This window comes from Rhinolophus sinicus, linkage group LG02, assembly GCF_036562045.2.
Source record: "Rhinolophus sinicus isolate RSC01 linkage group LG02, ASM3656204v1, whole genome shotgun sequence".
Taxonomy (NCBI): domain Eukaryota; kingdom Metazoa; phylum Chordata; class Mammalia; order Chiroptera; family Rhinolophidae; genus Rhinolophus; species Rhinolophus sinicus.
The window spans coordinates 11814008-11886096 of NC_133752.1; positions in this window are offsets into that span (position 1 = coordinate 11814008).

Here is a 72089-nt window from a genome sequence, read left to right on the forward strand (position 1 = left end):
GTTGGTTAGCTGTGGTAGGTGTGTGTATACTTAATCCCACTTTTAAACTCTATTGTATAATCTGTGATTCCAGATTTCATAGTCCAGGTGGTAGCTGGTGAGACATTCACAAAGCACATCCACCAGCAGACCTTTATTTCAAGTTCAAATAACATGGTCCTAAACTTTTAAAGCCCATAGGATAGTAGAGTTTCAGGAGAGGATTTTGTCAACTCTAATTTGCATCCCAGGCTCCTTTCATTTGTGCTTAATCCCACACTTTGGAGTAGTTTTGCTCAAGGTTTGCAGATTCTATTACCTCACCCCACAAGTCCTGTTGAGCAGTCTTATTTTTCCACCCTCCACAGCCCATCCAATTCTCTTAACATATGCAGCCCTCTGTCATTGTCCATAATTTACTGTAGGAGACAGGAGTCAGAGTTTGGGGTCCTGATGGTAGAAGAAAGTTGGGGGCTCATGATGTCTCATAGTAGCCTGGCTTTTAGGTGGAAAGTCTAAGATGCCATCAGATGCTTTTATGTTGAATACTAATTAACTTCCAGCCTAACTTCTGTGCATTATTCTCACAGATGACTTATGTCCCCCCATGCTTAAAGCTACTTTGTCAAAGTCCCCCTTTTACTATTTTGGGGGGTGCCAAGGAGCCATCTACCCTGCATGCAGGTAATAAGGTGATACATTGTCTGTAGATAACATAATAAAACAATGTACTGAAAGTTAGTTTACTTTTTATTATTTTCCCGGAGCCAGCAATTCTAAACAATGCCAGTAATGCAATACTTCTCCCTGCTGGGGGAGGACTCTCCCGCTGCCCCCACCCCACACCACTTCTGAATAGTGCATGATTCCATCAAAGAAGGACTATACCTGATTTGTTCAAAGCTGTGTGCTTCACAGTATCTTGCATAATAGCTGCCATTTAGTAGATACTCAATAAGTATTTATTAAATTAAATGTTTACTTTATATGTGAGAACATCATAGGCAGAGGGAACAAAATATGCAAAACAATGGTTAAACTATCTGATACTTTCAGAAAACTATATAAAATTGAAACTCCTGACTCATAAACTATAAGAATGGTCCAGGGCATGAGATGCTTGTAAAAAATGAGAGATATAAATGGGCTTGCCAAGATAGATAATATAAAAAAAGGCAATAAAGAGTGATGAGAAAGGAATAGAGTGACTCAGATTGAAGGAAGATACATTTATTCAATTGCTCAAACATAACTTGCACACTTTCTATATAATAGACATGTTTTTTGGCCCAGGAGATGTAAGATTTATAAGATATTTTTTTGTTCCCAAGTAACTCACAATCTAGAGGGAAAAGTAGAAGGCATTCATAGCAAAAGTATAATGGATGTCTTTTGAGTGCCTTCTGTATACTGTTTTCCAAATATGAAGTATCCCGATGAGGCAGATGTCGTTTTATTAGCCTTTTAAAAATGAGGAAACAGAAGGTCAGAGAGGCACAGTTCCACATCATTTCAGGTGCGACAGCTGATTGGTGAGATCTGTCCTATCTGTGTCCACTGGGAAATGGAAGGAGAACCAAATCAGGTCTATTTGTCTGCAGTATGGGGTTTACAGAGAAGTGGAGGGGGGAGTAAGATAGGAAAAGACAGTTGGAGTCTCAATGGTTCTGAAGGCCCCAAAATATGGGTGGAATCCTCACAAGGAAAAACAAAACAAAACAAATAAACAAACAACAAAAACGTTTAAAGAAAAAAAGAAAAGTGGGTAAAATCAAAACCTAACATCTTGAATCCTTTCACAGAACGAAGAGGTATTTTGTCATTTTTTTCTTAACTTGATTTAAATCCTGGCTTACTGGTATACAGTGTAAAAATAGAAGTTTGAATAATAGTTGGCCTAGTTCCATCAAAATTGCTTGAGCCCTCAAATTGTCTGGGCTCATTAATATTATAAAATGTATTCCCAGAGATTCAAGTAGATTCACTCCTCAAACAGAAACCACTTCTTAAAATAAGCAAAAATTATAACTTAAAAGCAGTACATTTATCCAAGTTTCCAATGCTGCATACATAAGTATACACACATATTTATGTATGTCTAAACATGTGCGTATGTGCCTATTTACACATTCACGTGCACACACATACATACATCTAATTCATATGTATGTGTGTGTGTGGGTGTATTGCCTATCTTATATTCTGTGATTTTGCAATGAAGTATAAAATGAACAGAACAATAGGACAAAGAGCTGGATATTACCCTATGTCAAATAGTCAGAAATACTATATATTTTAACTGGATTTTGTAGTATTTGTAAGCAACTCAAGTTTATAATAAATACTTAGAGAATCTTAAAGTTGCGTTCATCCTCGCGGTCACTTCAAGAGGATTGTATATGAAACACACAAGTGAATTACTGTCAGATATTCAAAATTCTGTTGTATTTGAGTCACGGGGAGGATTTGAGGCTGTTTGCGTTCATTCCCAAGGTATCTCCTTTGTTTTCACTGGTATTTGATGTTTCATTCTCTGGGGTGTTACAGGAAGAAGGGGCAGCTTACAAAGGCCCAACAGAAGCAGGCCTGCTTTACGTTGAAGGACCAGGTCAGCTTAGCGCTTGCACTGCTGTCTGTGTTTTCTCCTGGGGCCGTGGGTGGGGCTGAGAACTGTTCCAGAGCATCTTCTGGGCTCTGTGCCGGGGATCACAGAAGACCATCAAGTAAGAAATGCTGGGCTCCAGCAGCGTGAAAGCAAACTTGATTGATCTTACAAATTGCTCGATAAATTAGATCATAATTTTAGTAGGTTATTCTAGGGTTCTTAGACCATGTAGTAAATTTGACCCCTTTTTGGCAATATACTCAATCCTCTCTCCTCCTACTTTGTATTGGATACCGAAAGAGATACTTAGTTCTTTTTTATTGAACTGATGTTTTCTTCTGCCTGGTTAGCCTAACTTTAAATGTATTTCGTGCTCCTCAATTCAAATGGGGTCCATCAGTATATGTCTATCATGATACAGAACATCAGCAAAATTTTAAATTATTACCTAACTCATATTTATTATTTAAGGAATGTCTGCCAAACTTATAGACATGTTATCCCATCTCAAAGAGTGAGAAACTAAAACTTGAAGAGCTGGTAATTTCTCTGGGTTGTTGATGAGTACTCCCTATTTCCTAAGCCCAGACAGTCTTTGGGATCTGCAGTTCTTATCCATAAAAGCCACTTTTGAGTTAACTGTAATAAACCATTCTTCTATGCACAAACCATCCACAAATTCCCCGGATGTCTTCTTGGGACTCTTTTGTTGTTATTGTTGTTTTGATCAAAATTCAATCTAAACTGGCTCAGACAACCAACCACAAGCATGCACACCCACACTCAATCAATTAACCAGTTGATAAAAAATTTAAAAGATGAAATGGGAAGTTGCTATTATTAGCTCAATTAAGCAAATCTCAGGAAGGCAGGAGTCTCATTCATGAGCAGTCACATGTTTCTCCTTCTGTCCACTCAGATTTTTATCTCCTAAGACTGGCTTTTCCCATAGGAATACATTTTCCTGTCATGGATACCTCCTAGCTTCATACAACTTCAGTTTTGTTGCACAAAAGGAAAGGACTCTCCATCTAACATTTCCACTTTGAAAAAATTGCAAGGTACGTCCTTGTTTGGCCCACCATGAGTCATGTAGCCTTCCCTGGCCCAATCACTTAGGCCAGATCAGTTCCTTAATTGCTGTCTGTCTCTCTGTGTCCTAAGATGTATGTTTGGCTCCTTGGGTCATTCTAAAATGTGTCCCTTGCTCCTATATGTTTCCTGTGACATGGAAATAGAAAAAAGACTTCTCTATGTCACACCAGCTTTATTTTTCTCTACCTGTTCCAAAGTTTCATCATACTCTCTATTTCAATAATTTATCCTTAGGTGGTTGAGAAGTTACCACCCAGTACTCCTGGGGTATTATTTGTCTTCATGAAGTCACCTCAGACCTTCTTTTACGGGTCACTGTCCAGACCTAGAGCCATTGCTCCTAGACTGAAATCTGCTTTGGCCTGCTGAAAGTTCGCTCACTTTCATTATTTCCTTGGGTGGCAGAGACCAACTGATCGACAAACTTATTTTCTTTAGTTTCCTGGAAGCATAGTTAAGACAACTTGTCTCAGTCTCCTCTGCAGTAAAGTATGACCACTGAATCAGTTCTAGCCACGATGCCTCACTTCCAGAATGGTCCTATTAAAATCTCCCATAAACTTGTGGATGAGTCTTTCTTTCCCCAGCCACCAACTGAATGGAGAGTCTGCTGAGGGTCATCCCAGAGGGAGGTGAAGCCACAGATGGAAGTCGTGCTGGTCCCTGAGTGGTCCTATGCGCATGACACCTGGTCAGAAGTGCCAATGTTACGCTGTGAGAGGAGAACAACATTTTTTTTGTCACCTAGATTCGGAGGTTTCTCTGTTAAAGATACAAGTATTATTTTGACTAGCAAACTTCTTCCTCTCTGTCTTTAAGCAACATCACCTCAAAAGAGTTGATTCTTCACCTCTCCAGTGCTTGGTAATTTCTTCATTAAATTCATTCTTCAGCTATTCATTCACCTTCTCATTAGTCCGATGTCAAGACTTACACGACAGTATACAGGGACTTCTTAAGGACAGGGATATTCTTTCTTTTATATGTGCCATGATACTTATAAAGCATGGCACCTACTATGCCTTAGAGATGTGTTCATTGATCTAGAAATCCACAAGGGAAGTGTAAGTGACTCACGGGAGCCAGTTTTACTGATTAGGTGACCATCATCCTCAGCCTCACCTCCTCATTTATTTTTTTTAATAGATTTTATTTGCTAGAGCACATTTAAGTTCATAGCAAAACTGAATGGAATGGACAGACATTCCCCACATAGTCCAGCCTCCATAGATGCACAGCGTCCCCCACCATCATCATCCCTCACCAGGGGGATATATTGCTACAATTCAAGAACCCACATTGACCCATTGTTATCACCCAAGTCCATAGTTTACCATAGGGTTCATTCTTTGTGATGACAAATACTGGAGGGTGTCAAAAAAATGTATACACATGACTTGTATTCATCTTTTGTTATCAGTATATCTTATTACAATTTTAATACAGTGTTTTCCTTTCTTAAAATGTGTATACATTTTTTTGGCACCCTCTGTATACAATGGCATGTATCCATCGTTATATAGATAGTCATACAGAATAGTTTCATTGTCTGAAAAAATCCTTTATGCTTTGCCAATTCATCCCTGCTTACTTCCTGTCTAACCCCTGGCAACTACTGATCTTTTTACTGTCTTCTCAGTTTTGCCTTTTCCAGAATGTCCTGTAATTAGAATCATACAGTATGGAGACTTTTCAAATTGGTAATAGTCATTTAAGGTTCCATCATGTCTTTTCATGGTTTGATAACTTCTTTCTTTTAAGCACTGACTAATATTCTGTTGTCTGGATGGACCACAGTTTATTTATCCATGACTTACTGAAGGGCATCCTGGTTGCTTCTAAGTGTTGGCTGTTATGAATAAACCCTCTATAAACAGCTATGTGCAGGTTTTTGTGTGGATATAAGTTTCCAACTCCTTTGGAAAAGAGGAGTGTGGCCTCCTCATTTTATTACTGAACTGTCTCAAATACATCGTTCTTTTAGTGGTAATGGCACTTGGGTAGGCATGTTTTCCTTTTTTTTCCCCCTCCTGCTGACAAACTCAGAGAAACTCAAAGAACTTTCAGGTAGCTTTTTCCTTCCATTCCAAGAGTGACCCACCCCAAAGAGAAGGTTATGGGGATGTCAAAAAAGCCAGATGCGTTCTGTCATGCCTCGTACACTTACTCCTACACACATACCCACCGAAGCAGAATTTTTTGGCCTTGACTGCACATGACCTCAAAAGGATATTCCTTTATCGAGGCCTAAACTGCAGCCATCTTCTAAATGACCTGTTCCCTTTGATCTCTGCTTCTCTCTACTTCAACTGGGGCTTTTTGCCTTGCCACCTTTTTATGGTTCTGAAAATCTTCAGCCATTTGCATACGAGAGCAGACAATTAAGTTCGTGAACTCATCCTAGAAAAAGTGCTACATACCTCATTGCTGAATGTTACTATGGTCACCTTTGAAGTATGCCCCTTGGGAAGCTTTGCACCGATGCCAGCGCCTAGTCCACCCTTCAAAGAAATTTTGGAACTCTCTGGAATGGCCATCAGAGCTGTCATCCTATTACCCTTGATGCCCGGATGTCATCTAAATGTCTTCCTTTCAATATTTCCTTTGTCTTCAGGTAAAGAAAGAAGTCACTGGGGGCCAGATCAGGTGGGTAGGGTGAATGTTCCAATACAGTTATTTGTTTACTGGCTAAAACCTCCCTCACAGATAGTGCTGTGTGAGCTGGTGCATTGTCGTGATGCAAGAGCCATGAATTGTTGGTGGAAAATTCAGGTCATCTAACTTTTTCACACAGCTTTTTCAGCATTTCCAAATAGCAAACTTGGTTAACTGTTTGTCCATTTTGTACAAATTCTTAGTGAATAGTCCCTCTGATATCAAAAAAGGTTAGCAACATCGTTGCAACAAGTTCGCAAACTTAATTGTCAGACCTTGTAGGTGTTGACTCCTTTTAGGATTTCTACTGCTGAGGATATGCATTAAGGGCTTCAGTTCAGGATGATGGAGGGTTAAAAGAGGCCAAGAACTGGTCTGGACCATGGGTGACAACTTGTCTTTTCTTTCTTTTTAATCCAGATATCTTAAAATAACAATAACAACAGAAATAGGTCTCTTCAGGAGGAAGGCTATTGTCTTGCTAGTAGTACTTGCTAATCCTTTACTTTAATATTAAAAGTGCATCTGTCTCCTTTCCAAAAATCAATTGCATTATGAAGGTGGTTTCATGCCCCTGTCTTTACTTATGGAATTCTTTTTCTTTCTCTTCACTGCAACATGGGATGCAAAAGGCCATCCCATTCTCATTAGTAATGAAAATGCTTAGAATATACTGTTCTTTTGTGTTTGACACCACAATTGGTATTGAGATTACAATTAGTCTACAGGTATCACTATCATATAACATAAGGGAATTCCACTACCTCACATGTCATAACAATCAGTTCCAATTTAATGGAAAGCCGTGTCTTGAAAATTAATAGAGAAAGAGGGATGACAAGTGACTTGTTCCCGTCACTTTCCTCTACAGGGACCCTAAATCATCCACTGTGCTTCCTTCGCAATGAACAGCTTCAGTGATGTACTAGTTTACGTCTCTCTACCTTTGCCCGAGTTGCTCCCTCTGCCTGGAAGGCTGCCTCCAGCCCTCCCATCCTCTGCCTACCTGTAAATACCTTTTCAGCTTTTGTGGTCAGCCTTTGGACAATGTCCAGTGAGTAGAGTTTCCTGACCATCTCCACCTTTCTAGAATTCTCTCCTCTCCTGGCGGTCAATATTCACACAGAATCCTGTGATGGATCCTTCTATAGGCAGCCTGTCCTCTCCTTTGTTTCCCCCAGAGCTCCCTTTCACCATGAAGATCTGAAGGCCAGGGCCTGTACCCGGAAATGAGATGTTCGAGAGTCTGTGATAAAACCAGAAAAGAAAAAAAAAAGAAAAATTATGATTTTTTTTTTTTTTTTAAAAAGCCCCATATGTCAATTTAGGAATCTGACTTTATTCTGTGTGTTTTTCTTACATATCTGATGGTAAATTGTTTCATAGTTTATGACAATGCAATAGTAATTGGATTTCCTCAATGTCTGTATTTGGAAAAATCACAAGTTAGCAGTTGGATTTTGGTTTTCAGGTTAAAATAAATGCATAACACTGCTTTATAAAATCTGCACATCTGCCGTAGCACCTTCTACACTTACCACAAATGCTTCTTTGTATAGATGCATGCCTCTGCAGACTCTAGGCCCAGTGACAGCAGGGACTGTGCCTCATTCATCTGCACACAAGGATGAACAGACGAAAGGTACCAAAAAGGCAAGTAGAGCAATAGACATATTTCCTCTTCATCTTCTTTTCTTCTGGGCATAATTTGAAGAGATGTAAAAGGCTACTCCCACCAAACAGTATGGTGCTTCAAAAAGTCAATATTTCTCTATAACAAGCATTTCAGTCGTTTATGTCTACTTGTTACTATCTATCCATATAAGTGTATGTGAAATGCATGTGTGAAAAAGAGAAAGTTTACTCAATAAAATAAGACTGATCACACATGTACAAATGAGAGAATACTTTGTGCCTGTGGAATAAAAAATAATTTTTAAAATAAAGTAATAACAAAACCAGTATTCATTCTTTAATACATTCTTTAATAAACTTTAATTGAAAAAAAAAAAAAGAATTAGCAATGAAATTCACTCCTCTGGAAGGATCAGAGAGCTTCGTTTCCGAGTGGCAGAATGGAAACTTAGAGCCATGTATTCTATCCACAGGCCTGGTGCTGTTTTTTGTGTGTTTTTGTTTTTTATTTGTTTTGTTTTGTTTTATTTTGTTTTCCCCAGAGCAGTCATGGACCAAGCAGGGATGCGATGGGAATAGAGCGGTCTCTTTGTCCCCTTTTCCTCAGTCCTCATGCACGCACAACTCCCTTCCTTCACATGGGAAGGAACATTTTATCATTGATAGTGTTTAGATTTGTCATTGTATGGTGAAAATAAAAAGCAGACTGAGTTTTAATATTGTTGTTTTTCAATTCTCAACAGATAACGCATTGTCCCCCTTTCTCCTACACCCTGGGAGGCAACCGCTGCCCCATTATGGGTACACCCATGTGGGTCAGTCAGACAAAGACAACTGCTATGGCAAATACCCCTGAGTATCAATTGATGTTTTTGCACAATAACACTTTGTCTGTCACATCACAGTGTAATACAAGTCTTGAAGGGCTCAGGTTCATGCAGTCTTTTAGAACGCTAAGCTCTTCTAGCCTGTGCCTTTGTCCCTTTTGGGGGCTATTCTCCCTATTCAGCCTGTGGATGGTGAAAGAGAGAGCGTGAAGCATCGTGTAGGAGATTTTAAGAGTTCAGCTTGTGAGTAGCACCCATCGCTTCTACTCAGGAAGCTGGCACCGTCACTGCAAAGGAAGCTGGCAGATATGGACTACATCTGTACCTGGGGCGAGACGAACCTTGGGTTTGGAGTGCACACAAGGTCTCTACTACACCCTGTGCCCAGGCTTTGTTCCCTCCCAGGACTAGGCTGATAAATAGGCAGGTCCCTGGCTGTGGGAAGTGTCTATTAATTATATATTTGGCATAAAATTTTGGAAGGGATTATTGAAATGTACACACTATTTTTCCAGCAATCAAACTTTTCTCATGCTAACTCAGGTGAATTATCATCACAAGGAAAATTCAATTGACTTCCTGATCATTTATAATTGCAAATAGTTTTCACATCAATCTTATTCTACCTTAACCATTACCCTATGGATGGTCAAGATCTCTTTCTCTCTCCCCACTTTATACATGAAGCATTGATACTCAGGAAGATTAACGCCATGTACCCCTCATCTAGTAGCTGGCAAGTACTCGCAGAACAGTATTCTATAAGGGGGAAGTGTGTCTGACATGTCCTAGTTACCCAAGCAATATTTATTCACCCCATTTCTTTGTTCAAATATCCTCATTTCATTCAGATTTGCAGCTGATGGCAGACCTGTTTCTGGGAAGTGGTATATATACATATATATATATGTATATATATGTATATGTATATATATGTATATGTATGTATATATACGTGTGTATACTTATATACACACATATATATGTATATATATATTTATGTGTATATATATATGTATATACATACATATATATGTGTGTGTGTGTGTATATATATATATATATATATATATATATATATATATATATATATAAATGCTCACTACAACAGATATGTCTTCTCGCACAGTTTTGGAGGCCAGAAATCCAAAAGTAAAGTGTTTGCAGGCTGTGCACCTCCTGAAAGTTCCCGGAGAGAATCCTTCCTTGACTCTTGCAGTTTTTAGTGGCTCCAGCCATTCCTTGGCTTGACTGCATAATTCCAGTCTCTGCCTCCATCTTCACATGCTTTCTCCTCTTCTCTGTGTCTTCTATCTCACAGAAAGCCAGTTATCACTGGAATTAGTACATACCTGGGAAATCCAGGATGATATCTTCTCCAGATTCTTAACTGCATCTGCAAAGACACCTTCATCAAATAAATTCATATTTACAGGTTCTGAGTGTTAGCATGTGGACATATCTCTTTGAAGACCACAATTCAATCCACGACACCATGTCTACAGTAATAGTTTCTCATTATTGCTATAACAAACTTAGTAGCTAAAAACAAACAAGAAAATACTTTGAATGTCTTACAGTTCTGGAGATCGGAAGTCTAAAATCAGGTGTTATCAATGCTGTGTCTTTTCCGGAAGCTTTAGGAGACAATTTGTTTCCTTGCCTTTTTTCAGCTCATAGCAGTTGCCTGCCTGCCTTGGCTCAATGACCCTTCCTTGCATCATTCCAAACTGTTGATTCCATCATCACATCTCTTACTACTAACTGCTTCCCTCTTAGAAGTGCCTTTGTGATTGTATCGAGACCACCCATAAAATCCAGAGTGCCCCATATCGATATACTTAACTTAATCACATCTGCAAAGTCCCTTTTACCATGTGAGATCACATATGCACAGGTTTCAGGCATTAGGGTGTAGACGCATTTAGGGGGTTATTAGTCAGTCTACCACTCCTGCACAGCCCCCCGCCCAAAACAAATAATAAAATAAAGGTGCCTTGAATACGTCAAGCTCTGGTCAATTATATTAAATTCTTGGGTTGACCTAGGAAGGGGTGTTGGCATATGAGGTGTGTGTCTTCTCCGCTGTGTGCCAGTACTGAAGAGGGGGGGCACAGGAAGAAAGCCCCTCTCTGTCACTCACAAAAGAGCCAGAACTGAGGAATTCTAGGGCTCTGACTACTGGCCTTTGGTATCTGGCCCCTCCTGCTCTCAGAGCAATGGATTTTAATTTGCTGCTCTCTCTCCCTTGAGGGGAGCTTAAAGTACTCTACAAGCATTTGGCTTATTAATCTTCATAACATCTTTGAACACCCTGTGAAGTTATCAAAGGGCAAAGGAAAGGGCAGCCATAATTATCCTTATTTCACAGACAGGGGAGATTGTGACAGGGAAGTGGTTCAATTAAGTTCTCTAATGAGTTGTGGAGAAAGACAGAAAAAGGACCCCGATCTCTGCAATAACCCATCCATTTCTCATCCCCTCCATCACTATTTTGCTTTTAAAACTTCCAAAGGCTTTTTTTTTTTAAAGGAACACAGTCTGGGATTTCTGGCAAGTGAGTTAGTGACAACAGATGTGCAGGCTTCATTCATTTATGTGTATCTGCCTGTGTCCAGTGTCACTGCCTTTGAGGGAAGCAGGGTTGCTCCCATCCCAAGGTAGATGAGACGAGAATGAGCCAACTCCCTGGGAAGCCGAAACTGAAATGTCAGCAGGGCTCACAGAACTCAGTTTCTTTACATAGAAATCATTGGCTAATAATGTATTTTTTTCAATGGGTAGAAAAGGTCTCTTGGCGTTCTCAAATTTGAAATGGGCAAAGGGTACGAAAACAAAGTCTATTGTATTCACCCAACTATTCCATATTTTCTAGGAACTATGCATATGCTCCTTATGTTGACTTAAAGCAAGATAGACTTTAACCACCCATTACTAGAGGACATTCTTGGGCTCATTCTATGATGGGAGAAGAGAAAGGCCTAGGTCAGTGATGTTTTCCCATTCCTATTCCTCAATTAGACACTGAGTTACACTGATCGAGACTCTCACTCTTTCCTTTTCAACCCATCCTTTGTGCTATAAGATGATACCACTTTCCAGAGAAGCCTTCTCCTTCCCCCTAAGGCTGGATTAGCTACCCCTGCATTGTGCTCTATGATACCTACTAGCTGTTCCAAAAATATTAGCTAAAATAAATACTAAGTTCAATGCTCCAATGTTTTTTAAAATTACTATTTGAGGTATATTTTAAAGCATCATCAAATTAAAGAAAAACAAAATGAAAAGCAAAGCCGATCCTCATCTAACATGTCCATGATTCTTTATCCAGGAACCTCATTCTATAAAATTTTCTTATGAAAATAATCTGGAATTCAGGAAACAAAGCTCTGGCAAGATGATATTAATAGCAGCACTATTTATAACCATAAAACATTGACAGCAATATCGATTTTCAAATATAGAAGTTAAGGATATATTGTGGATGGGATTTTATCGATCCACAAAAATTCTTCCCATCAAGATTTTATAATAACAAGAATGCTCTTACTGTGATGTTAAATGAAGAAAGTAGGCTATAAAATTATGTATAGCACATAATAAAAATTTAAATACTAAAATACACAAAACCCCCCACAAAGTTGGAATAAGAGAGAATAAGAAAAAAACAAACAAACACCAAAGTCCAAAAACCAGATACCAAAATGTTTTGAGTAGTAGAGCTATGGATAATTATACTTCATTTTATATCCCTTATTATATTTTAAAATATGACAAGTTGTCATTAAAATTAACTTTATTAAAATATTCCTTTATAAAGAAAACCTCATAGTCACAAGTTCATATATATATATATATATATATATATATATATATATATTCATATTCATATTCCCCACATACATATACACACAAACTAGCAGTAAAACCTAACTGTATTTTAAAAGGTATAAATTAATTAATTTTTTACTTTTTATTGGGGAATATTGGGGAATAGTGTGTTTCTCCAGGGCCCATCAGCTCCAAGTCATTGTCCTTCAATCTAGTTGTGAAGGGCGCAGCTCAGCTCCAAGTCCAGTCGCCGTTTTCAATCTTTAGTTGCCGGGGGACGTAGCCCACTATCCCATGCAGGGAATTGAGCCGGTAACCCTGCTGTTCAGAGCTCGCGCTCTAACCAGTGAGCCACCCAGCCACCCCTAATTAATAGTTTTTAAAAGTTAATGATTGTATCTTCATTCCTGGCAGGCCTTGTGTATTTCTTGTGCAGTTCAACTGGCAATAGGTAGAAAAGGAACATACTTCCGGAAAATGTCTTAATTTACTTGTAGTGGACATCTGTTGTTTTTGTTCTTTTTTCTTTCCATGCCTGGCATTGCTTCCATGTTCTTTGGTGATGGCATCCTGATTTTTCTGTGGGGACCACTTGTGCTATATTTGCAGTCTCGGAGGTTTAAGTGAAGATGAACACAGGAATTAGGTCTGTCAGTCATTTTATTCCATTCCTGGCAACAAGAATTGATCCAAAGATGGGGGGAAAAACTAAGATAGTCCATGCCAATGATTCTTAGGGTTTTGCTGAAACTTCCAGGAAAAAGATTCACATTTTTACAGGGCTCTATCACCAATAATAAGAGCTGTGAACACTTGAGCTGCAGGGTCCTGCATTTGCCAACACGTAGAGAAAGTCTGCCAGAGAATGACATTGTCACAGAGAACAGATCTGGGAGATGGAGAACAGACAGTTAGGGAGGGGATGATACAGAGAGAGGAAAAGTGAGACCTAAAGAGAATTCCATTGATTTTATGTAAGTTCTTGGATCTATTTGTGTCTGAAATAACTTGAGACACTACATTTTCTGTTTTTGTTTCAGCCATTTTGAGTTATATTTCTATCACGCTCAATCTGAAGAATCCTAAATCTTCACTATTATTCAAGTGTTTCACAGATTTGTTTCTCTCCTTCTACCTATAAACACAGCCATTTAGAGACAGAGTCTAAAATAAATGAAAGTGCCAATGTTCTAGTTGGGAAAATATCTAAAGAGCTAGACCACTCTTAAAATAACGTGTTTTGTGTTGTCGTATTGTTGAGGTCTCAGATCATTTTGACTACTCCACAATCACCAACCTTCAGCTCATAGATTCAAATGTATAAAGCATCTTAATTCTGACATTCCTTAGGTATGTTATTTGATTACATTCTCAGCTCTATGTAGAATATTTTTCTTCTTTTAATATTTATATTTGATGCCATCAGTAGTTTTCTAAATATTCTGTTCAAAGAGTATTGGTTTCTTATGACTCATTGCATTACTATAGTATGTATTTTATTATAGTATGCATTTTATTCAAAAATATTTTAGCGTCTTTCAAACAGATTCCTTATTTGGCATACATTAGAGCCCTCCCAATGTTTTATTGTTTTATTTTGTTGTCCTAAATGTTCATATCTTCAATTTAGTCTCCTGAAATGGAGACTAAATGAACAAAATATCTTCTTTAGGAAACAAATATTTTCTACATTTATATAGTTAAATGGGAACTATCAGAGCTGAAGATCTGAGAATCTTTATGCATAAATTTAAGCATTTGATTCTAGGCTTACAGATAATGAAGAGAATAAATACCCACCCCATGTACTCTGAGCCAGTAAGAAGCTGCTGAGAATTTTATCTGAGTCTTTCTTTTAAGTATATCTTTTCCATGAGATTATTCAATTAGTATCTTAAGTAATAAATGACTGCTGAATGAAACTCCAAATGCCAAATAATTTTCCTGCAGATTTTTAACCAAAAAAATAAAAACACAAAAACCTAAAAGCAAAACACCTTTCCCCTGGGACCCTAGTTGGAAGTACTATGGATGCAGCACCTGGGGTGAACATGGGAATAGAGTTTATAATAATTAATTCACAGCAGCTATTCTCTAGTGATCAAAGATTGAATCATATGCAAGTGTGGTTTTAATTTCCTCTTTTAAATGAAGAACAAGCAAAACTATAAATCACATATCCAATTCTGCTGTAAATCTCATTTGTTCCATTGCTTGCCGACAGTCTAAAAAAAATATTTTATTCCTTGCATTCCTTGTCCGTATCAGGTTCATTATTTTTTATTCTTTCCAGTAATAAGTAAGCACAGGACATGCAAACTCTGAAGTCGTTAGCAATGATTTCTGTTGCCCCCTAGATTGATAGTGACAGGCAATCAGACATGCAAACAATATCAGCTTGTCTCTACACATCGCAGTTTGCATTCTGAAGGAGAAAAGACACATGTCCCCCTACCCTTGAGGGGCATCTTACAGTGACGTGTGGGTTGCAGTGGAAAAAAAATAGACTCCAGCAACCTCCAGTTTTAGGAAATTGATGTTCTTCAATTTTGAAGTCCCGGAGATAAGCAGACATTAAATTCTTTTCCCCATTACTTTGAAATTCCTATATCCATCCATAGGATTCACTGACAAAAAGCTAAAAAAAGACACACAAATATGCTAAACTTTTATGTTTTAATCTTCTAGAAACCAAGATACTCTGTAAGGTCTCAGATACTTAAGATATCAAGAGAGAGGAAAGATTTTTGAGCCACATTTGTGAGATGGTTTCCTTTCTCTCCCAATCCTGGTCTTCCTTTGAAGGTTTGTGGACTTATATCTAATTTTCTCTTTGTTTCTATTTTCAAAAATGTTTTATATATTTTTGTGGGTACACAGCTTTCACTATGGAAATGGCTTGGCTTGGTATCATAGCCTAATAGTAGATAACACAGATGATTTTTCCCTTTCTCTCCAAAAACAAATGGTTTTGCCCCAGTTACCTCATATGCTGAATTAGAAGGAATGTTCCAAAAAATAATGAAAAACTTAAGGCAAGATATCTTTAGCCTTTGTATTTAGACCAGTTTAATAGAGACAAGTATCAGGATTTTGATCATACTGTGCTGCCAATTTGTTTGTTGGCCATAAATTTGAAAGCAAGATTATGACTCATCTTGAACATGTAAAGGTATGAATTTTGGTGTAATACCCCCAAAAGTCATAGCTCATTACTTTGTAGGCAAGGAAATAACCTTTAGAAAAGGTGTCATGGATTACAATTCTAATCTCAGTCTCTTTGCTATATCTCATTGTGTAAATCGTCTGATTTATTAGCTGCTTTGGCTTTCCCTCAGCGAAAAGAGCCCTTTCTCCCCACTTCCTCTCAAGGAAAATGTTGTACATCCCGACATTGACTAAGATAATGTAGTTTATTTGAAAGAACACCAGACCGAGAGTAGAATTGCCTTGGTCAAATTTTAAATTTATCTTCTTATGGAAATGAGTTCCTCAATAAATAGTCACATCTCTGGGTTTGTATTTCCTAAAGTCTACAATAAGGGATTTTAAGTAGTGGCAGTCTAAATTTCTTCAAAATTATAATAAACTATGTTAAGAACTTGGGCTTTTTCCTCTTCTATGAGAAGTAGGCTGCGGCAAATTTGAGATAAGCAAATGAGCAAATACATGTGTAGGGTGAAACATAAAATTTATAATAATGTATAACAAAATATATTCCAGGTGATGTTCTTGGCCACATACACACACACTCACACACACACACACACACACACACACACACTCATACACAAACACACACCACAGGTCAGGAAACCCTCATAATTGCCTTCCTTGTTAGGTACCAGTATTATCTGCATTGACAGATGATGAAACTGAATCACAGAGAATCAAACAGAATAGCTTGGCCAAAATCTCACCATCAATTACTGTCAGCATCAAACTAGAAACACACAGGCAATTTGGCTACCTAGTTGGTGCTCTTCAACTCTGAGCTATAATGTGAGTTTTTCTCATTGAAATGCGATAGCCAAGATCTGTATAAATGTGGTAAATTCTTACATTGTTCAGAGATATCTGAAAGACTACCTCTGCCCGTGAACACAACCTCCGTACTGTTATCTTGCCTTCAAAGCATAATCCTAGAAGTCCTTTACTCATCCTCATATGTCTTTCCAAAGCAATAACTTGCTTCTAATGATAGAGCCACATGTCAGTGGAGAGTTAACTGTGGGTTTTGGTTTGTTGCAGCTAATCCATTTTAGTCATGTGAAATGGTCTCTCTGATATTTGTACTCTAATTTCCTGAACAATAAGTCCTTTCTCTCCATGTGTCTCCTTTGCAAGGGCTTCGTGAGGTTTCCTGTGGTATTGTGATTCTTCTAGATTTTTTGCAAAGTGGTTTTGTGATGTTTGAGACTTGAGGCAGAGAAGAAAATGTTAACCGCTTAACTTCCCTCATGGAAGGAAGGAATGACTTCAATGATTATAACCATAATGAGAACGATTAAAAAAAATAGGTTATATTTTTATCCTTATACCATACAGAGTTGAAGTATTTATTTCCATTTTGAAAAGTTGACTTTAGTAGCAGTATAATGCATTATAGGAGAAGCATACTTGAGTTAGGAAGACCAAGTATGACAATGCAGCAGTAACTCAGGTGACAAATGATAGTGAACTGAATTGATGCAATGACTACAATAATGGGGGGAAAAATAGGTGAATTTGAGAACTATTCAAGAAATGAACTTGCTAGAACTTTGCAATTGGTTGTGTTTTACAGGGTGAGAGAGAGGAAATTGTCAAAGTAATACCAACATTTTTAACTTCAGAATTAGGAGGATGGTAGGCAAATTATTTCACCACTCTGAGCCTCAACGTCTTCCTAAGTCAAGTAGAGAGGCACAGCTTGTGAGCCAATTGGAACGTTCCAGTGAAAGGATGCAAAGTACCAAGCACAGAGTCAGAAGTTGGCAACACTCATTGAAATTAAAAGATTATTATTGAAGAGCCAATAAAAAATTATTTTAGCACAGATTTGTAAAAAGTGTGAGAAGGCTTCACAAAATAAGTGACAATATGAACAAAATGCACAGGGCTATTTCCGGAATTGAAATAGCCAGAATATTAATAATCTGAGGTAATTTTAATTTATGGCTCTTTCTTGAGACTTGAAACTTCTTGAGAGAAATAGATAAATGATGACTAAACATACTTATCATAAGGAAAACAAATTTGAGAAACTATGTTTCTTACCTAACACAAGACCACACTTACGTGACCAAAGTGAGCTAGGGGGGTTTCAAACTAGGTACGTTCTTGGACAGACCCCTGATACTTACAAGCCAACCATCACTATCTGTGTATGTAGATCATTACCACTACATGTATTACGCCCTCTGTGTCTGCAAGCGTAATGCAAAAGAGCCACAGGGTGAGAGTAGAAGGCATTTGTTGAAGGTGGTAGAACCATCGTCAGCCTAGGTCTCTAAGCAACTTTAGAGAGAAAAGCTGGTGTGCCTAACTGCTCACCCACCCAATTTTGAGAAACAATTAAACCTCTAATACTCGTATGTTAAATCATTGAAATTTTAAGGTTTATTTGTTATAGCAGTTTTGTTTTGTTTTGTTTTCTTAATACAGCATACATTTCACTAATTTATTTATTGTTCCATATCTCCTGCCCCCTCTCAGGAGTCCCCATCTTAGGATCTCCGTAAGAGTCTGGCTCCTTGATGACATCGCTGACTAGCTGAAGCAAAGTCATCTACTTCCACACATCCTTGTGTGAGGAGAACATACTCCGATCTGTGTAAGCTACTGTGACTCGGATTTTTCTGTCACTTGAAGCCAAGAGCACTCCCAGGTGATGATATGCCATTAGTGAAGATGGCTGAAAAAAATTCAGTCTCTGCTGTGGAATTTTACAAGACAATTCTTGGTCCTGTAAAGCAGAATTTAACTCATTTTGGATGATTTAAGCAAGTTCCAGGTCTGTTCAAATAGGAAGAACAATTACAAGAGCATTGTTGCTTTTGTGGAAATTTAGCTTTTTAATCAAAATACCTGCAATGTTTGTATCTGACAATCTTAAGGTACTTGGAAGTCTACATTGAAAAATGTAAAAGCTGGCATTTTATGTGACATAACTCATTATTTTTAAATGTTCTGCCATTTCTTTCGGTGTGACAGGAATTTTGCTTGCATAGTCTTTTTCTTTCTGCAATAATTGAAATATTGACCAAAGTAGCGTACTTAACACATCTATCATAGATAGTACATGCAGCCTTGTTCGTTTGACACACGTTGGATAGATTAAGACTGGGATAGCGATTCAAAAGTTCTTAAGTGTATATTCAGAAAGTTACTTTAAAAACTTTTGAAATCCCAGCCTCAGCTTGTTGAGATGTCATTAGTCTCTTTCTGTTGAAGAAAAACAAAATGAAACAAAACAAGCAAAAGGGAAAAACTTTAGTTAGTTGATTTTTCTCATTTGGATTCAGCTAAATGAAAAACATATTTTTCAATGCAGTTAAGTGAAACTGAAAAGATTATGTAAAGCCATCTATAAAGGTTTAAAAGAGGCTGGAAAATTTCTGTATCTTTTCTCCCTGGTAGAAATGATCATTCACCGCTAACAAGAAGCTACCAGTATTGTGCTTCTGAATCGATGCATGGCTGTAGCAATACTTTTGTTGAGGGAGGATATAAAATTAATTATTATAGAAATGTTTTATTAATTATTCAACCTTCTTATTAACATTTTAATCATTGAATTAACGAGTATTATCAAGCACCCACTACATGAAAATGCTATCTAAATAATAGCCGGGCTCAGAGGAAAGAGTTTAGTGTTGCGAGAATTACAATGATTTCGAAGTCAGACATTCCTGAGTCTGAAGCCCAGCTTGGCTCTTCACTTCTTGTGTGACCTCAGGAAATTTAATTAAGGCTTTGACACTCTACTCCTCATCTGTGCTTTACCCCCACATTATAGATGTGAAGCGAAGATAAGGTGAGATAGCAAGGATAGGTAAAATACCTAGAATCCCTTCCTAGACCCAAGGAGACTCCATGCACATGTGGTCAGTTCTTAGGGAGTTAACAGTTCATCAAATGGTGACAAGACAGACCACCACACACAAAGGAAGCACAGATTGAACACTGTGAGGGTGGAGAGACAGTTTGGCGGTTTGGCATACGAAGTATAGAAAAGATAGCATATGAGTTGAGTGTTGAAGAAAAGGATTTTATCTGAATGTGAAGAGATGCGTGGGTGTGTCTTCCATTACCCATTTAGGAGGGAATCTCTTCCTGCTTCTCACTCAGCTGAGTGATAGCATCTTTTTCAGTATTAACTGCACACCAGTTTTGTTAATGTACTGGATGATTTGAGTTCATTATTATCCCTCATTATTTGCTGTCTTGCCCAATTTAACCTCATTCATCTGAAAGCTGGGGAATTGTGTTTAGATTCTTTTTCATTGTTTTTTGGGTTAAGCAGGCTTGAAAGAGTTGAATCCTTAATGACCCATCTTCATAATGTGAGGAAACTACATAATGCTTGTCATTTAACCTTAAATTTTAATTCCATTATTTAGTCATTAACCTTATGTTTTATATGACCTCCATTCTTAGGATGATCAGTAGAGGCTCGATCCCACATTATTGTGGGATAAATTCAATTAAGTCCAAGGAAACTTCCCAAATGCTATCCTAGTGGGCTTAAGCACTTTACAGATTCATCTTCATATCTCCAAGCCCTACCATGGTACCTAGCACAACTTAGGCACTTAATACATGTTTTTAAGTGAATAAATGTTTGGGGCCCTGAAGGATACATGAATAAGATGCTGTTTTGATACTCAAGGATTTTATAAATATGATTATGATGGTATCTTAGTCTGCTTGAGTTGCTAGGACAAAAATACTATAAACTGGGTAGTTTATAAACAACAGACACCTATTTCTTACAATTCTGAATGCTGGGGAGTACAAGATTATAATGCCGGTAGATTTAGTGTCTGGTGAAAGCTCACTTCCTCATTGATAACCATTTTCTCACTGTAACCTCACATGGCAGAAGGACCAAGGGAAATTTGTGGGGTCCCTTTTATAAGGGCACCAATCCCATTTTGAGAGATCCTTCCTCATGAGAAGCACCTTCAATGTTCCCACCTCCTACTACCATCTAATTGGGCATTCGATTTCAACATATGATTGGGGGCGGGGGGCAGGGAGCACAAATATTGAGTCTACAGCAGAGCACTAATCAAAACATATCAGAATAATTCCACATGTCTTACTGTAAATGAAGAGGTGCAAAGTAGTATAGTTATTGAATGATTAAAAAGGTAGATGACATCTGGTTTGTAAGGGAGACCAGAAGACTGCATGCAAAAGACGATATTAAAGAAGAGTATCACACATGACTAAAGAAAGAATACTTGGCAGTCCACATGTACAATTCAGATGCAGTACTGTGTTATCCTTGAAAGAGAGGACCATGCCTAATATATCCATATCCTTCCTGCATTATACAGGCATGAATAATCCCAGCCATAAGTAAAGAGTAAATAAAAACTATATAGTTTGTATTTAACATAGACTGGCTTGATTGGTAAGGTTGATTAACTCCTATAAAAAAAGATGAGCCAACCTAGTAAAATTTTTTGTTATTTGTTGTGTGTATTTTTTTTTAATAGTTAAAGGGAAATTGCACAGAGAAAAAATATTTTTGCCCAGTATTACTTGGTATTCCAGTGGAAATTATCCCAAACTTTCCATGCAAGTTAGAAGAACCATGATGGCAAGCCCAAGGTAAGGTGTTTAGAGTTAGAAAATCTGGTTTCAATTCCAGGCATATTGGTTTCTATCTGTGCAAACTGGCATAGGTGATTTGCCCTCTCTAGCCTCCATTGCAATGTTACTAAAGTAGCAATCATTACTTCTACCTCTGAGTGAAAATTAAATATGATTAAAGTTCATAAAGAACTTAGCAAATTTCACAGCCTCAGTGCTTTTTAAAAGGTAGCTTTTATTGCATCAGTTAGAATGCCTTGTTTCCAAGTAATAGACATTTTTAACTCAAATTAACTTAAACAATAAAGAAATTCCTTACAACATATGACAACAGCCCAGGGAAACATTTTAACTTGGATCATTCTTGGAACCAGGTTCTTCTTTCTACACTGACAATCTCAATGAACTGTTTTTTGTTTTGTTCTTTACGTTGTCAGGTTACTCTGGTTACCCTTAAGGCCCAGTAAGGCTGCATCAATTCCAGGCATCACATACAGACACAGTAATGGCCACAGGCATAAAGTGAATGTCTTTCCCACTGTCTTGTGATAGACATTTTCTAGAATAAACCTACTACTGTGTTTCCCCAAAAATAAGACCTAGCCAGACAATCAGCTCTAATGTGTCTTTTGGAGCAAAAATTAATAAAAAAACCGGTCTTATTTTACTATAATTTAAGACCATATCTTTATCATATCATATCATATCATATCATATAATACCGTGTCTTATTTTACTATAAGACCGAGTCTTACATTATAATATAATATAATATATAATATAATATAATATAATATAATATAATATAATATAATATAATATATTGTAATATATTGTAATATAATATAATAATATAATATAATATAGTACAATACCTGTCTTATATTAATTTTTGCTCTAAAAGATGCATTAGAGCTGATTGTCTGGCTGGGTCTTATTTTCGGGGAAACACGGTAGCTGTATTTCCTGTCTCTTTGGCCAGAAATGAGACATAGGCATACCTAAAATAATTTTCTAGCAAGATGATGGGATTGTTTTTATTAGTATGAACAATTCATTTGGAATGGAGTGAATTTTGAGAAGTCAAAAATCATCACTATACCTAAGTATGATTTTCTAGTTTGGATTTTTAATTTTATTTAATAAACCTGGTAGCCACTCTCGAATTCATTTTTCAAAAGTACTCTAAAAGAAGAAAAAAATGCTAATGAAATATTTTTCAAATGCATATGAAGCCTATTGAAGTATTTGTTTCTATTCGATAGAAATAGTCAATTCTATTTATTCAATAGGGGAAAACAGTCTTACTTTGATAACTTTCGGTGAGCACTAAAGGATTAAAATATCAAATTGAATCTTGTAAATAATTCTAAGGAATTATTTAGCAGCAGATGAACTACCTCTTTTTTTTTTTTTTTTTTTAAGTGTTTTTCCAAAAAGTCTATGGACTCCCTGTGCTGTATGTGTTTTCCACAGGTTCTCCACCATATAGGTGTTTGCTTCTTATGAAGTAGTTTTCTGTTCCATGCAATGACGTTTAACCAGAAATGAAATATACATTTTGAATTGACCCCAAAGAGACATGGTATAATTTAATATCCAAATATGGGTTCAGTAAGTTCTAGCAGTGTTTCTGGAGCAGCGACTTGCCTGCCAGCCATTACTCACACTGAATGTTCCTTTTACATGTTTTATAAAAAGCTTTAACGTTGTAAGAAAACATTACCACAAGACAATGCACAGGGAATCATAATTTAGTAAAGGTATTATCTTGAAATACTGTTTACAATAAATATATGAAGTTCTCTGAAGAATTTGATGTTTTATAAAGAAAACGTAGAATACAATAAGCAGGAATGCTTCCTCTCAGATGTTAACATATTGGCCTATTTTTACCAGATGTTTTTATTTTAGGGATTTTTTTTTGTTCCACATAAATGACAATATTTTTCTCCCACTGTAAAAAGAATGAATATTTATGGAAAAAATAGGTTGTGAAACATTACATTTGGCATTTCTTTTCAGTGCCAAGATTTAGTGATGTGGTGGGAAAGTTACAACTCATTAATATGTTCATTCCATTGAATGGCCATAAGGTTTTCCATTTATGGATAAAATTTCCCCATTTCCAGTTTTATCTTTAAGTTTTGCTCATGCAATCTGCATCTATAAACCACATAACCCACTCAAAAAAGCTAATGATTTACATACCCCCCAGATGTTTAAAACCATGTAGGAAAAAATAAAGTAGCCAAGACCAAACAATTAAACCATCAGTATTACGACCATGACACCCAGTGGGAAGTTTCCTGGTGAGTAGCATAGGATTGAGTGTTATAAATTAGTATTATAGCTCTTTGTAACTCAGGTTATTCCACGACATTTTGAGATCACAGAACAAATGCTGGTTTAGAGGGGATCAAATAGAACTGCAGTTAAAATAATCAGGTGACTTAGTAGGAAAAATTAATCTCAAAATAATGCTGTGATGGGCCTATACCACAGTGTGCATAACAATTATTAACCAGTCATCATATTTTCATGTCATCACATCAAGAGAACAAAGAGAATAATAATTATCTGGAATTGTATGTTTGATTAGAAGTGTATCTGACATTTTAAAAATTAATATTAAGATGTATTTTCAATGCTATGTTTAGTCAGCTCAGTTCAGGATTGGAGATATTATCTATAATTTGCTTATTGGAGGAAAGTCATGGGAGATGACTGCGATTTCATAGGGGAGATGGAAGATGGCATAAATATGGGGTGACAAGTGAAGTCTAATTCATTTTCAAACAAAAACCTCGAAAGACAGCATCAGCTTGATGCCTTCAGCCATTCTCAGCAGTGTTGCAGCAGTCACAGATGTTGGATTGGCTGAATCAAAGTAATTAAACACGTCAGAGAAAGAACTATATAAATCAACCAGCAGTAAATTTATTTCAAAAGGGACATTCCTTCCAAATGACCAGAATTATTCTCTCTCATCCAGGGAATTCCCATCCCGGTTTGTACGTAGTTGCTGGGAAACTGGATTCCTAACTGGGATGTTGCTTGGAGAGCATGGAAACAAACCAAAGGCACGCAGTGGGTTTGGCCAGGGTGAGGAGGTACCACTAGAAGGTGATGGAAAACTATGTCTCTTTTATGGACTCTGCTGTGGCTGGATCAACTTGTTCTCTGTGTGGTTCTTTGGAATGTCCTCTAGCTCTCCCAGCCAGCCACACCTGGTAATTCACAGTCTTTCTCTAATATAAGCCATTTGTGGGCCACTTTCAAATTTAAATCATAGTCCATCCATGCTACTCTTAGTTATTTCCGTATTACCTTCAGGGGTGTTTTGGATGTTCCCAACAGTTAGTTTTAAGCCACAAATTTACAATCATCTCAAGTCAAAGTCTGAGACAATCACAATATTTGTTCGTTTACTTATTTATTAATACTTGTTGATTATAAGGTTCCTCTCTCAAGATGATCATTTTTCTTTCCTCTCTGAAACCACCTATTTACTCCCTTTCCTTATTGTGTTTCTCATTTTTCTATGTCTATTTCCTACTAATAACACTGCCGATGAGAATTAAGATCTACTGCCTAATTACTAGCAACTCAAATGTCACACCTCTAATACTGATCGAGCCAAGATCTGAAATCATGTTTGCATGGCCCAGAGGTCTATGAATTAATCATTACATAAAGAGAAGTAAACAAAATTTCCATTAAACCTATAATTATAAAATTAAATAAATAATTATAGTAAGGACTACATATGCCCAGTGTTAAACCAATATTTCCTTAATGAAATAACCCTAACCAAATAGTGCATTCACAATGAAAGGGAAATGATGCTTCTTTCAGCTTTCAGCTAGAATTCCCAAATTCAGAGCAACTTTCAGAACGGCATAAGGGCAGGGTGAGCTCCAGGAAGTTAACAACAATATAAATTGAACCTTCTTTGTCTCTCCATGATCTTTTCACCCATCTCTTACTGAATCATTCTTTCATTCCACATGAATTTTATGTACAATCTCTCTTTTTGAGCCTCCAGCTCTCCATTTTTATCTCTTCATTATTAACAGATAATCTTGCCCCCATTTATTGTCCATACATATATAAATGAATGATCAGGGGCTACCTAACTGCTCACATGACGTCTTGAACTTTTCAACAAATGAATTTTACTGTGTTTCTCTGAAAATAAGACCTAGCCGGATAATCAGCTCTAATGCGTCTTTTAGAGCAAAAATTGATATAAGACCCTGTCTTATTTTACTATAAACTGGGTATAATATAATATAACATAATATAATACCGGGCCTTATATTAATTTTTGGTCCAAAAGACATGTTAGAGCTGATTGTCTGGTGAGGTCTTATTTTCAGGGAAACACAGAATCTCAGAATTCTGAAATGATTTAAAAGAATCTCATTGAAGGTCCACTCTTTATAAATAAAATGATTTCTTTTTCAAAAAGGAGATTAAGATAGATTACAAAAAATACGATGAGAAGCTTATTACTAAATCTAGGTAAAAAATGATAATGCACATTATGGAAGTAAAATGTACCAAATTTGAAAAATGCAGTAAAGTTTAAAGCAAACAATAAGCAAATAAAACGAAAGACTCATAAAGCCCCACCTCACTGTGGTAGATTTGTTCAGAATTGTCTGTCCACTGCTCTCCGTTGACATTACTGCTTTGCAGAGAAGAGTTTTCCAGACCACTGACTTTGGACTTGTGTATGTGACATGTTTTGGTCATTGAAATATGAGCAGCTTGGGTATGATACTGAAGCAGCAGCTTTTAGAACCAGTGCCAGTTTTTGCCAGTCTTCTTGCATTCTTGGATGCATGTTGGAGTGCGTCCCTGGAATCATTTTGCTCTCTGTGTTACTGCCTTCCACCAAAGAAAAACCCAGAAAGACAGGGCCTTCAGAGGAGACTGAAACCTGATCTGCGCACTGAAGCCAAGCTCAGGCAGCCCAGCGAGGACCAGCAGTATCCTGGTGTGTTTGGGATGCTTGGAGGGACGACACTCACTCAACCTTTCTATTGTATGACAGTGAGAATTCCATATTTGTTGTAAACTAATGAGATTTTGTGTTTGTTTTTATTGCACACATGCTAGTAAATGCTAACACATGTAATGTCCCATCTCTTTGCCCCTTTACCGAGCAGAGGGAGTAGGGAGGAATCATTGTTAAATATTTTAATGTATTTTATGTAAAAATGTTATTGTTTATATGTCTTATGAGGTGATATCTGAGAATGCAATTTTCTAGCCTGCTATTTTTATTTAATATTGTCCATGGCAGGATAATTTCATGAAGCATATTTGTAATGGGTGCATACTACTCCATTATATGAAGACCTAAATTCATTTAGTCATTCCCACATTGTTAGATCATTAGGTTGTTTCCAATTATAAATGACACTGGAATGAACACCTTTGATCTTAAACTTATATTTATATTACAGATAATAAGGATATGAGAGTTTCCTAAATGGAGTCAATTTGTCAAAAAAAAATTATATGTTTCAAACCTACTAATGCACATTGTTTTTGTCATTCAGATTTTCTCTACCAATTTACCCCTCCATCCCTGTTACATAAGAGTCCATGTTTTGTTGTACTCTCCTCACTATTAAGCAATGAAACTTCTAAACATTTCCTAATTGTATAGGCAGAAATGCCATCTTGTTTTAATTTCGATTAGAATTTAATTTTCAAATGTTGAATTATAAGGATTAAAAGAGAAAAGACTGCTCATCAGCAGTCAGGCTGCGATTATTGTGAAAGTTATACCACATTAATTTACACTGACATTATTTACTTTAGAGGACAGGGTCACAGAAATGGTATGCGAGGGATTTCTGGAGACATAATACATTGGCATTTTGAAGACAGTTTACAAAGACTCTTGGTAAATGAAATGGAAAAGACATGTACTTAAGAATATTATAATTATGTGGGTTTATATAGATTAGTGATTCAGATGTGTTTTGCCAATGACTAGAGAAATTTTGAAAATGTAGTTTGAGTTGTTAGACTGATGTGAAGGTGTTGTAGGCATCTAGTGGGTCAGGACCAGGGATGTTACATTTCTTCTATTTCATAGGATGGCCCTTCACAAAAGTAGTCTGTCCCTAATGGTAAAAACAATTTCCTTGAGAATCGCTAGGCTACAGGATATAAATATTGGGACAATAATCACCTAGATGGTGTCTGTGATATCTACAATAAGACTTTTTCTTGGCTTTTATGTCTCTCTCTCTTCCTCTCTCTCTTCTGTCTCCTTCTACACACACACACACACACACACACACACACGCGTGCGTGTGCGCGCACGCATGCATTCAATATTAATTTATTAATTCACTTGATGACTTCAATAGAGATAATAGCAATGCAGTTCAAATTCATGGATACGAAAAAAAGAAACCAATGCCCTGGCTAAAAAGACAGATTCCAAAATATTATACAAGACTATAAGTATTTTTAACAGGAAGAAATTTAAAGCAGGGATAATCACTTTAAAAAGTGAGTGAGAGCCTCCTAACTTCCAGGAAATTAGAAGGTGCAGAAATTGACTGTAGACACTGCCAAAGATCTCAGTAAGCAGGGGATTTGAAAAAGTTTACTCAGAACCTGTTGAAAACTTTCCCACTACCCTCTGTCCACATTTCTACCAGCTTCTGATGTAAGAGAATGGCAATGGCTTCTCCTCCTCCATGTTCTAAATCTCACATGAGTGCCTTACAGGCAGACCCTAAGCCAGAAAGTCAGGGAAAGGAGCCAGGAAGTCAGGGAGATGTGGTTTTGGGTTTCAAGCCTCTGTGATGCAATGAGAATATAGAAGGGGAGGAAATGCACTGAGATGTCAGCAGTCAATCTGGCACACTAGACAGGATTTCCAAATTCTGTATATTTTCACTTTGCATTTTGCACCTTGAAACACAGTATAACTACACCATCTGTTCCAATTTATTTCTCTTCCTTAATTACAGTCGCACTTCAGAAGAAAGACCATAAAAGACGTGATCGAGATAGAATGCAGCTTCAGAGCTGCCGCTCTGTTGGAGGTACGATGAGGAGGTGGAAGCCACTGCAGCGTCTAGCTCCTGAGCCCATAACGCAGCAATACCAACTACATGAGGGCTTGTGTAGGACACTGTGGGATGTCAGGTGGCTGGGAAAGGGACAAAGTCGGGAAAGAAAGCATAGACTTAGCAGTAGGTACCAAGAGCGGGAATAAATTAGCTGGCATTGAGTAGAAGTCCGAGAGATTCATAGAGGGTATGTAAAATAAGGATTGTGAAAGTGAGGGACAGAGCGCTTACTTTATTTGGTATGGGCAGGAGGAAAGGACTTCCAAAGTAATGAGAAGTCATCAGGAAAAGGAAGGGTATGCACTGGGATACTCAGATATAATTCTGTTGGATACGGTAGTATAACCACAGCTGTGCTTTGTCATGAGTCACTCCTTATGTGACATTGCAATGTTAGAATTATAAGGATATTGTGGAAGACATAAAAATCTTCCTTTCGAATTTCTAAAATTTTAGTGGTTTTTTCTTTTTCAAAAAAGCTTAATTAAATCTTAACCCATTTCCCATTGACATATTTCACTCCTTTCCCTGAAACTCCAAATTCTACTCTTCAACAGCCAGCATGTACTAAGTGGCATTTGTCATGAATACAAAACAATCTATATGTTACATTCCCTGAGTGACTTTATGGGCCATGATATAGTTCATGATTATAAGGATGGTAGCGATGTCAATGTGTTCACAGACTGTGATCCCTTATGTTTTAGACCAATGGTTGACAACACTTTTCTGTAACGGGCCATGGGTTTACTTCAAAGGTGACAGAACTTGCATGGAAGAAAAAGATAAACAGACAAAATCCACAGGTATAGTACTTGACAGAAGAAATATATAGCAAGTCAGTCAAATTATCATACACTTGAACAAAACTATTAAATAACTTGATCTAATTAACATTTATAATTCATGCTATGCAACAACAATAGAATACGTACCATACATATTCATTGAAAGTATACATGAAACTTTCCATGAGATAGATCATATTCTGGGCCATAAAGAAGTCTGAATACATTTTAAAGGATTCATCATCTAAGGTATGTTCTCTGCTCATAATGAAATCATTAGAAATCAAGAGCAGAAATATACCTGGAAAAATCCCCCCCATATTTGGAGTTTAACAACTGGCTGATAATAAGCCCATGAGTTAAAAAATAGATCACAAAGGCAATTAGAATGGAGAGGTGGTAAGTCTCTCCCTAGTTTTAAGAATGGGCATGTGACTTGACCCTAACCTAATCAGGCTATACAATTCTACTGGTCTCAGTCACTGATTCACAAAAGAATACATGCAGAAAGTTTATCCAGTCAGAGACAATAATGGCTAAGTTGCTGGCATTAGTAACAGAATGTTGCTTACCCTTCTTTTGCAGTTGCCAAGAAAAGAGGTTGCAGGCTCTATGTCACTGCTGTCACGTTGAAAAGAATACTGCCTGAAAATAGAGACAATCTCAAGAAGTAAAAGCCAACAGACAGAAAACACGTGAGCACTGATGATATTGGTTCAATTACTAAATTCAACCAAATCTGAAACCAGAACTAGTTTTGATGTTTGCAGTTACAGGAGTTAACAAAATCCCCTATCCTTTAGGTCAGGATGAATTAAGCTTTTTTTATCTTTGTGTCAGAAAAAATCTGAAGTAAGATATTTATCAAATGACTCCTTTTTGTCTTTTCCTACTCACAAAAATAGGAATAGCCTTATTCCCCTGGCATTGACTTTGAAAAACACATGTGATAATAACACTGAGAGTTAAAATGCAGATGGAATCAATATTCAACTTATTTCCCCTGACCTGCAAGTAGGGTCTCTAATTAGATATATGGAGGAATTGGTGGCCCATAGAGGCCAGCAAGAGGCTAATTTCTTCATCTTAGGCCAGACTTCTGTGGTTCAAAACTGAATATCTCTGAAAACTGAGCCCTGTTGCAAAGGCAGTTATCATTTGTTTCTTATCAGTTATAGTTTCCCACCAAATTATCTATGTGACAGAACAATAGTCAAGTGTCCCCAGTGTGTAGCCACTAGGTTTTACTGTTCATTGTTTTTATGGGTGAATATCAATCCTTTGCTAACTATAGGATATTTTCTTTATTTGATTAAGCAACCCAGGAATTAGAAAGATAATGTCTCCTAACTTCCTTTCTGATGAATAATAAATGTCACTAAGGAATTAGATAGTAGGAGGTAGTTGCCTGAGCCATCTGCTTCAGATGGGAACACAAGAAAGATATTAAACTTTAAATTAGGTATTGCTTCACAGAACCTAACAGAGGAAAGAAAATACACACTGAACTGGAAGATAATTATCAGTTCCTATCAGTTGACTTACTTCTTTGAAAGTATAAGAAACATAATTATCATTTCCACTCCCTCGTCAACATATTTTGTATTGAGTCGAATATAGGAAATCAGTAATTAACACATCTCTTCTTCAGTGTAATGTATTTTCAGATTTCTACAAATAAAATATGCATTTTTTTAAAAAATACACAACTGATGAACATCTTAGAAAAAAGAAAAAGACTATTTTTTCAACATATGTAACATACTAAAGAAACAGGCTCATTTCCATGGCAACTAAATCATAGGTCAAAAGAGAAAAATAGAACATTTAAAGCTAAGTAAATTTTACTTTAGAAATTATTCACCAAGTTTTGATCATCAACATAACAATTAATTGTAATGAAGAAAGGAACTCTGTTACTTCATTTTTCTATATAATTATTAATAAGGAAAACAACATCTATACATTTCTGTTACTTTGATATGATTTCTGTTGAACAAGATTTAGGGGAAATTCTAAATCCTCACAGATTTTTATGTGAGGAGTGTAAATACTGGGAAGGATGCTATGGAAATAATTTACTGTAGTCATTAATAGCTACAAAGTCAAGGAAATAGATTAGATTAAAATTGTGGATATGACACTTGAACAAGTTATTAAATCAAAACACCTTTACCACCCTTCACATGCTCTATTGAGAAAAATGAAAAAGGTTTAGAATATCTAGTGTTAGTAGAGCAGAAATGCAGAATAATTCTCAGGCACCATTTCTGGAGGTGTAATTGAAATAATATTTTGGGACCGTATTCAGGAAGTGCCTGAGAAATTTTAAGATGTATTTATTTCATGATTAGTAATCAAGCCTACTAAAATGTTCCCAGACTGTTCTGCTCCGTGGTGTTCGCTCCCAACATAGGACAATAGAACTAGTACAGCACAGATAAGATGGCATGCACTTAAGTTTAAGTACAGGGTCACATTTTGCCTGGCCCACCTGTAGTCTTTGGCAACTTGCCTGACTTCTGTGAACCCCAGTTTTCTTACGTCTAGAATGGAGACAATACTATTAAGGTTTAAAGTATCCAATTATAATAATTCATAATAGTTTAAGATTTTTTTAGGTATACATCCTGTTTCTGAAACTAGTTTAGATAAGGAACCTATACTGAAATTTCTTTAAATTGGTTCATCAGCATGGGCCTAGCAAAGTTACTATACTTGCAAACAGCTCTGTTATATCTAGAGGTCAGCTTAAATGACTAGATCTGTAATTACAGACCAGCAGTAGTTCTTCGTAGTCATATTTTCTTGTACCTATCATCAATTACATTCATCCTATGTGTGAAATACTCTGACAGCGATATCAGTTGGAACCTTGGCTTACTGGATTTCTGATTAGAAACGCAAGCAAACACAGGACCCTGAAAGGAGAATGGGGAATGTGAAAGCACCTGAGTGGGCTAAGACAAGTCAATGTAGCTACAAAAGGAAAACAGAAAGAAAGACAACATCACTGGGAAAAAAAATAATAAATGAAGTGGTGTTTGTAACCCAAGTGACAGGATTTTGTAAATATTTACTTCTGAATATTGTCAATCTCTTACAGTTCGGTAGTTTACCAGATAGGAAAAGGTTGTTTTTTTTTCCCCTCCTCAAAATAATTGTCAAAATAAGACATCTGGTTTGTTGAATCAATATTCATTAAAGAAATATTTATTGTGCCTTTTTCTGTGCCAGGCATAGTGTCTATCTATAATTGAACATTAGTCTATAAGTAATTGAAACTTGTAGTAAAATATGGCCCGGGTCTGATGGCTTGTCAAAGAATCAAAGTACAACCAAACATAATTGACATAAAAAACATACTGAAATGATTTAACGGTTTTTCTGGAAGCACTGCCAAATTCTTTCATTCGTTTAACTCATCCACCCTGTTTGAGGTGCTGTATGGTACAGTGAGGACAGTGTTAAACAAAGTGGTCTTGTACTTGAGGTTGCCCAAAGGTCAGAGTGCACAGAAACAGATACAGACATGACAGCAGAACAAGGTGACAGCTGCTCTGTGTTTGAGGGAAGACCAAGGAGCTATGTGGGTCCAGGAAGGAAGAGTGATTCACTTCTGAGATAAGCTTTAAAAGAGAGAAGATGTTTGAATTCTGTCTTGAGGGATAAATATGAGTTAATCAGATTTTATTTGGAAATGGGGAAATGTGACTTCAGGCAGTGAGAAACTAACTGAAATATTTCAGGGCTACTATTACTAGCATTCAGGATCACAGAAATTGCAGAACGAAATTGCATTGACCCTATATACCGAAAATCACTGTTGTAAGATGAATGTCTAATATCAGCTTATTTTGTATTTATGATTTTTTTTCCCTTGGAAAACTTCTTAGCTTGTGTTACTTTCAGTTGGATAGGTTCCCTGTTCTGGCCCACCAAACAGGAGTAGGTACGCCTCTGAGCCTGGGTGGGTTGGTTGTACAGTGTGAGCATAGCTGCCCTCCTTCTCTGAGCTCTGGTAAGCATTGCGTGCATAGCTGGATCACAGGGGCAAGAGAGGAGCGTGTTACTATTACAGGCTTGTCACAATCAGCACAATAGATTTCTGAGTATGTTGTCCCACTAGGCTGTGAGTTCTTTGTGGACTGCTCTTATCAAGGTGCCTGTCACATAAGAGGTGTTCCAGAAAGGTTGAATGAGTTAAATAATCAATGAGAAGAATATGGAGATTTTCAATTGAGATTTTCAATTAGTTTGGCAGTGAGAATTGAATACATATTCAAGCAAAGGTTTCCGTTGCCTAGGAAATTGAAGGCAAACTGCTTAGCCCAGCATCCCATAGCTTCTCAATCTCTTCTTAATACATATGTCATCCCTATCCCCCTGAACTCACATAGGAACCTCGTATGCCATCCAAGCGAGAGTCTTTCAGAACCTGCCTTGGACTTGCCATACCTCCCATTTCCCCTGGTAGTCTCCCCTTCCTCCATTATAACATGAGTATTTACTGTGTTTCCTCAAAAAGAAGACCTAGCTGGACCATCAGCTCTAATGCATCTTTTGGAGTAAAAATTAATATAAGACCTGGTCTTATTTTCTTATCATATCATATCATATCATATATCACAGTGTAATATAATATCATGTCTTATATAATGTAAGACCGGGTCTTATATTAATTTTTGCTCCAAAAAACACATTCATGCTGATGGTCTGGCTAGGTCTTCTTTTTGGGGAAACACAGTAAATACTCAGGTCTTATTTTTGGGTAAACACTGTGGTAAGCATTGACTAAGGTTTGGAAGACATGAGTTCTCATCCTGGCTTAGTCAGTAATCCCTGTGAGACCTAGAACAAGCTGTTTGATTAATTTGGGGGTCTGTTTCATTGTCATTAAGTAGTTATTTGTTGCTATAACCTCTAAGACTTCTCCAACTCTAAGTGTGCTCCCTTGACCTTAGCTAAAACATCTAACCATCTCTTTCCTCTCCTTTATTTTAATTTTTTTTAAATAGTGTGTATCACTACCTGGTGGCCCAGAAACTAGAATAGTACCTAGCATGGAGTACATGCTCAGAATATATTTGCTGAATGAATAAATGAATGGATAATGAAATGATCCCATGTTTATTTCATAACGTAACTCTGAAGTCCTTGACGCAGTATTTGTACAATATACCTTTGTGTCTCCACCATGCTTAACTCTGGCCCAGGCATGTTGTGGATCTCCCAGGAAATGTTTTTTGTGGTGACGGCACAGATAACGCTTGAATGAATGGTTCTCATTTAAACCTACAGTAACTGTAGCACAGAGGGAAGCCTGGACTTATTCATTACTGTTTTAAAATCGTGGACTAAATAGAATTCTAAAAACAGTATTCAGCATGTTGTTGAATAATTTTATGTACTATGAACAAAGATGTAATTAAGACATCACTTTATGGTATTGGAAAAAAGACACAGTATCACACATTCTCTGTCTCTACAGCGTGCCTTGGCCTCTGATTATTAATATATACATATATACGTACATTTAGTAATAAGATTAAAGACTTTAGGAAGTTTCCTTAGAACAAAGAAGACTAACTCTAGGAAGTAATTTCTAGCAGCTCCTTCTTTGCAGTAGAAAAATGAAAACAGCTCCCCACTGCCCTAAAATTCAACCAGACTGTGCTACCTGTTGTTCTTTGAGGTCACATTCATTCCTCCGTCTCTCTGCCTCTGCAGTTCCTCCCAGCTGGAAGCCCTTGTCTTCACCTGTGTTCACCTTCAAACACCCTACATATCCTGTAGAACAGCTTTCAGGGGCCTCCTCCTCTGAGAAGCTCCTGTTTATCACGTGTAGCTGTACCCTCTTTGAAGCCAGTAACACTCCAGACATGACTCCTATTTCATTCACTTGATACTATCGATGTTAGGACAGCCACTGCGTTTGAGTCCTATTCCCCATATTAGCTTGCAAGACTCTTGAGAGCAGTGGCTCCTTTGCTTGTCTTTGCTTCCTAGCAGAGTGCCTTGAATATAAATGTATGCAAACACTCAGTTCTACTGAATTGAAATGGAACACTCAGTTTCCCCTTAGGGCTGCACTACTCCTTTTAAAAGGAAGTCCTGGATTTCTGGGGTTCACATATATGTGGTTATGAGACTCCTCCTAGCTGTCCTTTGGAGGTCTCTGACCCAGAGACTCCCAAAGGGCTATTGAGCAATGTGCCCTAGACATAGGAGCCCCTTTTGGGTTCTACTCTCCCCCCAGGAGCTCCCTTACCCTCGGCCCCTTCTGGATGGTGGTCCCCTGGGGAACTTTTCCTCTCATGCCACACTGTCCAACGCCTCCCAACAAAGCTCGTTGGGTGTTACTACCTGCTGTGGTCATACCTTTTATCCTAGGTCAGCCCCAAATCCCTAGAACACATCACTATCAAAATTCTTTCTCAAAAAAAAAAAAGTAAGATAAATCTATTTATTCATTCCTGGGAAGGAAACTGTTATCAAAATTATATTAATATTTTAGCCTTATGAATAAATGCATTTATGTTACTACTCATTAAAAGAAATATAAAATCTGTCTTTCCCTTTTGCCACATACATATGTAATATATATACATATATGTATGTATATATATTTAAATTTCCTTTTTTCATGATGCTTTGCTGTGTTTTTCATTTTAACTCACACCTTTGATCTCTTACCCTATTCCCTTTTAAACAGTCTCATGGGCTTTTCTTCCACAGCCTTATGCATTCTCTTGAGGAATAGAATCTTAAACAGGTACAACTTTCTGTATTATATACAGATTAAAGCATAAGTATCACGGAGAAATCAAGCTAGAGTGTGAGCATGGTTTTATGCACACAGGTCCTGGTCCACAAGGTACCCAGCAAGAAAATCTGCTGAGCAAGCTTTCTGTGACCTGAACATTAGTTATGCAATCTTTATGGAGCATGGGGAGATTATGGCTTTCAGTCTTATTATGTTTTTTATTTTGTTTTTCTCTTTACTACATCCTTGAAAAAGAAACCCTGGCTCACACAAGCTTTCTCTCAGCCATCCTTTGCAGGCTCTAGGTCTGGTCAATTTACTTGCCCCTTAAATACCACTGAACCCTTCCATGGCTTTCAATCACAATTAGCGTTAATAACGCCTCTGCCTCCCCCTGTGTTCCTTTTCTCCTGCTGTGATTGAATGTGGACCTCTCCACAGACCCAGCCCCCCATTGCATCATGGAAGGAAGCTCTTGACTTTCATCTAGCCTGATTATGCAGGTATGGCAGCTGGCTGAGATCTCCCTGGCAGCTTGCCTCCCCCTGGCATGTATGCTCTGTCACCAAAAGGCACTTTTAAGTCTTCCTTTGCTACACATCCTTTATAGCTCTTTGCTAGACAAAACAAATCCTTGAGAGAAAAAAGACAGCAAAGGGGGGAGGGTGTGGGGACCACAAAGGAATCAGAGGGGAGAAACAGGAAGAGGAGTAAGCAACAACTTCCCTTCTCTTCAAGTGCCCCATTTAGCATGCTTCTATAAAACTATTAAAGGGGACTCACAAGGGTTTGGAGAAGAAGAAGGGAACCAACATTTACCAGGACTTTTATGTAAAGAGGTAGTTATACCAAATGCTTCCTATTCCCCTGACACAGTAGCAAACATTTAAACTGCATCGCTCATTAAAAGTTGATGCCAAATTAATTGGATGGCCACTATTATTTTATTTTACCAAAAAGTAAATTGTATTAAATTATACCAGCGAGTTATTGAAGACAGGGTCTTGGATTGTACTCCTAAGACTGGCAGCATTCTCTTACCCACATCCCAAGTTTATTCAACCTCATGGTAGATCTGACACAGGCATTATTATACCTTCATTTTAGATGAAGACTCAGGTTTGAGAAGTTTGCTCTTTATTCCCATATATGTATAGGTCAGTGTATTATCCTATCAGAGAAACTGTCGTATCCTACAGAAATACTGAAAGCAGTAAAATTAGATCCTCGAAATTTAGAGTTGTTCCAAATTTAGACAATAAGGTGGTGAAAGGGGTTCAAGCACAAATATATCTATCTCCAAAACTCTCACCTTCCAATACAGCCCTATTGACTCCCCCAAAACAATTTAGACAGGAGAATAAGGTTGTCACATTCTAGCAGGATTTCTGGGTGAGATTTTTGTTAAGGGTTATTGGTTTGTTATAGTTCTTATTTCAAGTGGTCATATTCACCAGAAGATTCTGAAAGTTATTTGAAGCCCTAGCACAGATACAGTCACCTATACAACAAAAAAAGAAGTGGAAAATCGGACAAGTAACAACCTCCTCCATTAAGAAAAAGGGAATAAAAGCATTTTTCATTTTATTGGTCATCAAAATAAGGCTGTGAGTAAGGGGTCAAATGGGCAGAGGTATTTAACGGTACTGATACCTGGGTTTTAAATTGTTAGCTCTGGGTACTGGCTTTCTGATCACCCGTATGAGGAAACTCACCAAATAACTACAGAAAGGAAACAATACTGTCTGGAGCAATGACAATGAGAGGGAAGGGGACAAAGGGAATTAGGGCACCTACTGAGTAAGGAGGAAAATCTGCTAAAAGCCATATTCTCAGGTTAACATATGGTCACGTTATTGGGGCATTTGATATATGGCTAATAAGTCCTGGTTTTCTTTACTGTGGCCTTTTCGAATTCCTCTTTCCCATCATATAGTTGGCTTGCGTATGACTGAAATTTGACACCACCTTCACCCTCCTGGTAGGAGTATTTCTCATTTCATTTTTTTTAATGGGCAAAACTAATCCAGTATGTTAAAGCCCTTATTTAGACTTCTCTAGGAAGATTCATTTGGCTGTCCTTGGTTCACCCATATTCATAGCAATATCATAGCAATTACCAATATGCATCCCCTTGGATTTTTAATATATTTTTGTTCTCTATTAAGTAATGAAACTCTTGAAGGAAGACACTCCAGCATTATAATTTTTCTTAAATTTTTAGCTTTATTCAAAGTAAGTTGTGAATTGATAAACAATTGATAGTCAATTTATTAGGTAAGGCGCATTTTATGTTGCAAAAGTACTGAGTGGCATGTTGTTTAAAGTACCACAACTTAGAGAAGGGGTGGGTGGGGGCGTGTTTGACATATTCTACTTGTCCGTGGTATCTACTCTACCCCTCAGGGGTCCGGCCACTTATGGATGGCTGGGAAGTGTTTCCTTCCTGTTGTCTGTCTTTCTTTTGGGTATGGTCAAGGTGAAGCCCAGGCAGGCATCAGACGGAGGGAGCAGAAGCAGGTCAGGGAGCATACTGTCCTGGCTTCCTTGTCCTGGGTCAACTCCCTTAGGTGTGTCACTCTATCACATGGAATCATTCCTGCCAACGCTGACCCTCTACCTTTCTCTTTCTGAGTTCAGTAACCACTCCCTTCCCTCTACCACTTATTTCTTCAGACCCAAAGGTGGAAAAATCCTCCTCCTACTGTCATCAGCTCCAGGAGTACTGCCCCAGTCGATCCACACTCTATTCTCTAACCCATCCATAGACCTGAATGTGGGCCTCTTAGTAAATGCTCTTCAGTTACGGAGTGCACAAATGCTGTTTCCTAATGACAAAGAAGATACGGAGAGCATCACACATAGTACAGAGTGCTCCAAATGGCACATGTCTCTAGTAACATGGAAACATAAAAAGCAAAGGCAGTATCCTTATAAATTAAAGCTGAAATTTGAAAAAACAAACAAACAAAAATCAAGGCTTTTTCAACATGACTCCAAATAATACCATCTACTTTCTGCTTCTGTACTGCAGTGATATGATTTGAATTTTCACTGTGCTAGGCAAAGAACTAGGTGCAGTTATATGAATGTGGCACACATCTCAGTAACAGGAAATGGAAAAACTAAAGGGTGGTAGGAGTGAAAACACTACTCCCACCACCTCAATACATTTATAAAATCAGCTTTACCCTTTTAAAGGATGTTTGTTTCCCAATATCCAATTTCACAATGGACTCAGTATAAACAAATATGGAGGCCCAGATGATTGCACTCTAAAATTTCAATCTAACTTTATGAAATCGTGCAACACAAGTTTTAGTTCTTCTTTTTCAGATGTCTTTCATGGATATTTTCTACTGTGTTATGAACACAAATCGAAGAGTCCAATTGAGAAGGGCTTCATGAAATTGTAGAATTTTTCTTTAGGAAAGCAATTAGGGGTGTTTTGGTTAGAAATGGGTAAAAAAATATTTTTTAAAAAAAGTGTGAGGGAAGACCTTGACTAATATAAAAGGAAGTTATACATTATATGGAAACACATATTATTGCCTTTAAGACTTATTAAATTGTTCTTTTTCAAACATATGGAAGAACATTTCACTGATCATGACATAGACTGCAAGTTCACTATTCTCTCAGAGGGACTCTACCTTTATCAAGTTAACTGAGCAAAATGTATTGCTATTACTTCCGTTTCTCTTATTGCTAGTTCTACATGTTCCACATGCTCCTATTTTGATAATATAAAAGTTAAAATCATATTCTATTCAATGTATACATGGGGTTGAGAGGGATTTAGTTTTCAGGTCATAAATATCAAGTTTAAGTAGTATTTCATTAATATACATTCTTTTAGTTCCTAATGGTTTACTATTTCTAGTAGAAATGATATATTTGTTTGACTGCTATTAAGTGCTCTTAAAATATGCAAATTCCATAATTTTTCAGATAATAAAAGTCAACAAAGTAACATTTATTGAGTAGCTGCTTTTTGATAGTATTTATTCAAAAAACACATTTTAGTTTCTACTGTATGCCAAGTAATGCCTCAAAGAAAATACAGACATGAGATCCTAAAAATACTTGAAATTTAATAATAAAACAAACTAACTAACTAGATATGATAATATGAAGAGCTGCCAGCTGAATATATACACACGCACACACACACACACCACAGGTAAGAACAATTAAGATAAGTTATGCTACGATAAACAATTCCCATGAGCAATGTGACTTAACATGATTTCATTTTCCTTCTTTCTTTCTCATTCTGTCTGTTAAATGCAGGCAGGCAGTTTGCTCTAGTTTTTATAGACACCCAGGGATCGAGCTAACAAAGGCTCAGTCTTTACACATGCTTTAGTATTCATTGTGACAGAGCATACTTGAGAAATCATACACTGAATCTTAAAGCTTTACCTGGAAGTGACACATTTCACTTCCCCTTATGTTTCACTGGTCCAAAAAGTCATATGACCACCCTTATCTTCAGAGGAAGTGGGGAAGCACAATGCATTTAGAAGGAGAACTGAAATATTTAATAGTTCAAATGATTAACACAGCATTAAGTCTGAATGCATAACTCAGGGAATATTCCACAGAGAAAGTAATACTTGAAATAACTCCAAAAATAAGAGAAAGCATTTTTCCAGGCCGATTACTTATTTCAAATAATTTTGTACCCTGATCTGTTCTACACCTCTTTTTAACTTAACTTACTGTTTATTTAATAATTTGTGCTAATAAACAAGGATTTGTCTTTGTAATTATTAACCAATCTCTTTAGAAGGTCTTCCACAGGCACACTACAGACATGTTACAACTTGGTATTTTTTAAAAGACTAAAATATTTCACCAGTATTTAAAAACAAATTCTTCTGTGTCCTTTGTCACATACACTAATACCAATATTTTTGTAAGTTCACAAGTGTGTTCTAAATTATTTTTGAGAGGTTTGGGTTTTCTCTCTCACGCTAAATATTCCCCTCTAGTTATTTGTTCTGTCATTTTCAAAGCCAAACTAGATGCTATGATTTTTATTTATGTATTAAATGACCTTTCTGTGTTTTTTGATGTCCCAATATACTAGAACCCTTTATATAAAAAACAGGATAAAAATAAACACATAGATAAAGTACTTTTCTTAGATACCAGAAAATCATGTTTTGTTATTATTGAATAGAATTTGAACTTGGAAAGGTTGGTGTCTTCTTCAAAATTCAAAACTGACAGTGCTAAAGCATACTGTGGACTTGGAAAATTCAATTTACCAGTCAGTTTTGGAACAGTCATTTGAAGGTAAATGTTCTATTTGAGAGAGTTCATCTCTGGGAGAAACTATAGCAGATTTGATATATTTTTAAATGGGTCCAAAATAACATTAGAAGGGTTTTCAAAGGCTATAGATTCATGAGAAAAAAGTTGTAGTCTTATTTCTGTTTTTCTTTGCAAAGATAATATTGGATGGTGGGACTTTTGGGAATATCTTCACACTTTTCTTTAAGAGCCATGTTTCTTTTCTTTATTTCCCCAACTATTCAAAAAAAAAAAAAAAAATGCTGCCAAAATCCTACCAGCCTTTCCACAGGATTTAAGTTGATTTCCATCTTTAACTGCATAGCCAGCTTCCTTTTCTTTATGAAATCCCCCTTCTCATTTTATTGTCTGTTCCAATACCTGTTCTCATTTCCTCCAACTACCTGCTTCTCTTCTCTCCAGTCAGACTACAATTTCCTGCTGGAATGTCCTCAGTTTTAATTTTTCTAATTCTATCTTCTGGGTTTACAATAGTTTTTTTTTCTCTTGCGTTTCAGTGAAATGCTACTGGTTTCTTTTTCAAATTCCTTGGTTAAAAGAAATCAGAAATTCCAAGGCATTGCTTCCTAGATGCACTCAGAATACACGTACACAGCCACTGGAATGCTCACAGATACATATTATTATGTTTATTATACAGATGAGGAGGTTGAGATTATTATAATGATATATTTATTATAATAAAAATAATTATAGTAGTTAATGTGTTTCTATCTTCTAGCCACTGTGATTTTTCTGTTATAGGAATTATCTCATTTAACTCAATAATCCTAAGAGATAGATGATATTATTTCTATTTTATAGAAGAAAATGAAACTCAAAAATATTAAATAATTGGCCTATGGTGTGTGGACTTTTAACAAACTCTGCGTAAAGAGTTATTTTGATATTCACAAAATGATTCATAGGAAAAGTAGTATAATCACTATGATTTTTATGGATATCTATTTATGAAGTGACCCCAGCTCTCATATCAGGTCCATCTATCAGAAACCAATATGTTGCATATGGATGTTGGTGAATCCTGAGGTGAAGATGGAGTTTTGGTCTGTTTGGGCTGTTATAACAAAATACCACAGACTGGATAGTTGATGAAAAACAGAAACTTATTTGTCATAGTTCTGGAGGCTGGAGGTTGGAAGATCAAGGTCAAGGTAGCAGCATGTTGTGTTCTGTACAGACTCTCTTCCTGGTTCATAGCTAACACCTTCTCTCTCCGTCTTCACATGGTGGAAGGGGCAAGGGATATCGCTGAAGTTTCTTTCATAAGAGCACTAATCCCATTCACGAAGGCCCACTCTTAGTTAAACCCGTGCCCTTTTCCATGTAACTCTGCATGACTTCCACTCTGGGTGGAGAATATGTTCCAGGGCCATGATATTGGACCTGGTTATCTGATTTTCTTTGCCTAAAGTGATGTTAGCAAACATAATATAGGCTTAAACATGGGGGTATGATCTGTTATAAGAACATGACATGAGTAACTTCTGATTAAAAAATAATAATAATTAGAAAACACACACAGCACAGTTAAGCCTAACTCACAATTCAGAGCCAAGACTATTCGATCCTAAATCAGAGCCCACTGGGCCCATAGACGCTCTAGATATTTGATATTGTCAAATAGCAAAAATGAATAAATAAAATAAAACCCAAATAATACAGGTATCAAATAGTATTCAATGGTATGCTGAATAGTAGTATTTGAAAATAAGAACGTACAAAATCAGTTCCTTCAAGAAAAAATGAGTAGCCAGATACTAAAATGTTATCCTATAGTGAAGATTGACCAAGGCAGGTCCGTTCCCTGTATGCCAACCCAAAGAGGGAGTCTCTTGCCTCATAGTCTCCTTTCCCACAGCCTCTCAAACAGCTAACTGAGCACTTACTATGTACCAACCACTGTGCTAAAAATGTTTTGACTTAGGGAACAACTGTAAAGCACATAATAGATAGTAACCCATGCAAGAACAGGCATTTGAAGCTTGAGAAGATTAAATCACTGTGGTTGAATTCAAACAGTCTACAAAACCCACGTTCACGTGTGTGTTATGTGACATTAAATCACCTCCCACTCCTGGAAAAAGGAGCTGGAGAATTTGCTGTTATACCCTGGCAAGTTAGACCAGGCAGCTCACACTGCCATCATCTCTCTTATAAACACTGATTTAGAACTTAATAATGTTTTTCTAATTAATTTAGCAAATTAGTTATTCATGAAACTCTTCATTTCACTCCTGTGAATTTTAGTCAGCTTCCACTTCTAATCTGTAATGTCTTTATAACGGAAATAATGCACGTCTCTAAGTTAATTTCAAGTGCCCAATCAGGTAAAATTTCATCGATGGCACTGTGTTTATATTTTCCTCTGTTTATAGCAACTTTCTTTTATTCCATCAATCATATCGGATACACACAGAGGATGCCAAAATAATGTATACACATTTTAAGAAAGGAAAAAACTGTATTAATTGTAATACTCAATATATACTGATAACAAAAGATGAATACAATCACGTTTGACTTCTGCAATTACAAGAGGTGCTCAAAGTGGTTCCCATCAGCGTCCAGACACTTCTGATTACAGGGAACTACTGCTTGAGCATAGGTAACATCTCTTAAAATGTGTGTACATTTTTTAACACCACTGGTATATAACATAGGTTATGAATGGGTCCTCAAGCAAATTAAACCTGCAACATCGCCGGAGGCAAAAATGACAAAACTGAAGCTGTCCCACTTCGGGCACATCCTGAGAAGGTGGGTTCTTTGGAAGAGACAATAATTCTGGGAAAATGGAAAGCAGCAGGAAAAGAGGAAGACCAAACATAAGATGGATTGATTCCATCAAAGAAGCCAGAGGCACGAGTCTACAGGAGTTGAGCAGGGCTCTAGAGGACAGGACATTGTGGACGTCACTCATTCATAGAGTCACCAGGAGTGGGAATGACTCAATGGCATGTAACACACACACGTGAATGTGGGTTCTGTAGACTGAATTCAACCACAGTGACTTAATCTTCTCAAGCTTCAAATGCCTGTTTTTGCATGGGTTACTATCAGTACTTGCCTTACAGTTGTTGTCAGTGTTCCCTAAATCACAACATTCTTAGCACAGTGGTTGGCACATAGTAAGTGCTCAGTTAGCTGTTTGAGAGGCTGTGGGAAAGGAGATTATGAGGCAAGAGACTCTCTCTTGGGGTTGGCATACAGGGACCGAATCTGCCTTGATCAATCTACACTACAAGATACCAGCCTTGTACACTAAATGCCATTTGTACAATTCCTCCTTGCTTTAGTATATGCTTTTTTTTTCTATGATCAATAATGTTGTAAAGATTTTGTAGGGTATCCAATGAACATCTCTTATTAGAAAGACTACTTCAGGGACGGTGTAGGGGCCTGATAACTGCTATGTACACCTGAAGCTGAAGCTGAATAATGATGTAATAATGAATGTCAAATATATATATATATATATATATATATATATATATATATATATATAGTCACAAGAAATGGAGTACAGCATAAGGAATAGAGACAGTGGAAATGTAATGGCTGTATGTGATGTCAGAGGGGTAGTAGATTGGGGGCGGGTGGGTTATCACTTTGTGAGGGGTATAAATGATAAATGTCTAACTATTACATTGTTTTGTACACCTGAAACTAATAAAAAAATAGTGTACGCTTTCTTATGCTGTCTATAATATCTTAATTCTTCTCCTTTCTTCACTAGCCAAATTTCTATTTTCTAAGATTTAACTCACATGTGACCTCCTCTGAGAAACCCTCTGTGATTAATCTATGATGCATTAATCATTTCATCTTTATTATTCTTATTTTGTTTTACTGTAATTATGATTCTGTATATGAAATACCTTTCAAACGGTCGGTCAGCAGCAAGAATGTTTAGGGTGACTGTTACTCATCTCTATAACACTAATATCTATGACCATGCTCGGTATGCATTTACTGAATGAATGAATGAATGTATGAAAAAATGGATAAGAATTCTCTTTCACTTTTTGTGAAATAAATATTAACACGTGAAGAAGACTCCCTACACATTTGTTTTCCCTGCCAAAATGAATAGGCACATGAATTTAATTTTCCATGTGTCCATATGTCCAGAGATTTGTGAGTACGACAGAAACCATTGCAAATATTCTTCTGTGCAATTTTAAGTGACTTCATCAGTTACTTTTAGTTATATAATTTCAATATGGTGGATCTTATCATTTTATTGAAAATGACTCTGTCAGTCTGTCCATACTTGACATCTCAGATACATATTGAGCATTTTAAGAGTTCCTCTGAATTTTGGTGTTCTTGCTACATTCTCTAAATGGCATATTCTCTGTCCACATTTGGAAAGCACAGTTGGATGTCTTCGCAAAGTTAAATAATTGTGATACCAATTTAATTGTGATAGACTAGCTCTAACATCTTGCTAAGCCTCAATATTTTTAGTGCTCAATGAGACATTTTTGTCAATGGTTTTTAAAAATACAAAATTCAGAAATAAACATCTGCTATTCTTTTCATCATTGCTACATAAGAAATTTAATTCCAAAAGAAAATTGGAAAACCCTCCAGCATTAGGTGTCTCTCCATATTGTCTTTGATTTCACTGATGTCTTCAATGTAAATGTGTACATATAGTTTAGTTATAATAACAGACTTGTCAGACTGGGTACTCACTAGGGACTAGGCATTGTGTAGACTTTAGATAAATTACTCATTGAATTCTCAGTTGACATTAAGAAGTAACTATGATTATCTTTATCATTTATAGATAGATGGATATTCAGGTAGATAGACACATAAGTATGGTGCCTCGGATAAATTAATCTGCCTACAGACACATATTTAATAAGCATGCAAACCTGGCTTTGAATTCAGTTCTGAAATAGTTCAAATCCCTTAATCTTTTCACTGTACCACATGGCCCTCTCTGCTATTTTGCACTTGAAAGAGGAATTCAGTTGTTCATTTAGAGTATGTAATAAATTATTTCATAACGGAAACAATTCCAACTACACACACATATATACACACACACACATGCGTGCATACATGCATGGATGTGCGCACGCACAACCATGGGTTGACTTTCATCCCCAACCCCCAAACCTGGCAAAGTCTTGATATGTAATTATAATATGCCAGGCATAGCCTACAAGGCCAGGGGGTAATTTTCTCCTGATGTTCTTTTGATATAAATGAGCAAGAAAGGCAAAAAATATTCCAGTCTGCCTCTTATTAACGAAATGAAAATCTGAGTGACCAGCTTGAAACAAAGTCTTTAATGTAATTTATGGATCTTAGCAAAGTTCTGCCCAAAGCAGTGTTATAAAGATGAATAAAGGCATTGTTACCAAGTGAACACAAATAAAAAATATTGATACAGTAATTAGTATAGAGTTTGATATATATTATTAGTATGATGATGATGAAAAAAAAAAAAAAAAAATGAAATGATGATTTGTTGGGCAGGATGTTTTTTTTTTTTTTTTCGAGTATGTTAACTGACCTAGAAGGTAAATTTGGTCATTAAAAAAAATTTTTTTTTTTTTTTTTTTTTTTAATATCCTGTACATTTTCAGTATAGCACTCATATATATATTAAATTAATAATAAATATTTTTTTTTTTTATGCTTTTTGCTTTTTATTATTTTTTTTTTTTTTTCAAGAACTATGTTTCTCATGTATTCCCCCCCCCCAGCACATAGTAGGTGTTCACTAAGTATTTTTTTTTTTAAATCAAAAAATATATATATATATATTATCTTATTCACAACTGGTGTAATGGCGGCAACCAGTGTGTATAATATATTTTTAAATAAAAAAAATTTTAAAAGTGCATAATAAATATATTTCAAAACCCAGTTTTGTTGTGTACTACTTATATATATGACAACAAGTTTTTTTTCTTCTTTCTCAGTAGTTTCTCCATCTTAATTTAATAAAATAATCATCATATTTTTTTTTTTTTTTTTTTTCATGAATGAGAAAAAACGTCTAGTTCCGTATCAGGGGGGGATATATATATATATAATTATTTTTTTTATTTTTATTTGAATACCAGGCTTTCTGTACTACACAATTATATCCAGTCACATTGAAGGCGGGGGGTTAATGAAGGTGGGGGTACCTAAAGATAAATCCTAGTCCTGTTATCAGGACTTTTCTGGGCATCTGGAGTTTCCATGAGAGTATTCACTTATCTTTAGAAGTTCTTGCCTCTCATAATTAAGGAGATTAAGGTAATTCTCTAAAAAAAAAAAAAAAAACACAAAAAACTAGTGGGGCTAGGTAGCCACACTGGGAAGCGGATAAATTTGCAGTCCAACAGACCTACTTTCAACTGCTGGTAGTGACGGTGACCTTAGATGACTAACTTCCTAAATTTTGGTTTCTTGATCTGTGAAATGGGATTTGTGTAAACTATTTTTCAAGATTATAACATGGAGAATCTTAGCAAAGTTGTAAATTATTCCAGAGAATTTGAAAACTCTTCTTTGATTCTGATACTCTTATTCACCAACTACTGCCTTCCCAGACAATCTGAAATTGCGTGGCTTAGTGGTTTAAATTCTGCTCTCTCTGGTCCCAGAGGAATGGGTGTTGGACTGTGGTAAATTGCTGTATAGTTTAGCAGCCAAAACACTGAAAGACAATACAGATCTTGAGTCAAAATTCTAGCTCCTGCACATTCTCATGCATTAGAACTTGAGGAAAGGACTGTATTTCTAAGCCTTGGGGTAGCCATGCTGAGTTTATAATAATTATTCTGTTTAATCATAAGAAAGACTAAATGAGAAAATACATTCAAATCCGTAATGTGCTATAGAAATGTACTGGGTTGATATATTTGCTTGGGGGCCAACGAGGCAGCTCCATTCATTTGGAATCCAACAGACACAGCTAGGGAATATGGCTGGGCATTTGGCACCCTTGAATTAAAACAGGAACTATAAATCTGTCTCCAAGTATTGTGAGGTTCATTCATGATTCACTCTGCTGAAGCTGCACTGCTAACAAATCCACTGAAATACAGCTCAGCCCACTCAATACACCTTATTCACCAAGCTCATTGCACATCTTCTTCTACATGATATGGAGCCAGCCACTGGGGACCCTGGGGACACATACTATGTTTCAGGTTTGGCTCTTTCGTTTGTTTGGTTGTTTTTTTTTCTTTTTTTTCCAGCAAGAAAATATTGTTGCTCTCCTGTTTCCAGGTGAAAACACTAATTCTATAATGCTATCTTATGTTTATACCATATAAATTGACTCACATACCATAACACAAACAACTTAGTTTTAATTTCGAGTGTACCAATTATAACACTAAAGTCAAAGGATGGTGTATGAGTTTGCTAGGGCTGCCATAACAAAGCACCACTGAACGGGTGGCATAAATCACAGAAATGTACTGTCTCAGAGTCCTGGAGGCTAGAAGTCTGAGACGAAGATGTTAGAGACTTGGTTTCTTCCCAAGTCTCTCTCCTTGGCATGTAGATAGCCATCTTTTCCCTGTGTCTTCCCTTACCTCCTATTCTTATAAGGATGCCCAACATATTAGATTAAGGCCCATCCTAATGACCTAATTTTACCTGTTTAACTACCCAAATACAGTCACATTCTGAGGTACTGGGGGTTAACTTTTGGAGGCCACAACTCAGCCCAAAAAAGATGGTAATGCAACTGCAAAGCAAACACTTATAAGGGAATTTGATGAAGTGTTTTAAAACCTCTTATCCACTTATTTAATTAATAAATGTTTAGCAAACATTTGCTAAATATCAACTTGAAGCAGGAAACTATATTATCCTCTAGGAAATAATGTTGAAAAACATGTAAAATAAAAATCACAATTCTATGAGTTTTAATTATCTTCATTACCATCCTGATATGCTATACCCGTTTCTGAAAAAGTAAACTGAAGTAGAAGAGGGTATGTTACTTGTTCAAAAGCAAATAGGTTGTAGGTGGCAGTCCTATTAATCAATCCCAGAACTATTGAACTCCAAAGCATATATAAATATACATACACATATACACATACACATATACATATATATGTATATATGTATATATATATATATATATATATATATATATATATATATATATTTTGTCTACTATGTACACTCTATAGGAATTCATAAGGTTGCTGGAGTAATCAACTATTATTTAAATCTATTTCAAAGAATGATATATTTACAAAGGGATGATTTCAAGGGTAAGGTTTAGAGTTTGACCTTAATACTCATACCCAAGACCAGTGCACTCCCAAACAACCCTAAATTGGGCAGTCCAGTGGTTCAAAATCTTTTCTCTCTGGTCCCAGAAGGATGGATGCTGGACAGTCAGAACCTCTGCTATGGCTTAACAGCTAGAGCCCTAGAAGATGAATTCAAAAATTTCAGAGAGGAAAAAGGAATTCAACAGCACAAGCTGAAAAGACAGACTAGAGAAAAATCATAGGACTGAGAAGGCAGGGCGAAATCAGGGAGCAAGGAGGAATCTGACTCATGGAGAGAGATGGTGTGAAATGACCTCAGGAAACTAGTGAAAGGACAGACTCAGAGGACATCAAATGTTATATTAAGGGATTTATATCGTAGTTTCTAGGCCAGTCGTTCTAAACATTTGTTTTGCAAAGGGAACCACTGAAAGGTTTAAAACCTATCCCCAAAGTTCTTTTGTGTGCACCCTAGCGAATTGTGAGGCTAGGCTTCCAGATATCACACACTGAGTACTACATCTATAAAGACTGTGTAGCTAGGAGAGGTTGGTGAGCAGGAGTGTGACAGCTACTGGCAAATGAGGATTGGGAAACTGGGAGACCAATTAGGAGATTAGTTCAGTAGCTCTGAAGATGCTTGCAAATTCCAGATAGTTCACATTTTAATGCACATATAGTGTTCTTTTATTCAACTTAATGGAAGGAACTTTGTTTGTTATTTTAAGCTAAGATGGAAACTGTGTTCAGTCTCAAATAATCTCAGAAAGCATTTTAATTCTCTGTAAGTATCTTGGCTGCTTATGGGATTGCTTTTCCTTTAGCTTAAATCTAATAAGATAATAAAGCCACTAAGAAAGGATTAGTGATCCCTGACCTGTTCCTCTAAGATGCTTTTACCACTAGTATTATGAATCAACTGAGCTGACTTAAGTAAAATAAACGACATCCTTTACTTTGTTTAATCTGGCAGTGAGAAAGACCAAGGTCTTTCTTAATATTCCTGCCAAAGGTTCCAATGAGTTCATCGCAAATCCTTCCTCCTCCTGAAGGGACATGGCCTTCTTTTCTAGTTGTCGGCCCTGTTCCCAAGAACAATTCTGGGAGAAAAGGAGGTGGCCAACTCAAGACTATCCTTCTAAAATTGCCCACAAATACAGGGGAGCCTCCGTTAATCGGAACCCTGTCAAAAGAGCCTTCCAGGTAACTCAATTTTCTCATTAACAAAAGGTTTATCCCGTACTTCTTTTGTTTCAAACTGGGTTTAAAATTATGAGGTAGAGACCGTATATGGTCCCAATGGTTCAACTTAAGATTTTTCAAATGTACAATAGTGAGAAAATGGTGTGTGTGATAAATTAGAAAAGATATACCACAATTTATAAAATAGTCTTTGTGTTAGATGATTTTGCCCAACTGTATGCTAATGTAAGTGTTCTGAGCACATGTAAGGGAGGCTGCAATGCTCAGTAAGTTATGTATATTAAATGCGTTTTCCACTTAATGATATGTTCAATTTACAATGAGTTTATCCGGCTGTAACCCCATTGTAAGTCAAGGAACACCTGTAATTTCTATTCATGTCTACAACTGTCTTCTCAAGTCTATAACTGTGCTATATAGATTTTCACCCAGAATGGTACTCAAACGTGCACACATGCATTGACTGTAAACAGAAAGTCCACCAGACATTCCCTCAGCAAAAAAAAAAAGGGTTTATTCTGGAAGAAGAAAGGGTTGCAATCCAGTATGTGCAGCCATGGTTGGCCAAGTGGAAGAAGAGGAATGAGACTAAGAAGACTAAGCTCTTTTATAGAGGAAAAGAGGAAATTAGGAGAGGGGCTGTTACAACCATAGAGTTCTGTTACATAACCATAGAGGTCTTCCTGTAGGGCTTTTGTGACTGACATAGGGTGTGACAGTTCCTCCCACAGTCCCTCCCAATTCCTGCCTTGGTATAGGTCTCTGTCATAAATTTTGACACATATATACATATAGACAGTTTGTGATACTAGGCTGATACCCGTATATAACTTTTGCTTCGTACAGCAAGCTTTAGCCAAGGGGGTTTTATGTGGTATTATTGATTGGAAATAACAGCTCACTTCCAGCCTTATATCAAATTGTTTCATTAAAGATAATATATCCATTAATTCATGTACTTATTCATTCAACATTTATTAACTCACAGCTCTATATAAAACCCGGTGGTCATCATCATTGGAAATATACATATGCAAAGTACGCAGTCCCAAGCCTGAAATAGATGAGTGAAATGTCTAGGCCTGTCAAAAAGTCAGTTTTGTCTTTTCCCCAAAGCTTCCCATAGTGCCTGTGCAGTCTGCATAACTTGTTTGCTTACAAAGATTTATGACCCTTCAGACTAGGATAGGCATTCTCACGCACCAAGGAAAGATACCAATAACCTTCAACTTTTGTTCTATGGCCCTATGCTTCTTGTGTTCTTTCAAGAATATTTTGTAACCATGCAAATAAGAAATGTCTCAAGAATGAGTTTCTTCTTTAACATGCCTTTTATTTGATGACTTGGGTTACAAGATGGCTGTATACAACAGAGAGAAATCTGGGAGCTGGAGAAGTTCTTGGACCACTCAACAGCAAATAATATTTAGGAGAAGAGATCACATCCTTATTCTCTGGTTACTACTTATTGGGACTGTGAGTCTGGGGGTTAGTAAAATAGTCATTCTATTTTTATTTTTAAGGCCAGAATGAATATCAAACAAACCACTGACTTTTGCACTTATCAAATATTACTATCATTATTTAGTTACTACTAATAAATAGTTGAAATAAACTATTTTTTAGGGCATTAGGTTGTTTTGTATCAGTTCAGTAAATCATTTTTGAATTGAACATACCTGGTTTAAATTTGAACTGTTTTCTTATTTATTTTTTTGTTTGTTTGATTTTAGAAGCTTGGTCCAACTTTTGCTTTAAATTATTTGGGAATTTAACAAAATATTGTTTCAATCTTATTTCTGATTCTTGATTTCTTAAATAGATAACACTTGATGGTTACAAATCACTTTATCATGATTTGTCTTCAGAGGAAATGCTGTACTAAAGTCTGAAAAAATTTTCTATTCTATTGTGTAGTAAGCTTGTTGGATAATATACACCATTCATTCATTCATTCATTCATTTATTCATTCATTCATGATGTCTTTCATTCAGTAAATACTATGTGTCTGCAATGCATTGGATTCTATGTTAAACGCTGGATGCTGGACTAGTTGAATAAGACATAATTTCTCAAGATAACACAGAAAAGATACTTGGCATAAGTATGCACATGATGCCAAGACAGTACAAAAGGAGGGTATCTTATGAGAAATGTCGTATTCTGGAACTGTTTTTTGAAGAGAATAGGATGCAGGAGGTACTGAGAATGAAGTGCCATGGCACGTTTGGGAGATATGGAGTAGTACAGTATGGTAGATGTCAAGACTGGGCAGGAGGAGGAGGAGTGTGTTAGGAGGGGCCAAATGATAAAGGATCTTCTTTCCAAGCTTTGGCATAAAGGAGCTGTAGAAACTATGAAGACACTATTTCAATTAGCTCCGTATTGAGGATTTTGGTCCTCATCAGCCTTTTTATAAACACATATGATAAGATGGTGGTAGTTAACAATGATAGGATTCAAATCATGCTTCTCTACCTTTTCCTCATGCTGTGTCCTTTTCCTAGGGTGATTTCGTCCTCTATTTCTATGTGGAAAATTCCTGCTCATCTTTTAAAACTGATTTCAAGATCACGGTTGTAGAAAGCCTTTTCTTGCCTCCTGTTCCCCCAGGCAGCCACACCCACCCCCTTTGTGATATTTAATGCCCCATTAATACCCAATTCATTGCAATTTCCCTGACATTGCATCTGTCAGGTTCCTTCACTGATCTATGAGGCTCATGAGAAAGGGATTGTGAGTAACTCATCTTTGAATGCCTTGTGTCTAGCTTATGAAATAAAATGAAATAGAGTCAATCAATGCTTATTCAAAGAATGAACGAGCTATAAGCCTTTCTGAAGGAAGATTGGCCCCCTAATCAATACAGTTTTACCTCCTTTGTCCTTTGGCATCGAAAATGCCTTCAACTGGTTTATTTTAAAATAAATTGTATGCTCTGCTTTCATATGGTTAATAAATAATGCATACATATTGTCAAAGTTTAAAAAATTCTAAGACTAAAGCGCAGAAAAAACATACCAGAATCCTACCACCTAGAGATAACCAACAGTAATATTTTGGAATATGTACTTACAGCTTTTAAAATTTTATTTTAAAATGGTTAATTTTTTTTTTGTCCTGTATACAATACTTTAGTTAAACTTTATATATCGTGAAAATGTCCAGTTTGTTAAAATTCCTTCCTCATTCAATTGTTTAATGACTGCATGATATTCCATCATATGGGTTTGTTATAATTTATTAGTCATTTCCCTTTTTAGGATATCAGTGTTTTATTTTATTTTTAAAGAATTTCTCACTGTAATAATTAATCGTGTGGAGAAGATTCTTTTACTTATATGTTTGATTGAACCTATGACTGATTTTTAATGAGGTTTATGTTGAAATGACATTGCTAGGTAAAGGAAGGACCAGAATTGAAGACTTTCATATATATTTCTAAATTTTCAACTGGAAATGTTAAATAATTTATACTGACATCAGCAATGACTAAGAACATGAATTTCCTTAAACAGCTTTACATAATTTTCATTAAGAAAAAGCCTATCAATTAGGTGAAATAGGCATATCATTTTTAAATTTGCATTTTTCAAATGATAAAGGAGTTGAGTACTTGGATATTTTCATATTATTAAGTTATTATCCATTGTACAATTAGATGTTATAATTATACAATTAGTATTAATTTGAAAATTTAAAATACTATTGAATTGCTGTCAATTGTTTATTTCTTGTGATTTCTATTTTTTAAGAATAACTTTGTAATATATTACATAGATTTTCCCCATTAGCACTCTAATACTGATGGATTAGTCACAAGTCACAAAACTTAGTTAAGTACAAGTAATGACATTGGGTATCCTTGGGCTTTTCCTTGAGTTTGACTCTAATGTGAATATCTTTACAGCATTATCCACAATTTGTATTTGCTTTCAACACCCGAGATAGATAATCTTCTTTCTTATAAGGAAATATCTTTTATTTCACTAAACTTTATTTTATTTAGGCATAGATGATGCATTTTATCAAGTGTTTTGTACATTCAACTAGATGTAAATATTTTATAACTGAAGAAATTCATGACATGAAGTGATTTCCTAAGATTGAAACACACGGCATATCTGAATAATTTTCTACATTTTTGTGGTTTTATTCTTTCAAGGAAATGAAAAAATATTTGCATCTATAGTCATACATGTGTGCTCACTCATTTCTTTTATTGAGATTTCTTTGTTATGTTGTGACTTCAGGGTGGGTTGATTAGATGAGTCCTATGATTTGGAAATTAGCAGACTTCTCTTTCAATTAAGCTAATATGTGGGTTAAACTTATTCCTTTTTAGATATAGAATGGTTATCTGTAGTTATTAACATGTTATTCTAAGCCACTGTCCCTTTTGCTACTACTATTCTCGTAGCCTCCTAACCATTGTCCTTGCATTCACCCTGTGAACCTACTTTCTATTTTCCACACAGCAGCCAGTGATCCTTTCAAAACACAAATCAAATTACATCAATCTTACGTTTAAAATCCTCCAAAGGCATCTCATGTCACTCAGAGTAAAAACCACAACCTTTTTACCATGAATTCACAATGTACAACTTGTAAATATAGAAAATAGTACTAGTCACTAATCAATTTACTGAGTGCCCAAGTAAAGCTTGCATGCAGTATGGTTAGGAGGGGGCATATCCCACCCCCAACAGCATTCCTCTTTACTCATCAACCCCAGGTAGAACAGGCATAGAACTCACTCCCTCTAGAATCTCAATATATCTCTTCAGTGTTATCTGAAAGTTACAGGGGTGGTGATGGGGGTGTTATTATAGGAAATGTAATATGGTATGGTATATGATAAAACAGAGTCATAAGCTAATATAAGTATACAAACATATATGGATATATGTATCTATATCTATATATATATATATATGATGTATAATTTTATGAAAGCAATGCATGCACGTGATTTTTTTAAAAGCACATGAATTATGAAATATTAACTAAGGGAATATTTGCTCTGCAGGAATGTAAACTTGAAAACCTTTTGGCTGATAGAAATCCGGTCTAAAAAAGCCATACTTTAAATTCCATAGAATGTTCTACCTCCATTGTATTTGGTTCTCTCCCCAGCTAGATTATTTGTTTCTGTTATGTTTCTGCAATTAATATGCTTCATATAACTCTAAATCACATCCACTTTAAATCTAATTGAGACACTCAAAATATCTTGCTTTCTGAATGTCTATGCTACAACATAAGATGTAAGTATAATTTCACGTACCTCTTCATCTCTTTACACCAAAAGAGAAGATTAAAATCTACTCAGCAATACTAATTAATAATATTATCTTCAGATTATAAAATGAAAGATTAGAACCATAGACAAAGGGGAAAAAATGTTGGTGTTCATAGCAGGTTTTAATTGGCAAATTGACGGAGAAAACTATGCATACATAATCTTTGCTTTTGAATTTGCCTTGGAGAAAAATTTTAATTGTGAACATTCATTTATATTCTTAATACTTGATTAGTAAAACTACAAAATAAAGTCTCCCAATCCGTTCAATTATAAATTATATATAGACTATGGAATGGCAGGTTCTGATCTATTACTTTAGACCTGATCAACAGAAATGCAAAATCTCCATTGGATGGACAACATAGGGGATACAGTTGATTGATTTGGGTAATTTAGTCCTAACACCTGTAGAAATGAAGCAAAAGTAGGCTCCTCTGAAATCCATCATCAAGGTGGTAGCAAGTGGGCACAGCTCAGCTCCAAGTCCAGTAGCCATTTTCAATGTAGTTGCAGGGGGAGCAGCCCACCATCCCATGCGGGAATCGAACTGGCACACTTGTTGCTAAGAACTCACGCTCTAACCAACTGAGCTAACTGGCCGGTCCATGTCTCTTTTTTTTCAAAAGAGAAACAATCCCATTAATTTGCTTTTATGCAATTTTATTCATATGTATTTCCTTTTTGTAAACAATACAGGAGAAATTGGAGACAGTGGATGTCTTCCTATCGGAATGGAAGGAGGAGGGAGAAGATGACAGTGAGGAAAAGGTGGGCTTTTCCCCAAAGAATTAGGTTCTCATTTTTTTCCATAAACATTTATCAAGGACCTACTCTGGCCAAACTGTGCTACAATTAAGTGAAGCAAATATACATAGAAATCATCACAAAGTAATAAATTGTTTTCAATGATCTAGAAATAAATACAGAAAAAACACCAAAAGAAAACAGAGCCCTGACATCTTAAAGCCTTGCTACATAGATACTGCTTTAACATCTGGTATGATTGGCTACAGAAAATTGCTAATTATGTTTCCAAAAAAAAAAGAAGAATTTTTCATTTATTTTTGTAAGACTGTCAGGGAATACTCAGTGTTTGTTGAATGAATAATCACATGAGTGAATGGAGAGTTGAGTTATGATTACTTATCTACTTGTTGTCATATGATTAATGGGTCTACTTAATTCCATGACTACTATTTCTTTGATGTTTGTTTTTAGCAAGATTTTGTTTTGGGGAATTGTTTTTTTTAAATGCTCCCTTTCCATGTAGTGAAAATTGCATTATATTGAGAAACGGATTTCTAGATTCTAGTCTTGAATTTATAAATATCACTTGCACTTGGACAAAGCGCCTAACATTTTACAGCTCCCATTTTCTTATTTGACAAATAAAGGTCTGTATGGATATTCTCTATGAGATTTAAGCACTCAGAACTTCTAGAAGTTCGACACAAAGTAATCCAGTATTACCCTTAGAACATTCCTACTTATTAATGTAATTTTCAGCCCGTGTATTTATATTCATTTTTTATTGTGACTTTTATAAATATTTTCAAAATGAATGTTAACAGGAAATGTTTTCCTTTCTTTGAAAAATGTACTTAAGGTTGATCTATTTTAATCATGCCAACCACTTCAGTTCCTATTGGGCAGTGACATTGTGGGTACTCCTATTTTCATGGAAAATTAAGTTGATCGTTTACAATGGGCTGATTCTTTACCACAGGCATTGGTATCATTGTACTTTTCCTTGGGTCTTCTCTTATTTTTGAAATTAGTTGAGTAACCTAAAATGTACATTTGTTTGAATTCTAGGACAAAATACATACAGTTTTCTCTTTGTCATTAGTACAGATGTTCATGGTATGAAACTGATGAATGGGTGACCTCTCTATGAACATCAAAAATCTCATGTCAATTTTCTGACCTGAATAGTTACCTCAGCTTAGAAGTCTGTCTGTGTAGAACAAAAAGGAAAAAAGATAAGGATCAAAGCAAAAAATTAAATATATATATATATATTTTTTTTCAACACAACATACCAATGTAATAAAATAAACTACATAATGCCATTACAATCACACTAATAAATGATTAATTTAAATAAACAAAACACCTCTGTAGTTAAGCTGTCATATTTTCCATGCAATTTTTGTTGGAGTGTCAACAGTTTATTTAGAAAAGTTTAGAATCCAATGTCTAACCTGTTAGTATATACATTATTCATTTTTTGGAGGTTGAACAAGATATATGTTTCCATTTTGTCAATAAGGGACAGCATGTTTCGATTGCCCTCAATAGTTTCAGTTCATTTTATAACATGTTCTAAATTCTTTAGAAGTGGTGATATCTTCTAAGGATGATAAATTATTTCAAATATGTTTACCTCTCAGTTCTCATTAATCAATCAACACATGCACAGTTGTAGGTATTCTGAGGTCCAAACCATTTCTGCAAGTTTTCTAATTTACTGGCACTAATGGTTGAAAGTGAGAACCCTGGAGTGAGACTGTTGACTTCAAATCCTGGCTTGGCCAATTACCAACAACATGTTCATAGAAAGTTTACTCAACTTCCCTAGGTTTCAGTTTCCTCACTATAAAAGAAAACAATAATAGAACCTTCTCCAAAGGTTGTAGGAATTAAATGAGACAACATATAAGAACTGCTCAAACAGTTCCTGGCCCATGGACATCAGGTATTATATATATGCATGATGCATTTCACTGAGTATCAACTGTGTACCAAGAGCTATTCTAGGGTCAGGGCTACGATGGAGAGGAAAACATTTCTAAAGAATGTTTGGGGGGGGGGGGAGGGAGGGAGGGAGGGAGGGAGGGAGGGCGAGCGAGCTTGAACTATAATTATAGTTCATTTGTATTTCACAAAGTAATATACCATGTCTTCAATACTGGAATTTAGCTGCCATGATTATCCTTACTTCAGCATTACTTTGCTATTTCAGACATCAGAAGTCTTTGTAAAAGACCTGGAAACATGAAATACATGGATTTGCTATTTGCCTCTGTAAATCCAGGGAACATTTCCACATTACCAGTATGTTTTTAAAGTCAGTGATAAAAGTTGGGCTAGTGAACACTAGATGGCGGCATTTATGAAAAATTAAATTAGAAAAGCTACTGAGCCACATTAAAAATCAGACCTCTTTTACACAACAATGACTTGATTTTTTCATTTGGTTGGTTGTTTTTACTATTGCAAAGATAAAATTTTAAAAGTTGTCAGGAAAAAGAGACAGGCAGGAAGCTACTTAAATGTATTTCTCTTGTTTTACAGATAAGAGTCGCTGAACGCTTTACTCCCGAATGTTCAGATGTGTGTTTGAGTTGTTGAACTATTCCTAGGAGAGTGATTAAAGATTGACGCATTGTACAAAAGGACCAATGTACAGGTAGGCGTTTACTGAGAGGAAATATTTTTTGAAAAAAACTCATCCTAAATTTTATGCCTGACATTTAGGTTCTAATGATTCCAGAAACAGTTGTGCTATTTTTTGAAATATATAATAATGGATATAATTAATTGAGTATTTAGGAAAGTTTCAAGTACAGGGTTAAAACTTTGCAGGTATCACCTCTTTATATCTTTTTACAGCCAATGAGGCAGGTACATTTTGGGTCTAGTTTTGTAGATGAGGAAACAGTGTTTTAGAAGGTTTAAGAACTTTTGAAAGGTTACATTAATAAGTGAGGGAGTTGAGTTTTAAATTTCAAGTCCATATCCTTTTGAGTCTCAGCTGAAATTTTAGCCGTTTTGTTGTACAGATATTTAAGTTGCCGATTTGAACTAATTGATTCTTGTAAAATACGCACCTTTGAGGTATAGTGATAGCATCAAACCAAGCTGAATATATGTCACTTAGAAAGGTTTGACCTGCAGGATTGGAACCAAATTACTTACAAAAAATCTGAAAATGTTGGGGTCTTCATATCCAGACAAAATATTTAACTCTTTTCACTTTGTTAGATGAGGAAAGTCAATTACAATTCATCTTTTCATTTTCAGTTGTCTTAATTAATGTTTTGGATTAACTCAACCAGTTATTTATGTAAATGAAACTCAAACATACTACAGAGGAAATATTAATTTTTCACTTATCTTTAAAAATAAAAAAGTCATGAGAGTAAATTAAAAAAGAAAATAATTTATTCTGTTTAATATAGATAAACGTTGCATGATTTGGATTCTATATAAGTTATAGAAAAACTTAGTTTTTATATTTTCAATATTTAAGGGTTATATTATAAATTATAACCTCTAATCTGTACAAAATGCATATTTGAGCCTGAACTGAAAAAAGTTGATGCTGTAATTTTAACAATGTGACTATTTCACAATTCAATAGTATACCTTTATTTGTAATTATATTAATATGTTTTTAAGTTAGGAAACTAATACTAAACTCAAGTCCTTATAAAATTATGAGAAAATAATTGCTGATTGTCAACACTTCTTTTTTTTGTAGTAGAACATAGAGTGAAGGAAGGAAGCGATTCCATTCAGTTATTTAATTAGGAATTTTCCATATCCCAGCTGATCTATCATTTACAACTATTAAGGTTTTGTCTTAATTTGGCAGATAAAAATATTTTTCACATAAAATTATAACATCGATCTGTTAGTCAGACCCATTTTAAATATATTTCACCACGAGTTGTTACATATGCACTATAGGAAATTTTGAAAAATACAGAAAACAAAGTGTTACATACACATAAGCTCTTACTCCACAGATAGCATTATTCGTATTTAGCATATTTTTCTGCAGTGTTTTCTTGATGCTTTAACTGTAAATGTGAAAAACACAGATGCACAGACACACAAACACACATATATCCCATGCACACCCATATGTCTCAAAATTGGAATAACACTGTACATAGAACTTTAGATTCTGCTGTCTTTTTGGTTTTTTAACTTAACATTATATTGCGTGCACGTCCCATTGGGTATAAATATTCCTTGAGAAACTACAGAAAGTGCCATTGCATGCATTTAACAAAATTTATTTAAACGTTTCCATATTGACGTGTACTCAGGTTGTTTTCTGTTGTATTTTGTAATAACTAATAACAGTAACAACCTTATGCATATACTTTAAGTGTCTTTCTGATTATTTTGTTTAGGTAGATTCCTAGAGATGAAAATACTGGATAACAGGTTGTGAACATTTTTAATATTCTATTTATATATGCCACATTGCCTTCCAGAAAATATGTACCCATTTTTATTTCCACAGATAGCTTATTAAACTACCTGTCATAACACACACTCAGTAATCTTGAGCATTTTTATTTTTAAAATCTTAATTTGGTGAGTAAAAAAACAATATTCCATTGTTTTAATGCTCACATCTGACTTTTAGTAAGGATGAACAGTTGTTTGTGTCTGTATTTTTTATTTGTGTTTCTTTTGTGCATTGCCTAGTCATAGTCTTTTTAGGCAACTTTACTGACATGAGCAGAACAGCAGCATCCAAACAACATGGTTGCCCCCAAGTACCAATCAGCTTGAAGCCAGCTTAGCTCTTTTTGTTTAGAATATGGATAAGGTACAAAAGAATGCTGAAAGAAAAAAAAAAAAAGTACCTCTAGGGTAGAAAACGGATGCTAATCATATCATTGTTTTTCATGAAAATAAGGCGATCTTTGAAGTATTTTTGCTACTTCCCTTCTATTCCCTTGGCTAAATGTTGTTTTCATAATGTTTATTCAGTTAACCTCTGTATTTTTAGTACTTATCTAGTCTTGATGCTTTCTCCAAAGCCCCTCCCTCTTTAGTGGACTTATTTTGGAATTTCTTGAGTTGGCTCATCTCTGTCAAAAGTTACTTCAGAGTGTAATGTACTGCCCACAAGTCCATTTCTTATGGTGTGACTAGTACTTTAGGAAAGTATATTTCATGTGGAGATAAATATACATTTTTGTAATCTTTGAACAGCATTTTCTCTTTGTGTAGCAGAAAGCTAAAGATTAAAATAATAATAATAATAATAATAATAATAATAACAACACTGCCTATGTCTGGCTTGGTGATGTACTTTCATAGCTTTCCAATATTGGCTGCTGTACATTTACATATAAAAAAGATGTAGTCACACTGATACAAGTGGTGAAATGAAACTGTCATTTGCATACAAGTAGTGAAATGAGATTTCTATCCTTATTTATAGAGAGGGATATACGTGTGTGAAATGAAACTTTCATTTGAACACAAGTAGTGAAATAAGATTTCTCTCCTTATATAGAAAGAGATATACATGTGTGCGTATACACAGAGGGTGCTAAAACATGTATACACATTTTAAGAAAGAAAAAAATGCATTAAAATTGTAATACTAAATGTACACTGATAACAAAAGATGAATATGTCATATATATATATATATATATATATATATATATATATATACACACATATATACACACACACACACACATATGTATATATCACAGTAAAATAAAAAGGAAAGAGGTTCTTTACTTTCAGTTTGATCAGTGGGTAATTAGGAATTTTTTTTTTTTTTCTTAACTATATAACTGGAAACTTCTATTTCCTCCTACAAATGAGATATGAAATCCAAAGTAACTAAAATTTTCCACAATCATTTTCCGGTATCACCTTGGGAATTGAGTAAAATCTCTTAACTGGTTCTGGAAGCTCAGTGTAGAAGGCAAAACTCTATAGAGATTTGATTTGATTTGAATTGAAATGTTCAAAAGATCCTTTAAGATTGGAGACTATTTCCTCAAGGAAAAAGAAAAGGAGATTGTCATGGAATGAAGGCGAACTGACTTTGCTTTCTCAAGGGTTAGATAATTAGATCTGTGTCTTGTGCACAGAGAGATGACAATTAAATCTGTAAGAGTAGGTGACAATGCTACTGAAAACATTAAGGCTATCAAGGCTGACTGGAAGCCAAATAGATTGATCCCTACCTAAGTGGTACATAGTGTAGCTTCTTTCAGTATCTTCCAAGTTATTAAAAAATGTTTTTAGAGCCTGTGTCTTTCAAGTACATGTAACATGAATACCATTTTGTGTATGCTGCTATCCTCACCGACAATCAGTTAACATTTACTGTTGAATAACCCACATTACCTTAAATCACTTAGATAACCTAAATTTTTGTATGCTTGTATGTACTTAAGTAGGTAAATTAATTTGGTTGGAATGGTTGTTGTCTACTGGACAACGGATATATTTTTGTCAGTGTATAATTTATTATTGTTGTTGTTGTTGTTATTACTATTACTATTATAATTATTGATTTGAAACAACTTGTGATGAAAGTGAAAGAACAAAGTGCCCAAGCAGGACTGCATTTCAACACCAAGAAGACAGAAATTGTGACTACAGAAGCAATACACAACATTAACATAGACAATGAAGGCATTGCAATTATTAAAGACTTTACTTACTTTGATTCAGTTATCGATTCAAATGGAGACTGCAGCCAAGAAATCAAGAGAAGGCTGAGTGTCAGAAGGGCAGCAAAGGACGAATTAGGAAAAATTGTGAAGAGCACAGATGTGTCATTAGAGACCAAGGCTAAGATCACCCACACCCCTGTATCCTCAGTTACTATTGTATGGGTGTGAAAGTTGGACAATAAAGAAGGCTGATAGGAAAAACAATGATTCATCTGAAATATGGTGTTGGAGGAGAACTCTACAAAATACCCTGGACCACCAGAAAGACAAACGAGGGGGGTGTGGAGAAAATTAAGCCTGAAACATCGCCAGAGGCAAAAATAACAAAACTGAAGCTGTCCTCCTTTGGGCACATCACAAGGATTCTTTGAAAAAGACAGTAATGCTGGGAAACATACAAAGCAGACGGGAAAGAGGAGGACCAAATATGAGATGGATTGACTCCATCAAAGAAGCCAGAGGCAGGAGTCTACAGGGGCTGAGCAGCGCTGTTGAGGACAGGACACTGTGGGTGTCACTCATTCCCAGGGTCTCCAGGAGTGCAGATAACTCAATAGCACATAATACACATGTGATCTATTACATCCAATGACAGATAATGTCTGTGTAATGTATTGTTTCCTTATAAAAAAAAAAAAAAAAAACCTAACCATTTTCTAATAATATTGAAGGAATAGTATACTAGAGAGCACTTTTAGTATCACTGCATCTACTCTTAGTGTCATCATTAGATAATATCCAAAGTTCCATCTTTTAGGGGAAACTAAAGATCTCAAATCTTATGCATGTTGTCAAGGGAGTTTCTCACATATACATATAATTTCATCCTTCATGTTCTTTCTTCACTTCCTTTATAGAGTCTTCAACTGGAGAGAGAGAGAGAGAGAGAGAGAGAGAGAGAGAGATTCATTGATATTACAGATGAGTTTGTTTATCCATGGATGGATTTGTTTGTCCATTTGGGTACACCTCCTTTGTGACAGCCAGAGAAATAATCCATGCATTACCAAACAAAAATGATCCTGTGAGTTGGTTTGTGCTAGTTGAAGCTTAAATTATGTATAGAATATTCTTTTATTTTATTTTATTATTATTATTATTATTATTTTTAACAAACAGAGCGTCATACTTGTTTGGGTCAACTTAGATAATTGTTTTAGTCATCAAGATTACTCTTGGAATAGGGATGCCAGATTTAGCAAATACAAATAAAGGATATCCAGTTAAGTTTGAATGTTAGCATAAACAAAAAAAGACATTTTAGTATATGTACACCCCAAATATTGCATGGGATATAGTTATACCAAGAATAAAAAATATTGTTTAGTTGAACTTCAAAGTTAACTGTGAACTGTGTATTTTATTTGGCAGCTCTATATCCTGGAAACATCAGGCCCAGAGCTGGGGCATTTGACCCTGTACTTTATAAGCTAGCTGTTGCTGTCCTCCTGTTGAGCTTTGATAAATACACAACAGATAAGACATAGATAAGGACTCATCATACTTTCATTTTTCTTCTATTCCTGCAAACAAAAGTTTTATGTTCAAGACTTGAGAGGAGTTTTATCCCTACATAGATATCTGCAACCCTATCCACCCATTCCAGGGAAAATATCCTTCTTCAATCTGGGCTCAACCTAGAAAACAAAAGGTTCCGGGGACAGTCATCAAGAATGTCACAGTCTTCATTTTAATGACATAAAATGCTCGTATTCTTGGATGACTACAATATTAGCTGCTTTTTACACTTCCTTATAAACTACTTGTAATATTCTCTTCCTAGTATATAGCACATCCTATAGTTTCTGCCCAATTTTCTGTTGGTAAAAATGATACTATTATCAGCTACCACATATTCAGGGATAGGTGTATGGTCAGGCTTTTGTCTTAGTACTTCTATCCAGACCAATAAATCAATTAAGAAATGAATATTTGAGAGGTTAGCATATATCAGGCATTATGCTGTGTGCTTATCAATGATATGAGATTTCATGTTATCTCATTTAATTTCTAACTCCTTGGAGTTGTCTTATACTTCCAGGCTTTCAATCATGTTGCTGTCTCTGCCCCTCTTTACAGCTATCTTCCTACTACTTCTCTCTATCCTGCAGGAACTAGTTCAAGCACCATCTCCTCCAGGTAGCCTTCCAGACCCATTTCAGCTGGTTTGAGAGGTAGCCATCGGTGCTTCCTCAAACCCCTTTGTTTTCCTGCATTATACTAATCATCTCTTTTCTGTCGCTAGGTCTGTGAACTTACCAAGTCTTGGCTGCATATGCTCCAGAGCACCTTCCAAATGCTCATCACACCCATGACTTTTTGTGAATAACTGCCTGCCTCCCAGTGAAGGAAGTCATTTCTACATCCGGTGAACCACAACCAGCCCACAGTTGGTTTAGATGAGGAGTTCTCCCAATGATGGCCAGTCTATGGGTTGGCCTAAGACACATTTTTGTACGAGTGCTTTGCAAAGGGTCTACCAAAGTAGTTGGATTAATTGCATCCTCTCTTAGAAATTCTAAGGCAGTGACAAGAATGGCTGAAACACATACACGCCGGATCTCTGAAGTGAGATATGGTAAACTCTTACTGCTGCTGAGGAAATGGAAAGAATATTGTGTAAGTAAAGCCACTTGGAACCTGATTCAAACCTTAGTTTCCTTAGCAAAGACTCCTTGATCTCTAGCCTATGTTACACCCACTGTTATATTCACTCATGTTCACGTCCACCATTTTGAACTGTAAATTTATGTGCCTGACTGACTTCCTCTTGTCCTCTAAAGGTATGGAGGGAAGAGCTGGATTTGTATCTCCAGAGATGGCACTCAAAAAGATACACAGCTGAATATTCGAACTACGATTTTCACCAAACAGCTGGAAAACTCCTGCCTCTTAAGTTTTATTTAAAAACTAGGATCTCTCTGCTGAGATTGGTTTTAGAAACAACTTGAAATATTGCCATAAGTTAAACCACAGTTTATCCTACCTCCTTCCACTCACCTTTATAGCATTTCTAGCCAAACACCATTCTTACATCTGTATACTCAGAACATTTTATTATTTTTTTGATGTGGGGGATATTCTCTCTTTCCTTTATGTATTATGTCCATAAAAATTCAAGAAAAACAAATGTAAAAGAAGAGAGGAAAAGAAAATCAATAACTTCAAAAGCAACAAGAAGAAACTACTATGGAAACACAGAAGACTGAGTGCTATATTCTTATGAAAGTCATTAGAAAAAGCTTAATCAATGAAGTGACATTTTAAAAATATGAAAATAACAAATTCATAACTTTACACTCTGACGAAAGTGACTAATTCATCTCTAATATACCACTGTGACTATCACAGACTTTCACCTAAGATATGTTGTTGACTGAAAAAATGTTAAAAATTGAGCATGAGTGTACTCTTTATGGATTCTTTGATAAGAGGTGATATGATTTCAGAGCTCCAGGAGCTGAAGAAATTAGAGTCTAATTTTTCAGGTTTATAATTTAGGCCAAGTCCAGAAAGATTGTGACTTATCAAGGTAGAGACAGCGAGGGTACTTTACATAATGATGTGTTCTGAAGGAAATACATCAGAGCAATGAGATAGAGAATTACTCAGTGAGGCTGAAGGAAACTACAGAGCAGGCAGTTGCTGAAGGCCATTTGAATTGAGAGAAGAGTTACTAGGAAGAGCTCACTGTGCCTGGTTCCCTGGCAAAAGTATTTCAGGCAGAGGGCATGCAGCATATAGAAAGGTCCTGAGGTTAATAAGAACTTGATCTGCTTAAGGAACAAAGAGACAGTCAGGGAGACTGGATCATTGCAAGTCAGTAAAAGTAGAAAAAAAGTGAGACAGGGGCGATCAAGAAAAGCCTTGTAGAAGGTGGCAAGGCATTTGGATCTTATTTTAAATGGAAGGAAAAACCATTGGAGGTGTGCATATATCTGTATACATGTCGACAAAGCCATGTTTTTATACATTTATAAATATTTATTAAGATCTCCTGTATACCAGGGACTGTTTGCAACCATCGCAATTCAGACATGATTTGGACAGGGCCCCTATTTTCTAAAACCTCACAATCTATTGAGGAAACATATATAAAAACTAAAATTTATAACAGAATGTAATTAATGCTATAATAGAGGTAGACTAAGCTGTCAACCCTATGAAGACGGGAACGTCATCTGAATTGTTATTTTCTGTGTCCTCAGGTCACAACACAGTGTATGGCACATGGTAGGTGTGCAATAAGTGTCTATGAAAGGAAGTGAAGGGGGAAGAAATACATCAGCTATTTAAATCTGTAGGTAGGTGTGGATTTTCTCCTCTAAGAGTAAAATACCTTGAGCTCCGTTTTTTGATTTGCTTTCTACCAGGGCTTGTTCTGTGAAATGACAGGGAGTTTATTCAATCTTCACTTCTCCCCGCATAAATAATTTCCTACAGTCATGTTATAGACATGGATTTTCATGGTAAGTGTAGAAAAAGCTATCGCGATGCCCCAGGTGGAAGATTGCATCAGCCAGTCAGCTTATCTAGAGCTTGGATGACACAAATAGGCCTCACAGGCACCAGGAATTTGCTTGACAGGCTTTGTGGAGAGGCCAGCTAGCTTGATAAGGATTTCATCCTGGAGAATATGGGTGATGGTAATAAAGAGGAGGGACATGGTAAGAGAGTGGGGACACGGTGAATAATGCCACGGAGAGAACGGAGTCATTGAGGAAGGGAAAGAAAGCAAGGAAGAGGCCCGGGAATTTCGGGACTTATCCTGAAGTACTTGTTTTCCAAGTTCCCTCTGAAATCAGAGGAATCAGAGGAAATCAGAGGAAAGACACTGCTAATGTAAATCTTGAACTGACTCCTTCAAGAAACCAAATCCTAGGAAGGCAGATCCCGTCTCTGTGAGCAAGTCACTTGATTTCATGAAGAGCTCCAAGGCAGCCATGCGATGGAATTAGTTACCATTGTTTCTTCCTTTCTTCTCTAGTAACAATTTTTGGAATGGCAGCAAGGTTGTTCTGGGAGGGGGCTAGAGAGAAGAGTGTTTATAGGCTGTCAGAACCAGAAGAGTGTTTAAAGATCTTCTATTTCAAAACTTTCATTCCGTAGACAAGGCAACTGAGGTTTAGAGGTATCAAGTGACTTGCCAAGGTCACTTTGCTGTTTCACGGCCCACTCAATAACAGAATCCAGGTCTCCTGACTCTCAGTCAAAAATGTTTCTGCACAACAGCAGAGTCCCAGCTGCTTTTTTAGGCACAGTGACCTGAAAGTGGTTTGGCCTGAGGCAGAGCAAGGAGTGGTCAATGAGTTCAAATTCGTTCAGCCAGTTCATTCATCAAAACTATGCTTGTTGTTGAAGTAAAAGGGTAAATGACAGAAGCTGGGCTTAAAGATGACGGTCGGACAGTTAGGTGAGAAACCAAAAATCCTTCGAGGGCTTTCTAATGCATAATCTGAATTGGCATATTTTGCTTACGGCAGCTGGGAGTGGAGCTCACCTCGTGCAAATCTTAAAAGTTGCCTGGCATGGTGGATATTAAATAGTCACTGTGTGGTTAACTAATGAGTCTGTTATAAGGAAGTGAGAAACCATGGAATGAGCAACAGATTTGGCTAAAACCAGCCGCGGATTCCAAACGTGGCCCTGCCCCTTATGAATAACGAGAACGTGGCGGGAGTGAGGGGCTTCTGTGTACCTCAGCTCCTGCCGGTGGAACACGATAAAGATCCTGAAGAATTGTTGATGTAAGGATTGGGTATCTTATATAAAATGATAAAATACATGCATACACATGCACAAAGGTATAGATGGCATTCAATAGTAGATTGGAAAATATTAATTTGCAATCATGAAAATAGGCCAAAACTAGACTGCTGGGTCAGTACCACGTGGCCCATACAGTGCAGGGATTTATAGAGTTTGGGGACTTACAGAGTGAACTTTCAGGTTATAAAGATCTAGATTCCTGGTTCTCCCCCTTACTAGCTATTTGACACTGGGCAAGTGACCTACTTGTAATTATGCTAAACTTTCCTTATTTCCTTATTAATAAAAAAAGGGGGGAAGAAGGGAGAAATGGGAACTTAGTGCTGCGATTATTATTATTCACAGTTCCTTGCAGCGTTCTAGACTCAGCACCTTCCCAGATAGGGTGTTACAGGGAAAAGCATGAGTTGGATGCAAAGTTTGACTCTCTGGCTCTGTCCCTTTCATGCATCATCATCACTCATGTTCTCCCAGAAGGAGGGTAGTTAGTTGAAAATGTGCCAAGGCATCATCATCAATGATTCAGATATTGTGACCAAGTCACATGCCACAGCCAGTGAAGAAAGTTACTTGACGGGACTGGTTATGTATCAGTAGTCCTGTGTCATTCTAAAGACAGTGAACAAGTGCTCTGTTATTATCCTCTTTCCATAATGCCCTATATAAAAGAAGAAATGTTATCACCTGGCCATGAAGATAGTCCTGTCTTAGATAAGGTGACCTACAGAGGAAAAGAGAATACACACTCTTCCCTGTGTTTTCACACAAGGAAACGGAACAGACAGCATTCTACATGAGTTAGGTGCAGAGTTGGAATGAAAATTTGGGGTTCTGCTAAGACGTATTCACCAGATAAGGCTGTATTCCCATATTTCTATTGTCTTAAACATTTGATACAGAATATAATTAGATTCCACAAATAACCAAATATTTAAGTCCATGCACGTATCTTCTTTTTGAACATATTTCACGAGAGTTGTTCATTCACACTTTGAATCCAGGACCAGGAGCATGCTACACAACAGAATTATCACTCTCTTCCTACCAAGAAGGTCATTAAAACAGAAAAAAAAAAAAAAAAAGGAATGATACAAATTTCAAAGCAATTCAGGGTAAAAAAGAAAAAAGCCTGTGCTCAGAATTACTGCCTACCATGTCGCCAATGAATTTCCTGCACCACTGTCCCTTGCCCTCAGTAGAGGGGGAATGGGGGCATAGGAAGAAGAACATGAGTTTTAGTGCCAGAGAGACTTAGGTAACATATCCAGCCTCATTACTGATTCTTTGTGGAATTCCTTGAGTCTCAGTTTTCTCATCTGTAAAATGGTGATAATGCCCACTTCAGAAGATTGTTCTAAGGTTTAAATAGAATGTAAAGTTATGCAGCAAGATGATAATTGCTAAATAAATGCCAGTATGTTTCCTTCCCCTTTCCTTCAGTTCTTGGGGATTCATGGCTCTGAAATGCCTTCCCTCACGGTTTTTTTTTTTTTGTTGTTTTTTTAAGCAGTCCACAGACAGCATTCCTTACAAATACATGCTTTGAAGGGCTGAGTAATCCCCCTCAGTGACATGAACCATGTCAGTCTTTGACCTACATTATCATGTCTGTGATCACCAATAGCTGTTTAGTTTCCACCCAACTATGGTCATATTTATGATGATCCCTTCAATTCTGGACTTAAGGGAACGATACCTTCTTTATTAAACATGTCAGTGGAGAGGGATGTGCAAAATGTTAATGTCGAAGTAACTACAAAGGAGTAAATCCTACTTAACTATCACACACACACACACACACACACACACACACACACACACAAAGTAAACCCAGAAGCCCCATATTGAATACTTCAGACATTCCACAGTGAAATTTTCAAATATAAAATTTCACCTTATTATATTGATTGGATTTCCAGAGACTGCCTTTGCAAGGTATAAAAAAATTACCAGGACTAGGGGAAACATGCTGAAATGACAGTAAGAACAAATTAAATGATTTAGAACCACTTAATTTTATGCTTGGAGGTGGACCTCAGAATCTTCAAGCCCTGAGGTGGGCAAAAATTGCAACTCTAATCAAAATAGTTATTCCTTAGAAAAACTAGAATACATTTTCCAGACCCTAACAAGATTTAAAAATCTTGTTAGTCTGTGTTTTCTTTTTATTTTAAATCTGCTTTTACTCCCGTGATAATATTTAAAACATGAGAATAATCATTGTTATTTTAATGACAGTATTAAAAAGAAAAATGTCTCGATATTTTGGTGCCAAAATATATGTTTATATTTACAATTATATTGGCCCCCAAATAAATCACTTAAATGACAGCATTTAAATATGACTGCAGTGTTTCCAGAAGAAATGATTGCATGTGGAGAGTGGCGTGTGGAAACCTCTGGATCTTCATTTTCCTTTTAAATGGCACCAACCATATTACTCAAGTATTAAAGAGATTGCTAGAGAATATTTGGTCTCTTGATAGCTAATTGGGTGACTTTGGAAGATTTTCTCAAACTTGTAAAAATTTGGTATTCTCATTGATAAAGTAGTAATAATAATCTTACAGACTGGCATTTAATCAAGTGCTACAATTTAAAGTGTTTAGTGGTGGTCTCACATAGGTGTGCAATAAACTTGATTTACCCTTTCCGTTTCTCTACACTCTGCTTACACATCCCTTC